At 44.4% G+C, this 72089-nt stretch overlaps 1 protein-coding gene across 1 annotated transcript; it reads right to left on the bottom strand.

Annotated features, from left to right (window-relative positions):
• Positions 1–18510: 18510 nt before the first annotated feature.
• On the bottom strand, positions 18511–66435 carry LOC144142962 (uncharacterized). The gene is made up of 12 exons (XM_077674790.1): positions 66423–66435; positions 65028–65294; positions 59667–59990; positions 55827–56105; positions 52994–53239; positions 48489–48599; positions 43275–43412; positions 40562–40864; positions 35201–35248; positions 32789–32935; positions 28347–28472; positions 18511–18794 (listed from the first exon to the last, which is right to left on the bottom strand). Exons 1-12 carry the CDS (start codon positions 66433–66435, stop codon positions 18772–18774), a joined length of 2025 nt encoding a protein of 674 aa, XP_077530916.1. The 3' UTR covers positions 18511–18771.
• Between the last annotated feature and the right edge of the window lie 5654 nt (positions 66436–72089).

Here is a 72089-nt window from a genome sequence, read left to right as displayed (position 1 = left end):
GCCGGTTCTTTTTTGGGGCGCGGTTCCTGAACACAAAAGTATTTTATGCTGAGGTACAGCAACACCTTACCGACGTCATAATCGTTACAGAAATGACATTGACAGAAAAAGTTCCACTGACGCCGCGGCCCTAGGTTTCCAGCCCACGATCAGTCTGGCTGCAACGGGAGCTGAGGGACGCTCTGTCAACCGGGCTATCACTTACACCTGTTTATCTCAACAAATGCGAACTATATCCCTCCATATCAGATTTTTTATTCAGATGGTGCTGTCATCCAAGACGTCAAGCGAAATAGTGCGTTGTGACGCTAATAAGCGCCGATAGTTGGCGCTACTGCTGTGAGTGTGATGGCCCTACGTAAAAAAAAACTTACATTAAGGCAGAAAGGCAACGACGCCGACTGGTGAATGTCGCGCTCATGGCTGCTTTGTTGCGACGACAGACACGCCAGCGGGGAGCGGAACGCGTTCACGCGTCCAAGCCGAGACCTCTGCCTGTCGCGCTCCTCAAGGTGAGCTCATCGCAACTCAACCGTTTTGTCATACATGCCACGCAGCACGACCGCAGTGCTCGCACCTTTGCCGAAGTGACCCGCCAGTAGTGGTTTGGTCTCCAAGCATACCCACAAGCCAGCTGGTAACCCGCAAATCATGATCTTTTCGCTGCAGCGGACCGTCACTTCACCAAACGATCCGCTGATAACGAGTTCGGTTTCGCTTGCTCGTTTAGCGAGTACCTGTTGTTTCAGTCAGATTGACGCAATGCTCCGGCGCGTGTAATCCAGCGTGGGCTATTTATGCGTCTAACAATGCCGTAACGATGAAAAAATTCCCCCTCATTTCCCCGAGGGGGAGAATGTGAAAGTGCGAATGCACGGTTGTCGGCCCGCTTGCGGCGCTTGCGCTCGGCCCCCGCAGCCCACCGCCTCGCCGCCTTCTCTTCCATCTCTTCCATCGGGTTTGTAGTATCACGTGTACACCACGCAGTTATCAAGCCGCTATAACGCCGCTGAGTTGCCAACGCACGCCGCTGACGACGTAGTTTGAATGCGTTAAAGATATAAGGGGCGTCACTAACACTGATATCAGCGTCGCGTCCGTGGCTTGGTCGGTAGAGCGTCGCGCTGCGGCCGCAAAGTCCTCGGATCGAAACCTGTCGCCGGATGCTGTTTCTTTTTTAAATATAAAGGAGCACTGCGGACGCCGCCGCCGCCGCCGCCGGCGGTGGATGGTTTGGGGTCGCTTATAAAGTGCATTCGCACTTAATATAAATAACGATGCGCAAGTTCACATCGATGCACCATAATCCTTCATCTGCTCCTGTGAAAGCGCATTTCACCTTCGTTTTGTATCGATTCCTATGGAAGAGGTGTAACCACATTTTTATTTATACATCGGCGAGGAGGAAGAAATTTTTTAGATTGCCAATATATAAACAACGGCTCAATGAAAACACTAAACACCACAACTCTTAACCTTTTAAAATATTTTCTTTTGTTTTTCAAGTAAATTTTTATCCCACACTGATATCGGGTATAGTTCTACCTATTCTAACCACGTGATATAAAAAGACGGTAAATATACCCTATGAATATTGCCTATCGCGTATAAAGAAGGAGACTACACTAAAGTTTCTGCTTATAAAGAAAAATACCCCTCAGTTTTCAGGATAATGAGCAATAAACCTTAGGTCGGAACACTTTCTTAACCGCTCATAGCTCACAAAAAGACCAGTTTTGTTTCATAAGGACAGTTAAAACAGCCTCTAACAGTTAGATATTTTCCATAAACAGAAAATGGGGTGCTGCGATGCCCAAAAGCGGTGCAGGCGCACGGAGTATTCTCTGTCGACTACTATTATTGAACAGAAAATCAAATCTGATTTTGCATTTTAAAACTAAACACTTCGTTTAATATCTGATGCGCTAATTATCCCTGAAAATTATGTTGTTGCAGATGCCAAACTCTAACATGCTTGCTTTATAGTGCTGTGAAAGAAGTAGTGTAGGCAAATATTTCTTCTGTAGTGTATACCAGGAAATACCTCATACGTTTTAGGCTTGAGGGGCATTAGGCAAAAGTCTCAGAATACTAGTATTCTTCCGAGCATGTATCCCGCAGCTACAGGTGTCTGATGCGTGAGAAGTTTCATACCGCGAGAAGTTTCATGGTGTTCGTAAAGCAAAAGTGGAGGAGAGCGGGCAGCGGTGAAACGCGTTGGCGACAGATCAAAGCCATTCAGAAATAAATGTGACTTTATCAAACAATATTCTGGCAGCTGAGAGCGTGCTAGTGGGTGTGTACGATAGCAAAAGAAAGCCCTTTCGACCGTTGTCCCTCAGTGGAAATGGCTTCACTGCACAATTGGCCATCCAAATTCGCTTGGGGGAATGCGTCACTTTTTTACAGAATACTCTTATGGTTCATTGCATGTACTATACTTGAAATGATAAATTTTTAATTTCTAGAATGATTAAGGGTACGGCCTAAACACTATTCTTGGTTCAAATGCGTAGCTTTGTGGTTTGTTATAAGTTTTTCAAGAGTCTTTTGATACACGTAAAAAGGCGAGGAAATGTTTTGCCGAGTTGGTCTCCCCCCCTTTTTTATTTAGAGTTAGAAGGTTGTTTAAAAACTTCGGGGTACGGAAAGAGTTTTCCAACGAAATGAATAAAATCAGAAGAACCTTGGCACATTCTTTCTTCCTTTCAGCGTATTGTGGACTGTTTTTACTGCATTACTGTATTGCAGTAATCAGGAACCGAAAAAGACATATAATATATTACATTAGAGGACTTCTTCGAATTGCATCAAGTTGGAAGACATTAGGCGTGCACCTATGAGTAGCTATGTGAGTGCCGAATAGACATCAGCCAATCAAATTTTTTGAAGGTTTTTTCAAAGGTCTAAATCAAAGTAAAACCTTCGTGTAGTTAAAATACGACCTTCATAACTAAATTTCGCTAGGTAACTGAAAAAATATTTTCGTATCTCAGGAAAAACTGAGCGTGGGCATGGTAGAATTGAAAGCCATTTCACGAATAGGATTTGTAACAAGAGAAAGCAAATCGAGTTTGCTCAGGGGTATGAATTTAGAAGAACAGTTAGAGGTTCACGATGTTTCGACTGTTCTACTGCAGGTATTTCATTCGCAAATATGTTCTCCCGTCACACGGGAATAATGAAACTAATAAAACTCCTACTGTGTAAACTGTCATTATCACACTTATTTGTGAAAGAAGATAAATTCACAAACTTCGCGTAAACCGTACTTCACACGAATAGAGTAATTTTTGGTACAACATTTTTTTTCAAAGACGACTAGCAAACACAGTACTAATCTGCGCACAATTCGTTGATTGAGAAATTGAGCCATGTCTTTTTTTCACGCGGTGTTAACCTGAAATAAATGAGAAGAATGCAATGCCAATCGGATGTGCATTTATCAAAGCTACTTTCGCAAGATGACAGCGGATTATTTGTCAGATATTTTTACTACCCCGGCATTTTTATGACCTGACTAAGTAACATATGAACATCTCGATGCAAAGAGCATAACAGATTACAAAGGGTTTGCTTTAACTATCATAATCCTCAAACCCAGCTTAAGATTAAGGCAATAAATATGGCCTTAGTCCAGCTAGATTTTTGTTTATGGCAACTAATCCCCCGATAGCGACATGTTGTTTTGTGCAGTAGATACATTTGATGGTGTAAACTATTCTGGTTATTTCCTGAGAGCCCATGGTGCCAACGCGGAACTCTCAGAACAAAATAACGAAAACTATTTTTTTTCTGTTTTGGTTCATACTTGCGTCATCCTATTTTCCTGAAAATGCAATAGCTATACACATCTTTTCGATGGCTAATTGAAAGCGCTGGTTGACTTCAGCAGTTTTGGATCCACGCAGCAAATTTTAAATTAAATGTTTCAATTGCTTGTTAAACTCGAAGTACACCTTTAAAATTTTGAAACACTCTTCCTCAACTAGACACATGCTCAACATCAGCCTAAAGAACGCCAGGTACTTGCCATTTACAAGGCATACAAAAGCTGCCAGGGTGAGGAGAATATCCAGATGTTCCTTCATTGCCTTGTCCTTCTTCCTTTCCCAAACCAAAGCGCCGTCTCACTCGCTCCTTGGCAGCCCTGCAAAGCGGATTTGCACAATGCACATCCAAACGGCCATGCCTGCACAGGCACTACCGGCAGATGCTAAGTCGACAAGGCCTCGAAACGCAGTCATTGACAATACTACGTCAAACTGACTATTGTATTGTCATCAATGAATAAAATGAGTAACAGCTGGGTCAGTATATTGAAAATTGGTTTTTTATCCTTCTCAAAACTAGCGTTCAGGTAAATTTACCATTTTGCCGTACGTTCCCTTCTATAGCCGTTCCTACATATAGCTGATAGGTTATTTCGTTACAGGTAATTAATGTTTGGCGCAAATTTTCAGTATCGCACGCAGGCGCTTTCTTGCATGGGTGCCAAACATGAGATGCATGAGCCTCTACCGGTGTTCCGAATGGTCTTTTCTTGCGACCCTGTTTTCTTTGTATTTTAAAACAACATTATAACTATTCTAAGCTACAAGGCTTCTCAGTTATGCTGGCAATTGTGTCATCTATTCCGGTATTGCAAGCTCCAATGACCCATGCGGACTTTAAAACCGTCTGCACTCTATTAAGCCATAGTGTGGAAATGAAAAATTATGTTGAATACTGCGCAGTATTGCATGTGTGCCCAGTCGTACTCCTTTTGTATCAAACAAATTTCCTCGATAATGTGATCCTTCAGACGGGCAAATATTTTTCAAAAAACTTCGGCATTTACTTTTCGTCCAACCTCACCAAGAAAATGCCCTTCAGAATTATTCTGCTCCTATTTCCCGCACGTTTAACTCTCTTCGACACAATTTAAGGGCCGAAAACTAAAGTAAAAAATATTCTTTGTTTCACCTGCCTATGATCCATCTTGCAATACCCCTGCGTCACTTGGTACGCGTCACTTGCTTATTTGTGCGAACTTTTAAATCGTCTACAAAACCCCCCGCCCGCCTTATATAGGGTGAGTACAATTTACTCTCCAGTATTAGCCCGGTCCATTTCCACTAACGTGAAACCTGGGGAGGGCAAAGCATGCAGTGTGTAATTGTATTAAAAAATTGTAAGTGTTTTCACGAGACATCGGATAGGCGTGTCCCGTCGACACCTTTAATTTTGACGAATATTTTATACAACGTGGCGCTCGCCGATTGGGCGCCGGAGAAGCGCCTGCGGGAGCAGCGACCCCGCGCTTGCTGATGCGGTGTCGCACTCTCTTGCGTTGAACCGGATTTAAGCAATTAATTTGGCAGACATTCTGGTCGTAATTTGTCTTAGTGTAACACGCCGCAGCATGCTAAGAATTATGGTTTAAAGAAGAAAACGTGGAGTTTGAAACCAATATCGAGAGGGAATTAAACAAAATTTTGTTATAATGCAAATAGCTCCTGATTATTCCTGTATTTTAGATTAGTTCAAATCATGTTAGTTTATTTCGAACCGGCTTTATTAATGATACTTATTTTTCACCATCGTTTCACAACTTATTTACCGTGACGACTCAAACGATGCATAAGACACCGACAGATCGAACACTTAAGGTGTTTGGCCTTAAAAACAGCTAAACTGATAACCCCCAAGGGAACATAGGCAGCACGTCAAACGTAATTTGCTGTAAATTGCATTGTTTAAAACAGGCAATATTCCTCAAACGTTTTTTATTTCCAAAATGCTTTTTCTCAAGATGATGAGACCATAACCTAAAATTCGCGAAGTTGCATGCCTAACCAAGGACTCTTTTTACAGGATTCATTTTTTTCACTTCATTAGTATTTGGAATTACGCGCCAGGTGTAGTAGTTGACTGCGCCTCTGATGAAATTTTAGTTATTTTCTGTAAGACGTTTAATAATTTTGAGTGATGTGCGACGGTAGCAGTGAGGCGCTCTGAGCTTCAGAAAACGTCTGAATAACCTGTGGCTATCTTGCCATCTTGTCGCTGAAGAAAACTGCAAATATATATCAACGAAGAAACATCATGAATTTCGAAGCAGCGCTTAGGCCACAGAATTATTATGCTTTTGCATTAGAATGTTTAAAAGCACCGTTCCTTAGAAGTCTCCGAGCCTAAGCACAATCCAGAAAACAAGTAGCTTAATGTGGGTAGCATAGGCTGGTCACCGCATCCTTCAAGGCCATTCCATGAATGTATTTTGGGATAGCAAGTAGATTACACTGTTTCCAAGGCCCACCACACGCAAAAGAATGGAAATAAAAGTATTTCAAGAACACCCTCGGCAGTTAAATTACATCAGCGATTTGTTAACAAACCTGTCCTAGTCTTCAAAAACGTTTGAAACTGACGACTGACATGAGAAAGGTTTTGAAACACAATGGCGTCTCCAAGAATACGTCAATGTCCAGTACATACAGCGATGCACGTGATGCTTTATTCTAGTCCTGCTTTTGCTCATATCCATTTAGTGTGCACAGGTCATTTTTAGTGCTATATACCACCATCCTAAATGAATAAGTCTATACAACTGAAAATAAAAATGGCATGTCATTTGTTATTTGTCTAAGTTCAAGCGCTCCTGTACCTAATTCAAGCTTAGTGCGGGTTTGTTAAGAAATCAAAAATGGGAATAAATATGGTACCATCTGCGTGCATTGCTTTCCGTTCTGGCTCTCGCTTCTTAGCTTTGATCACATTAGTACCTTACACTGCGACTATTTTACCATTGCTGAGGGAAGCAGACGTAGGAGTAAAGCTAGGCGATGACACGTTTCCCGAACAATTGAAACTATGACGTAGAAGACAAAACAATTTGCAAAAGGTGATTCCTTGGTAATCATGATATTAGTGTTCCTCGACGATAATGCTTTCGCCTTTTGGAAACGCTGATCACCATACTACTGGTGTACAAAATAGGTTATAATTGTTAAAGGGAAGGTGAAGCGGTTTTAGAATTAAAAGAAAAGTTGACTAGCAGCAAGTACACATTGAATAGTTCATGTGTACGAAATATTTTCGCAATACATGCAATAGAAGCGGCGCAATGAGCAAACAAAAGTGGCCCGATGCCCCGCCCCCATCTCGCCGCACGATGCCGGAAGACCGAAGAGCGCGGGCGAAAACCGGTTGAAAAACGTCATACCTGGACTTCGGCCGGATCGGCCGCCTCGGCCATGCTCTTTTCGCCGTGTTTCCTTGTGAATGATACTTGTTGTTGTGGCTTTTCGCCGTGTTTCCTTGTGAATGATACTTGTTGTTGTGGTTGATAGCACTCATTTGTACAATTTTCGTGTTCAAAAAGTGTACACGAACGCCAAACGAGGCATACGTTATCATGCCGTATTTCTAATCAGAATAATGCCACGCCGGGATGCTTGATAACATACAGAAGCGACAACCGAGGTGGCTGTGCTTGATGACCGAGAATATACTACACTTCGGTAAATACTTTGTAAACCGCTCCAACGCGGTTTTTTTTTTTTATGCGACGGACGGGAATGTTCACATTAGATTCTAGATTTAGGAAGGATGGGGAATACTGCTGTACTTTGGCCGGGGATGTTTCGTTCCATTCCAGAAACCAAGTCACATTTGTTCAGGAAATGCTTGTTTCGTTAAGCGCGTCGGCTTTCTGTCCCTATGGGCTGAGGACAGTGTTCAAAAAAACAATTTTTTGGCGAAACTAAAACAAGAGGCCAATCCTGATAGAAGTTCTCTCCCGGCTAAGAGGTAAACAGTATTCCTACAAAGTAAAAGAACCAAGACAACCAGATTACTTATTTTGCAAGTATACATGTCACGATAAGGTGATGTTTGTCTGGAATTTTAAAAAAAACACCACTCCGAACCACCACCGTGCCATAATTTGTGTTGACTGCGGTGGCCTAATTTTTTGCCTAAGATTCCGTGTGGCTGCATATTATAACCTGGCAAGCACTTGTTGTCACTGAACCTCAAGTGTGCTCCAGTGATAGTCGGTGATATATATAATGATGATACTAAAAAAATTAGGAGCGAGGAGTAAATATACGGCCTCTGTCCGACTAGCGCGGTGAATGCTTTAATCTAGAAATGCTGAAACAGGCCAACGATTCATTATCACAAACGTTTGGTGATTGTTACCTAAAGTAACGTAACTACAATGTAACTGCCTTGTTCGACTGGTCTGGTAATTATAACGAGGTGGCCGTAATATTGTAGCAGAATGCGCAACGCACAAGCGAAAATCAAGCCCTACTACAGCCAATAATGCTGAGCAGGCACTAGCATGCTGCAGTGTTTTCAGAATAAATGCATATGAAGCAGTAGAACGCCACTCATCGAAGTGCAGCTAGCAATCGCGGAGGCGCAGTAGCGCCGCTGCCGAAATGGCGTGCGCGTGTGGGTCTGCGTACGAGGATGAGTATTGATTGATTGTAGGGTTTAACGCGCCGACGCAACGCAGGCGATGAGGCGCACCGTAGTGGAGGGCTCCGGATTAATTTTGACCTCCTGGGGATCTTTAACGTGCGCCGAAATCTCGTACACACGGGCGTTTTTGCTTTTCGCCTCCATCAGAAAAGCGGCCGCCGCGGCCGGGAATCGAACCCTCGACCTCGTGCTCAGCAGCGCAACGCCTTAGCCACTCAGCCACCGCGGCGGGTTACGGAGATGGGTAACGGGGCTGGGGTGGGCGACAACGAACAAAGGAAATGCGGAAGCAGAGTCTGCTTGCTGGTTTATGCGTGTACCGGCAAGATGTGTCTCGCATATACGTTTACAGCGCATGAACACTATTTTTCGCGCAGTGCACGTACGTGCTTTTCGCTGGTAGATTGTTTATAAATTCCCATTATTCTTCAGCATAAATGGTTTTGTGTATAATAAGAAACAGTTAAGGCAGTACCTAATATTAACATAAGGTATAAGATCCCCCTATGCTGGTTGCCTAATTCAAAATATTTTGATGGAACTCACTAGTCGACGTCACAGTCACTGCTTTGGGGTTCTGTCGTGTAAAGCAAATTTAAGCTCCAAGATAATTGAACCAACAGCACGGGAAATTATAAAACAAACTTCCAGTCATGAGCGAAAATTAAACTGCAAGCTAAATTGCCGCAAAGGCAACCGTGCTGTCGTTCGCAATGCTTCCGATAACCCGCGCGGCCGAAGGGTGTCCTCGTTTGACGTCATGACGGGCGCAACCAATCAGGGGCGTCAAAAGACGAAAAGCGCGCGTCTTTCAAACGGGGCCGCGCTTTTTGCAAGATAAATGCCACTTGGACTCATGTACGATAAATTTCAATGTGATATTAGGAATCAGTGCGCAAAAAACCATATAACTGTTAATCTAACTCAAATTTTTTGGAAAGCGCTTCAGCTTCTCTTTAATTGCGTTAAGCTCATGGACCATCACAGAAAACGAAGAGTCAGCCTCCGAAATCACGGGTGCTAAGGAAAATCACTGCGCTTTACATTTTTCTGCGAGAAAATCTTTTGACGGCACGGATTGCCGCAATATAAACTTAAATAGCCCGGTTAAAATAAAAAATGAATTTCCGCTATTTTGGCGATGGAATTGCTCGCTAACCCGTTACCGGAGCAGTAATCATACCCAGAGTGCCAAGGCTCAATTTGCAGAAGCTGTAGGTGTAGGTGGCGCTTAATATTCAAGCACCGGAGGCATTTTGTTCAAGTGAGATGACGTAGTTTCCCTGCTCAATGCGGGCTCCTTAAACCATAACGTAGGTAGTTTGGCTCCTCATCGCTTTCTACACAAAAACGGCAATTGTCAACAACGAGGACATGTAGGCAGATCTTCTGTGACCTAAGAATATTCTATTAAATGCAGTTTTTTGTTTTGTAGGTAGGTAGGACAAGTGTTTATATGCAGAGGAATTTCACTGGTACCTACTAAAAAAACTCACGAGCTGGAAGAATGCTGTTGTTTCTAATGAAATGTCATTTGTGTGGTGTTACGCTGTGCAAGGAAAGAATCAACAAAGAATCTGACACTGGATGTGCATAAAAAGTACGATAATTTGAGTAAGATATAATTACCGCAAAAAACTAGGTCACAAAACTTCGTCAATGGTCACTGAACTAACGGCCCTCCGTGCTGCATTGCAGACATTTTAGCTGCTACAGTTCAGGCATGGGCAATCTTCACGGACTCTCGAGCAGCACTTCAGCACCTCATGGTTCTGCCACAAAAGCAGCTTGCCCCTGAAATTATTCTCCTACACACGCGGGCAATAAACAACCACCACGTAGTTATTGTGCAGTGGCTTCTACCTCACTGTGGTGTGGCTGGCAACGACAAAGCCGACAAACTGCAGCATCTGCGCATTTCAGCCCAATTATTTCTCCAGTGCCTTTCACAAGGCGATACGGAGTGACTTTGGTGTCATCGGTTGCAAAGAGCTCTCAGCGATTGCTGTGGACCGACCCAAGTAAGACCTACGTTCCGCTGCACGCAATAGACCCAGATCGCCTATTTCGTATGCCAAGCGGTCTGCGCAAGTGAGATGAAGCTGTCCTGCATCGCATCCTACTCAATGTGGCTTCCACTAGCATTTCCTTTTTAAACTTCGCCAGGCTTCCTCACCTTTGCGCCCCACCTGTACAGTTTGTGAAGACCTGAGACGCGTTCACTGCGTGTGTCCTCGCTACGAACTTGAGAGTACCACGCTTATGCTTTCTCTGGGACTGCCCGCGTCCGCCAAGATTTCTTCGAGGCACCTGCTTGGGCCCTGGCTTACAAAAGCCATAGCAAGTCGCGCAACAAAAGCGCTTTTAACGTTCCACTGGACCACTGGACTTGTGACTGAGCTATGAACTCTCAGACAAATGACTATATCGCCTGATTGTGTGTGTGCTTTTCGTGTGCGTCTGTGTGTTTGAGTATTCATGTGTAAGTGAGAGTTTTCATATATTTTCCTCCCACCTTCACTACCATTTGGTGTAGTCGGGCGTCCAGCCTGGCTGACCTTACTTACCCATAAAGATGTTTATATATTTATATATATATATCTCTCTCAGAGTGTCGACATTATAGCACTAAGAGTAATATCGGTTTCATTGGTTGCTCCGCTTTTCAGCGAAGAAATAAATGAAAATTGCATTGCTGGAAATGTTAGGCATTGGGATAGTTTGAATGTAGTATCTTACTTGAACAATTAAGGACGAGTAATAACCATAACCCAGTTTCTGGGGACCACACGATGTTGAACTAATTTACGTGGGGAGTAATCAGGTGCACACACATGGTTGATAAAATTGTTGACTACAAGCAGCGCGTTTGTGTTTCCCGACCCGACAATGAACAGTGCACAATATATACACAATTGGAAAGGTGTAATGCATATTCCTTCCCCAACAGACACAGAGCAGCGTTTCCAGGTATTTATGGTTGGGAGCACTTCTTATAGCGTTTCCCTGTTTGCACGCTTCTTAATACACCTGTCACAGCTTTGTAAGCTCCTACCACTGCTTCGGAAAAAAATTACTCTTACTTTTTATGCGTGCAAGTGGTCCGTGAAATGTATGCCCTTTTAGCTAGCCCTTTGCCTTACGCGCCGGGAAAATATTTTACAGCCAGCCTGCTGTTCATTAAAAAAATGTACCTCGACCACCTTAAGCCCTATTATCGCCGTTTATTAAAACAAAAAAATCTGCTTATCACCATCCAGCCTCCTCTTGGGCAATAAATTCACATTCCCTTCTTGCCTACAATGCTCGATAGCACAATTTACCATTTATATGCGGCACTTTTGCGTGTCAGGCTGTCCATTCGTGGATGTTGAATTCCTTGAGTGCTGAAAAAGGGTGCACAGTAGACTCCCAATAAACGGAACTTCAAGGAATTAAAAACATTAGTTCCGTTTAACAGGAGTTCCGTTTAGTGAGATAGATGTGTGAAAGTGCAAATTTATGTGCGTACACACTTTTAATACCATTTCATGGAACTGTAACCACTAGAAAGTGACTGTAGCTTTATAGTTTTCAGAAAGCAAGAAAACTACAAGACGTTTAGGCACAGCAGTGACAAAGTTGATTTGGAAACAATGAGTCGCTCAGCACTACAAAATGCATAAAATAGTTTTGTTTGAGTCCCTGAAACTGCATCTTCACGGAGGCTAGAGACCTCAACTACGCTGTTGCTTACGAGCCAGCGGATTTACAAGACAAAACGCGGTAATGAAGCGTGAATAGCACCACGATGGCACGAACAAGGCGCAGGAGCTAAGCCCTGTGAGCTCGTGGTCTTCAATCGAGACCCAACGAGTGGAACAAGAACTGCGATGTTGCATCCATTGCGCTCCACTAATGAGATGAGGCTTACGAGGTCAACGAGGCTAAAAAAAACATGGTGGAAGAAAAAAGAAACCAAAACGAAACATCCGGAACAGCAAAAAGCAGATTCTCATGCCAATGGGTTTCACAAGCTTCATTTCTTGTTCCATTTACACGGTGACGCGAAAATGTTAGTCCGATTAGCAACGGGTTTTTACGTTATCTGAATAAATAAAAAAACAACCGACTTACAGGATACTGTTCCGTTTAAGCGGGAATTCCGTTTAAGTAATTTCCGTTTACCGAGATTCTACTCTAATGTATTTGAAAATCCAGGTCACGTGGTGAAGGACCCGAATGAGTGCACGTTTGCAGTTTTCTGATACTAGCTTCTGACAAATCACCCAAGAATATTACACGTCTGTCGCACTTCAAAAACGGTTGCACTGGTTGAAAAAAAAAACATTTTGATCATTTTCCTTATTAGGAGCATAAACACAAATAATACGCTAATGGCATTCAATGTACAAACAATCAACAACAACAAACCGTCGCACCTCCCTTGTTACAACCACCTCTACCGCAATACCTCGACTGTTTCTGACAAAAATTACGCAACCAACGGACATACCGATAGCATGGAACACACACAAACGTAGTATCGTGTTGTAAATGGCTGGACCATCCGATCTGTATGCTCTTGGTTCTCGACTTCGGTCTCCTGAACGGCCACCACATCTAAACCTTCGTTGAGAATGTGGCAGAGACCATGACGAACGAGGAAGACTCCGAACTCGTCATGGACGAAGCGGAGGCGGATGCTGCTGTGGGAGGTGGATGGTAAACGTCGTCCACCGAACCACCTGTAACACAGATGGACCCCGCAACGATGGAACCGGCTCTGCAAGGCACTCCTGGTGCTTAGGGCATCACCGAAGAGCAAATCAATGAAGGCAACCCAATGGACGAGTCGGGGCTGCTGAAAATTAACCCGCGCGGTGAGAGAGGCAACGGCGAAGAAGACAAGTTGGAAGCAGTGGTTAAAAGATCGCTCAAGGAAGAGAGCAGCAGCGGTGAGAAGCCTTCGGCTACCACGTCTGCGGAACCGTCAAGGAAACGTTCGGGCGACGGTCTTCCTTCAAGCCGAAACCCAACGTGACAAAAGACCGTACGTCGGCGGCAACGCCCCCACATTAGCGGGCAACGGCAGCGAGTGTTGTGTGTTGAGGCGCTGGACCACGTGAACCTGAAACACCTTCGACGTGGAAAGGTGAGCCCCGAACACGAAGTGCAACAAGTTGGTAAGGTCAAGCATGACTGCAAATATTAGTCCGGTCATTACGCTAAGTGTTTAGGGGGGAAATGTGTCTAGTACCGGTACACATAATTTGTTGATAAAGTGTTTTGTACGCCCCTAACCTATTGTCAATGGTCGATAAAAGTCATGCATTGTGTGTGGGCACGCTAAATGTTCGCGGGTTGTTGGCCAGGCGCAGGCAGAGCCATGGCGCCGGCTATGGTTACTGCGAGCTCGGCTACTGTAACCCAAGTATCAGCCGCGTGCCTCGTGCCTTGTGGCTCGCGGGCTGCGGAAAGATCTGCAGTCACGTGGTGCACTGCTCCTGTTGTGCGAGGTCCCTCGGCAGCCGCGGTTGGTCTGCTGTAAGTTTATTCGTCCTCCTCCGACGTCACAATTGTTTGAATTGAAACATTGATTTAAATATAAAATTACTGTATATCATTTAAATGGTTAGCTAGGTGCTCAAAGGTGGCTACTGTACGTACGTCTTGATGAATTTTATGTGTTTGTCACTATAAGAATTCGTGCCTTGCTGGCTTGCCCGGCAGTGCACAAAATGACACCCGAAAGGGCAAGGAACGAAAAGATATTTAATCCATCTCACTCGAGCAGCGGCAAGTCCAGTCCGTCTCCGTGGTAGCGCCGAACAGCCCTGCTTTCCCCGCGCTGCACACATTTATATCCCACGCAAGGGGGGACAGGAGTCGCTGATAGCGACCGCCATCGTCCCCGACTGCGCGCTTTCCGTCAACGCGAGTGCGCATTCTGTTTGTGCGCCCACACGCTTGAATCCGTTACTAAACTTTTCTTGCTTGAAGAAAATGCTAATCTCTTCTTGGCCTGACCTGCATGCCGATACGGCACTTTAAATTTGTGATAAACTGAACCAATAAAAATACCAACCTCCAAGTTAAACAGTTAAAACTGTTAAATAGTAACACACATCAAGGCGATGATTTAATTTCCCGAGACCATAGAAATTATGTATATTTTATCACTGGGCAGAGAGTGTAGTGTGTAGGCTTTCCGAAATACGTCGTTCTGAACGGGCCGTCCTCATCATCTTCTTTGTCGTCATGAGGGCCTCAATGACGCAGATACCCCCTGGCACCAAAATATCTTGATTCGTTACTGAACGTTTGCTCTAAATTCAACCTAAGCCAACTTGTAAAGGACCTACGGGCATTACCCAATCGTCTTCCAGCACCCTTTGTCTTTACTGAGCACTATTTCAGGATCTGTGTTATCTCTAACGCATTTGCCTGTTTTGAGCGACCACTTGGTTTCCCATTTCACTATACCGCCAGCCTCTCCGTGCCCCTTCAAACTGTTTAAACAAATTAGAGACTACACTAAAGCTGATTTCCAAGCCATAGATATGCTTTTGTAGATTATTTTCTTCCTGAAATTTGGTAGCGTCCGCTAAATGTTCATTGTTATTTATTTTAAAACGAGGTTCAATGGCTGACTGATATGAGCATACCGCTCAGACGAATGCCCTGTCCTAACCTACAACCGTGGTACAACGTTGCATTAAACGACTTCTTATGCAAAAAAAAAGCGTCTTTTTCGATGCTCTGGGCTATAAAGTTCTGCTTACAGATGGTCGGCTTATGCGCGCGCTGCATCGGAATAAACAAATTGATTTCGCGAGCGAAAACCGCGTTTTATCACCAAATGCTCCCATCCCTCTTATCGACTGATCCCCACAAGATCTGGAACGCCGGTAATATGAGTCCAAGCAGGGATAATTAAAAACGCCGGACCCGACACTCGTCCCACTTGTGCAGTGCTGTGTGTTGCTCGAAGATACATTTTCTTCATCTTTTACTCAAGCAACCCCAACTTTTATTCCGGCTTAAAAAAGCTTAAACCTTGAGCCAATGGAAACAATTTTTATTAATGGTGCTGGAATTTATTTTTGAGCCCTTTCAAGTTGGGCCCTCTCTGGCTAGCCGTCACAAGTTGGCTAGCTTGTGCCCCTAGATCCTAAAAGAATCAAACAAGGCCACAGCATGCCTAAAGAAGCATGCTACACAGTTTGTGCAATGCGGGACTGGGGTTGTATACTCTATACCGCTCACATGCAGGGGCATATATGTGTGCCAGACTGGCCGCTCTTTAAATGACTGTTTGAGGGAACAGAAGCTAGAAATAAAAAAAACAAAATAGGTAATCATCTTCCACACCATTGTATTGCCTTTGAAGACAAGCCATGTCAGCCGCTGTTGAAAGACACGAATGTGCTGAGCAGAAGCCGCCAACGAGTTGGCCGTAAGTTGACTGAAGCTCTTTTTACCCGTAAAAATAATAGAAATTGTGCAGACAAAACTTCTGTTACCTTGTACGGAAGTCAGTTTGAATTTTGAATACGATAGTGCATTTATAAGAAACAAAGGGGGGGGGAACTGGCTGCTTTGTGCGCACGTGCAATCGATGGTATATATTCATGTTCACTTTTTAAATAAAGCTAGTTGTCAGTCTGCGCCCGTCCTGTCCCTTTTTTATTGTCTTGTCCTTACGCGCAGTTTTTCCACCTTTAAAAATACAAAAAGTAATAATGCAAAAACTTCATAAACAACAACAAATTGTTGTGCTCAAGTGTTTGCGTTCACGCAGTGAATAGGCCACGCGAATGGCCCACTGTCGTTCTTTTTCGTCCAAATGCAGAACGGATTTCTACGCTACATGTGTTAGCTAAGTGCGGATAACGCGGTTATAACAAAAAACGGTACTTCTCTGAAAGTTACATTTTTAAAATCTCGTAGAACAACTTAATTGTTTTAAAAGACCAGCCAATGTACACAGATACGCATCTTTTAAAATATTTGAGATACTAAATTTTAATACCCTTATCGTACGTACGTAACCAGACACCTTCTCAGCATCGAGGGACGTGTTGCGGATACTTTTGTGTACGCGGAGAGCCTCAGTCGAAGACCATGCCCTGGTGTTTTAGGAGGATTCACATTTAAGCCAAAGTCAACTACGTCTAAAACACAAATTGTAGGCCGGCCAGTTGGTACACAACTGAGTTACAAACAGCGCAGGAACAGCCCGATAGGAGGATCACACAAAAACGGTGCTGTTTGTGTGATCCTCCTATAGTTCTGTTTCTGCGCTGTTTGTAACTCAAATACCTCTTACTTTATGCAGAGTTTAGAATTTTAAATCAGACACCCTACACCCATAGATGAAGCACTTTAACACTGATTAAACAGGTAAATTTGCCTGAAAAGTGGTTCATTGACGTTGTAACACAACCTAGTCATTGTGTCTGTATAAGGCCTTGCGCCTTATACACCAAAGTACCACTTCTGCAACTTGATGAGCGATGGCACAAAACAATGAGGACGAGAAGTCATTGGCCATCAACTTGAAAACGCCGTAATACAAGCCTCGACTTATGCGGAACCCTAAACATCTGCAATCGAATAACAGCCGTAGAGGGGAAGCCAATGTATTCGGACGCAATAGACACAGGGGTATGCTGTTTTTTATAGGGGCATTTATGTCTTAGTTGCAAATAGCTACAATACTACGCACAAATAGTACGCACACGAGACGGTCATCTTGTAACATCAAGTGGAACGTGTACAGTTAGTGCCACCAATATTGGTATCACGTACCCTGAAACACATACGAGCAGGCACTGTTCATTGTTCTGGTAAAATGCTCCTGTTACACAGTTCTAGCATGTACTTAGTTACCGGTGGTGAAACATACTTTTTACGGGTCAGGCCTACGGGTTTCTCGAGCCTTCACCCCATCGCATTAAAATTGGTCAATGAAAACGCACTGCACGAAGAAACAATGAAAAACAAGTGCCCCTCCCTATTTAGGCTTATAGACCACTATGTACATTCAAGAGGGGCGCGGACTTCATAACAGGGAATAAGTAAAGCTTGCTTCCCATCGCTGCTGCTCCACTGCAGGTGCTTCATATGAACACTAAGTAGTTTTGGCATGAAAATGTGCGGATTAATCTTAACCCTTAGATAATCCTTGGCAGCTACCATAAAATCTGTGTTCCGCTTTGCTGCAGTTTTTTACTTACGAGTGACACCGGGCCCACCTCGTTATGCATGGGCAATATGGGGTACCTAATAAATACCCTTGCTATATTGAACACCCTTAGGAAAACTTCAAAAGGCCCACAGCAATTGGCTTCTAAAGAAAACGAATGTACAGGGGTGTGCGCAACGCTGCGCTCCTGGAAAGCATGCTCACTCTCTGTGACGTTTCCAGCTTGTCACAAATTTATTAACAATGAGTCTGGTGATGCGTTCTTCAAACAAACGCATAAACCGCGTCCTCTGATCATTGTTTTGATTCGAATTTGAAGGCCGAGATGAAGAAGCAGTTTTGAAATTTGCTTGGTTGAATACCTTTTGTTGTCCCAAAATGTAGCACACATACCATTTGTGAAGCACCCAATAATAGTTGAGGATGGAGCACAACTGACGTTGACAGTGACCTTACTAGGCGAATTTAAACAAGTGTGAAGGTACACAATATGAATTGAATTGTGGGCTGACAGACAAAGTGAAAAACATAGCGAACACAATTCCGTTCGCAATGCTGCTCGGACGTCCGGTTTCTTAGCATCTTTGGCATCTGTTATTTGTGGCTTCGTTTTCGGAGCGGATGTTCACGCCGGGAAACGTTCTCTAGTGCAGAAACGGCGTTTTCCTCACCTTGTGGAAATAACTTGAGGTCAAGACGATAACATACAGCCAAATAACAGAGACAGTATAGTACAGCAAGATAAACACTGCATGCGCTGCTTGTTGGGAACTTGCTATGCGTTAACAAGCAGCTTTACAACATACCTTACCAGGCACGACAAATTTGTTTTGTTGAGCCCTGGATTTATTAAACGGCAAAAAAGTTGGTGCTATGACTATCAGTACTAGTGCCGGAGTACTACTAGAAATACTTTATTTTAAACTAAGAACTAAATAAAATCGCAGAGCCAATATAAGTTACGTGTAGGAAGCGGGTTTCACTTTCTAGTTGGAATGAGGCTCAACGATTTAGAAAGGCGGAGAATGCATGGCGGAAGTTGCATTGGAGAGCCCAATGAACCTGTTGTGGTATGCGCTTTCATTACTGGTACGCTGTCCTCAGTCTCAGTATAGGCGCTCGAAGTTCCCTGCGTTGAAAAAAAAGGAAAAAAAACATGAATAGGAATTACGTAATTGCAGATTTGTGCACAACATTACAAAAGTTAGTACTTAAATATGCGCACAGGCATTTACCCCATGTTTGCGAGTGGGCAATGAAAGTGGTAAACACCTTCAGTAATTATTTTTAGGTATCAAAATATTGAAGCAAATCACAAAGCGAATTGCAACATATGTTTTGGTTTTGGTATAAAAACGTTTGTTTATGGTTTTATCACAGTAAATGTACAAGGTAGCACTCAACATCTTTGAGTTACGTCGTCGGTCCAAAATATTGTTCGCAGAACACCCACATAGTCTGTTTTATTTGCCCCGCTTTTTTAACAGTATCTATGAGTTCAAATAGAGCCAGTTGGGCCATTCAATGTATTTTTTATGAGCATACTATAAAACACTACCCATATAGCTTCATTATTACTTAGCAAGGAATAAATGACAAAGCCATCTGCTTCTTAATAACGGTGGGGATATGAAATGAGATAGCTTATGGAATATAACGCACCCCTGATTCGTAGAGCGCACTGGACCCTTCGTAATTTCACACCATCGTGCGACAGGCCTTATTTAGAGACAGAGATAGAATATTCTGGAACCTTCACTGCTATGAACAGGGCTATGGGCTAACAAGGAATGTTATGTAAATTACAGATTTCGAGAAAAACTCATCATGTTCCGTAAATGAGGGAAAGACGTCAAACGAATACTTCGGAAACGATACTCATAGATAAAAATAAAAAATAAAAAGCAAAGTGGCAGAGAACCGATAAAAGCTTCGATTTAAGCTCAGGTATTGAAATATGAGCTGGAGCGTATGCATACACCTTACGTTCACTTTTTAGGGTTTGCCTGTTTATAAACCCAGCGACTTGTTTTATTTCACGGTATCTTTGCGGTCTTAAAGATGATGTTCTTCTTCGTGTAGTTAAACGAGGGAATTTCGGCCTCTCTGTATATCTCTCGGTTCATCAATAAAGCCGCCCGGCCACAATTAAAAAATCCTTGAACGAGATGTTGTAAGGTCAATCATCTCATCTCTAAAGTACTAAACATGGTGGCAATGTTCATACTTGTCAACTTTGCGAAGCGAAAAACAGCATGTGGCATATTTTAAGGAATTAAGACATCAATACGTAAGAGACATATGCCTTGTGACATGTATTAGAAATGTATTGGCACATGCATTAGTAGCATGTGTTAAAAATACATGACTGATTGATTTTGCAAAAGAAAATAACAAATACCCATGGAAAAACCTTGCTTGAATTCTCTGTCGTAGGAATCAGTAAACACGAAAGTGAAATTTGGCGCAAAATATGAAGCTTAGCACAATTTGTGGGTCGGGTCAGCGCGTGTCTTTTGGGTGTGCTTGGCGAGCGACGTCCTTGGCGATCGACGGTGTCATTTCCGTGGCGGATATGACGTCTGCGAAATCTTGGAGTACACCAGCAGAAATCACTGTCGCGTAAAATATAAAATCCGAAAACCAACAACCCTAGTATAACGTACTCTTTAGTACTAAAGGTTGCTTGCTCGCTAGAAGGCCTTGCTCGCGAGAAGGCGGCTTGCTCCCTCATAGTGGCGTCACTCCGGTGACGGATATGGCGTCGTTGAAATCTTTGTGTATCCGGGAATAAAACACTTTGCGTTAAAAATTATTTGGCCTCAAATTACCACAAGCGCTGACGGCTCCCCCTTGTCGCAGTGTCTTAGTAAAAATGGCTGAACTATATTGCGCAAGCAGTGAAACCCGGCAAAATATATATGGTTTGAGCAAACCTCTAAGAGTTTTACCCTGGGGGGAGCGAAAGTGCAGGAAGAGGGCGTCCGAGGTGGACGCGAAAGGGAAGAGAGGCATTTACGTCGCACGAGGGGGGGAGGGCCACCGTTTTTCGACGACAACTGTAGGGAAGTAATAGGTACACGTGGTCATCTTTTTCTGGGAATACACATAGAGCTAGGTGAATTCTCGCATTTTTTTCGAGCGGATGTCTATTGCAATCTCAGCCTATTGCTAAGAGAACATGGCATAAGATTGTAGCCATGGAATTGTAGTATTTCCAACAATCTAGAACCGAAACGAAGGAGTAGGAACACGCAAGTAAAGGAGCGAGATAATAAACAGCCGTACTTTTTGATGTCAATAAAGCCACATTAGGCCATCATTAAGCATAAATTAAGGCTACATTCAGCGATATTTATTTTTACACATTCGGTTTTAAAAACTTAATTCTTTCCATCAAGCGTAAGGAGCGTGAAATTAGCCAGTTGTCTTTTTTTGCCCACAAAGGAGAGGCGCATTTTACGAAAAGGGTATACTGCCGTGAGCACCACTATTACATGTCTACATCCTCTTCCAACGTTTCTTCATGTTGAGAGTGCCATAATCAGAATTTGTTCAGCTGCTTGAGGTAGCCTCAGGGCTGTCGATACCGGTAAAATGTCGCCCGGAGATTAATCACCTAAACTTTGAGATCACCCGGTAATTTAAACTATAAAGGAGAAAACGACATGTTTTGACTTTTGAGGCAGTAGGCTCACTGGCGCACTCACTGGCGGTGCTACGCCCGGTTCTGCTCCATGGCAGCGCCCACAGTACTGATACACGTTCAGCATTACGTAATCCCCAAAGTGCCCAATCGGACATTAATGCGTTTGCAGTAATAACTCGTCAAATATTTGTTGATGTCCCCGCACTTTTTGTGACAAAGCTGAAAGCTCATCAGCGCAGGTTAGTAGGTAGGTGGAGATCACCAACTCAGGCGATCAAATTACTTAAAGTTCTTCAGCATTGTATATGGAGATAACAGTGAGAACGCGTGTCTTTTACCTCGGTCCATCGGCCAGCCTTCGGTCGATTTCGACGACCTTGACATACGATTCCATGTATCTACATTTCGCACAATCACTGTCCATGCTGCTGCTGGATGGCCTGAACCGGGTGTGAGAACCGACCGACAAACTAGGTGAGATTTCTGAGACACGCTGAGCTAAACTGCCACGCCAAGTGGCAGTTTAGCTGTCATCGAATTTGTCACTGAATTTTGTTTTTTTGTTGTGCATGCGCTTATTTCAAACCATTCAAACCATTTCAAAACAGGAACTTGGTGTGCGATGGATATTAAATGTAGTGTGAGCACTTTTTCGGGCGCTAGCCGGTCAGGCCTGTTGGGGACTCCAGCCGGGTGCTCGCGTTCGCCGACGTAGGCAGGTAACGCTTTAGCATTATTAATTCCTGGGTTCTTGCTTTGTGCTTTGTGTCGTGATTTAAACGTTACCAAAAGTAAGAGAAAAGGAGAAAAATGCTACATTTAATATCAACGGGAAAGAATTCCTTTTATAGGTTAGCGAGTTTGCGCCACGTTTAGTGACACCAGAAGGCCGCCACAGCAGCTTTAAAAACCGCAAAATTTAAGTTACATTTGATCAGGAACCAGATAATATTGGCTGATGCAGCCGGGAGGTAGTACACAAATAATTTTTCAGTGCAGTCTGTTATGCATGGCGCATAAAAAAGGACGCAGAAACACTTGGCGTGCGCTGTTCCTTTACATGCCTTAGAAGAAAAAAATTAAAGCCGTTTCTCTCAGCGTGAAAGAGAAGGTGATTCACCATAATGGGCTGTAGCGCCGTTATCCGCTCACTGGTACCACCGAAAGCAATTTAAATTTCCCTCCTCCGTAGTGTTCGCGCGCGCCCTGACTGAAACAGCGCCAGCGGGTGTTCGGTTGTTTTTGTGCTTGCTTTTCCCCCCGCACGGGCCAGCGTTGCACTACCACTTTTTTTCGCTTACTATCGCAAAAACCAACCCAAAGACCAATCCGAACTAAATGAACGCGGGAGATGCTGGTTAAGTACATATATTTTGCGTGAAATGTACCTGCAGTTTTTTTTTTTTTTGGCCAAACAACAGACAGATACATGACAAGCGGCAGCCTTTCACGAGTTTCGAAAGGTTATGACCATTTAAAGCGCTTGGTTTTCGAAGCCTTGGCGGGACGCCGTACGACGAAACGCCGGGCTCTACTTGGGTCCGTTATCTCGCGCCACTGCCTGATTGCGGCAGTCGTTTTACAATGACCGGTACACCGAACTACGACGACAATGCAAGCCACTAAAGCGACTAAAGTGCTGTGCATTTAAAAAGACCGCATATCTGCTCACCTCGGTGGAAACGTCATCCAAAGACCCTATTAGTCTGCCTCCCGCGCCCTATGAAGTTTTTCTTTTTTGTTTTTCCGGCACTCCTCCTACGCTCTTTCCTCCGGTGTTGCTTCTCCTCCTACGATAAACACTATAGATGTTTGCTCAAGTCAATTCGATTTTCTTCGTTGCACCCCTCACGCGCCGTACACTGGGGCCTTTCGTAACTGTTGGACTTCCTTAAGTACCGCCACGAGGTAGAAGCTCGGGCATGAGCGGATTTTGTATTTTGGAGGGCGAACATTGTTTAGAGCGGGTATATTTTGAATTTTCGACCGCAAAAATTGAGCCGCCTGGTAATTTTATAAAGGAGCACTGTAATTGCAACTTATACAGTGGTTTGCCTCAAATGTGTCTAATGCTTTCTTGTTGGCAGAACACTGTTAGAGAGTAGTAAGTGTGATCCCGATTTATTGGTTTGGAGATGTTTTAGAACGCAGCTCTTATGCGGCCGCTCTTGTTGTTTCGCGACGTCCCTCAGTGAAACAGAGAGAACGAGGAGGACACTGGGGAAAGAGCGAGGAGGAAAACGGAGCACCGCGGGTGGCGCGCGATAGGGGCTCCGCAGCGTGGACGTGCTACTAGACGGCGCTTGAGTAGCACGAACCGTCGTGTGTTCGCTGATAAAGCGATCACAAGGGATGCGGCGAGAAGTTCCACTCTTTCAATTCAAGGGAACGACTCGATGTATTAGAGGAGTTCTGTCAACGGTGATGCTGTGGACTGCGCCTACTCCGTGCTTGCGGTGGTTGGCCGATTACCGTGAATTCATGCCCCACTCCCTTTTGTGGCGCCTGATGTGAAATGTTCCGGATGAGACAGATGTCACACCACCCACGCCACTAATAGCGTAGTCTTCCTAACATTAACCGTCTGCCTACCTTTACAAAAGAGTATAGAATCGGACAGTTTTTTCTGAACAATGAGCGACAGAATTTGTGGAGCTGCACTGGAATTTCACATTAGGGAGTATCGAAGTCTTATTGCCGATATAAACTTCTCGCTCCACAATTTTATTACTTTTTGTCCGGGTGGCACATTCGAGGTACAGACGGGCAGACCAAAATTTTCACTTTTAAACAGTCCAAGAATGAGCGCCGTCTTTAAAAACTGGCCCCCGCCTAATTACAATTGGCTGCGACCTGTTCGTAATGCCAGCATAAAAAAACACATCAAAAGAGAATGTACATCACGAATATCACTTTGCAGCATTGGTCGGCCTTCAGCTTCTGCGGATGAAGTGTCGCAGCAGCACTGATACTTATTCCACAACAAGCAGCTGCGCCGATTCTGGTGTCCAACTTTGAGGTTGTAGTCAATTCCTTCGGAGCCATCATTGACTAAACTAGCCGCGACCATGGCTGGCTTAATAGATTGTGGCCGCAACCAACATCTTCGCGCTCACATCTCAAAAGGATATGGTTCGGGATGCTCTGAATTTTTTTATTTCCCACAAAGAAGTCCTCAATGTCCGTCCAAAAAGCAAGGAGAGCTAAGACAAGAGTAAACGCAGTTCCACCATGTGGGAAATTTTCTGAAGCAGTGCAGCAGGGGTTGTCTCAACAAAGATTCCATTTATCTTTGGGTGTTTGCATGTGAGCAATGTAAAGTCGTCTTAGCGGCTAATTCCCCTAACTTTTTTCCCAGGTAGTTTCGGTTAAACAAGAGTTACAGCCACTCTCTGCAAACGCACTCCCTCCGTAAGTGGTCGTGCGTTGGCAGCAGACAGTGGGCCTCCACGATTTTCTTCTTGTGGTTCCACGTGGCCTGCCCGACGGCTCCCTGAGGCAAGAGTCGGTCATTCATATTTCTAGGGTGCCTCCATACATTACTTCCAGTGGAGCCAAAGAGTGTTCGATTTTCTCAGGTCCAGCAAATTCTGGCTCCCCTCTGGCTTCTATAATCGCCATGCCGTTTGTGGGGTAGCGACGAGCTGGCTCCACTTCGCGAGCTAGTAGACGACGCAGCTAGCAGCTGTGAAAAAGACATTGCCTCAAGTCCTGCTGCGAGTTTCAACATACCTTTGCGGATTTGTTTGGTTCTGTTGGGTTTTCAGGCTTAAGCACGAGACACATGCAGAATTGGTGCATGCGATTCGCAAGCGACTGATTGTTACGACGGTCGCCACGATTTGTGGTACACGTGAATTAGACACATGTCCGATGCGGGCGTGTACGATGCGTCGTCGGCGCCGCTCCACGCACTGTTTTTGCTCCATCGTTGCCTCCCTATTTAGGCGCACTCGGACCAATTTAGACATGCGTAAGAAAAATTCGAACAGGAAAAGAAAACATTAATCAAGTTGAAGTGAAAATGAATAGTGCTATTACGTTATACATAGCATTTTATATGCTCACTACAGCAGTGTGGGAACATTTAGCACCAATTATTCCACTCTTCCATTCTGTAGGCATCGCTGGCAACATGTGTCTAACAGACGGAGAGCTCACGGGTCGTCGGCGGCAGTGGCGGAGAGCTGCTCCCCATGAAATACTTGGAATTGCCACTGGCGTCCCCTCGGAGCTTTCAAAGAAACTTTCTCAGCGATGACACTATCGTGCTCTCATTGGCTGCTGCACCACGACGCTCGCTACGATGGCACGACTGCACCTGGCTTGCCAGTCGCCCGCCCGAACCTCCTTCGACCAGCGAACGACACCAATACCGGTCCTAACGATCAGCCGTAATGATCAGTCTCATGCGAATCGCGTGCACCAGTCGTCCATGTGTCTCACGCTTTAAAGATGGTCCAATTTGGGCCCAACTCAACTTTTTAGGCACGACGTTTCGTCTGATTAAAATGTTTCTCTTAGCTCAGGAACATGTTCTTCTGCAATAACATAGGCTGCCAGTAGGTCAAGGCATTGAAATAATGTTTTCGTTTGGGCGCCCACAAGTGGTGCCGGCTGCTCTTCAAAAAATGGCCCCGGAAGGCATCAGAATAATTTTACCTTTGGTATCAGACGTACATACTCTGTTCAATTAACGCGTCCCACGCGTCTTTTTGAAATGACGCGTGGGACAATCTGGGAAAACATGCGAGAAAGCGGAAAGTGCATGTTCCAGCAAAACACAAAAACAAGTAACGCCATCTTCTCAAAGACCGTGACAATTTCGCGAACCGATGGCAAAGGGCACAGAAATGAGTGTGTGTCACTGCGTAATCTTCGCTTTCATCTTCAAAAAGCGCCCCACCCGGATAGAGCACGTCGGCCAAATCAGCGTTAGCGCGTCTTAGCTCGTCCGACATTTATAAACTGACACCGAAGCGGACGACGGAAAATAATGTTGCTGCCTTCACTGCCCATTTCTGCTGGGCCTCTCTGCTGCGCAATGTTTCCTTTCCGCTGTACACAGAGGCGCCTGACCTGCGTAGTTATCCCGCAACTTCCTTCCCATGAGCCAGCATCGGGCAGCCCGCTGACTTCCACAACCCCGTAAGTCGAAGAAACTTAGAAATATTGTAACGTTTACAACTTCGCGGTGAACAAACTAATTATAACAAGTAAGTTAAACTCGCCGTAGTGAAGAAGTCTTTTTGGCGGTTAATTGCACTATAAATAATTTTCGGATACTTTGGATGAAACAAGAGTTAGAACCGTTGTCTGTAATCAGGTTCCCTACGTATATGGCCATGCTTCCCAACGCAACAGGCTGTGTGAAAAAAAGTCCCCCGCATTTCCCCGAGGGGGAGAATGTGAAAGTGCGAATGCACGGTTGTCGGCCCTCTTGCGGCGCTTGCGCTCGGCACCCGCAGCCCACCGCCTCGCCGCCTTCTCTTCCATCTCTTCCATCGGGTTTGTAGTATGACGTGTACACCACACAGTTATCAAGCCGCTATAACGCCGCCGAGTCGCCAACGCAACGCCGCTGACGACGTAGTTTGAATGCGTTAAAGATATAAGGAGCGTTCCTAACTCTGAAAAGTGGCTTAGTCGGTAGAGCGCCGCGCTGCGGCCGCAACGTCCTCGGATCGAAACCGGGCGCCGGATGCTATTATTTTTTTATGTAGTGTAGTGGCCTGGCTGGCGCGCCGAGAGAGGGTGTTGCGAGCTGGAGAGTAGGCGAGGGGAGAGAGGAGGCGCTACGCGAGCGCCCTCACGCGTCGGAAATCCGGCGCCGTTGCTAGGCACGCTAGCTAGCTCCGTTGCTAGGCTGCGGGCGGACGGACGGCGGCGGACGAAGCAGGCTCGACTAAGAAGTGCATTCGCACTTAAAAGCCAGCTTCTAAGACCACGCTTATACCAGTCTTTGTGACGACAGCTTCGCGTCTTGGCACAAACGAGTTGCTGGGAAGACATTTTTAGGGGAATATAACCTGTGTTATATCGAAATATCAGCAGTGTAACATACAAAAGCGGCGCGTAGAGACGAGAAAAAGGAAAGAACAGTTAGGACTAGCGTTGGACATGCGTGTAGTCTGCTTTGCATGGTCTCTACCCCAATAATTTACTTGTTTTACCACTTCAGCAACCAATGCGCGCACATTTCTGCATTGACAAAATGTGATGCCCGGTGACCTCATGTTTATTTTTTATGAATTTCCTGGACAGGGAACCGGGTTTTCGCGCGATGGAGAAATCTGGTCGAGAGAAAGGGCAGCGGCAACATACAAGCAAAAACTGTCTTTAAGGCCAGCGCTAGAAACGTTCCGCTGCGCAATGTGTGGCCTGTAATAAAACCAATAGTATTCGCCTTCTACTGAGAATAGCACGCCCGCGACGATTGAAAAGCGCAGTATCATGATGAAGCTCTTTCAGTCAGCTTGCAGTGGAACATATAACGTATCGTATGTCGTATGACGTTTTCTCTTAATTATTGGTGTTTAATATTATAGTGCCATATAAAGAGCGCGCACTTTCACAAAAATAATTCTGCATGATTCGGACTGCCTCATTTGAGCACCTAACATCTGTTGTCAAAAAACTGTTAATATTTCTTGACAAATGTTTGCCAAAAAAATCTAACTTTATACAGAGCAGACGAACCTATATTTGCATGAAACTTCTTATTACCGCTTCAGTAATTTGCGTTGATTACTAATTGACCTCACTGCAATGGTGCTGCGGCCTGCACTCAGCTAACGTTCTTGCCCATAAATTTCTTCAAAATATCCCTCCGCACATTTGAAGGATTATTATAGATTCAAAATATTCAACATTCTTGCGATGAGATGTGTGTCTGATTGCTCTCTCGACTGGCCCACGGTATAAATATTTTCTTGGAATCCTAGGCTGATGTGCCCCAAAAAGTGGCTCCAGACAAAAAACCTGATTTTATAAATTCAAGAAAAGTTCTTTAACTATGACAATACTACGCACTTGGTATATTGTCCAAAATTTCTGCTGGAACTCTGGACTCTGAAATAGATCTCCGCTCCCGGCGACAAAAGGCTAAACATAGCTTGTTTTTTTTGCAACGGCGTCGACAGCTTCGGCTATGTCCTCCTGCAAGCAGAAAAGCCAGTTTGTAAGAATGGTATCTGGAGCACAGCAAGAAGTGGTTTTATGTTTTCTAAAACAAAATAGCAGGAAACTCCCCGTCATATTTACTACAACTTGGTTTACGCATTGCAAAAAAGTGTTACGTGTGTTGTGAAAGTACTTCTTCATCAAACATTATTTTGCTCCTGAATCTGAAGGAGCATGCTTATAAACTGCATGTGGTCGGGGACAACGCCGCAGTTTTGATACAATGAAATGTTCTCTTTGATATTGTTGTTGGTATCACCGATTTATTTCCAAATATTATGTGTCGACAATGGAATAGTATCATATGATAGAAAATACCTCAAGTTTATTATAGAGCGCCGCAAAAGATGTTTACCACAGAACCGTAGAATGGTGCATTTCCAGTTTTCATGGTTATTTTTGTTGGCCCCAAGGTACACCGGCGATATTTTCTTGGCTTTGCGGAAAAAAGCCAGCAATGCTAAACCGAAACAAGTTAGGGTGTTTTAAACAATTTCTCACTTCTTTTTTACTCCATCCCTGCTGTGGCCTCAGTATATGGATTTTAGTGTTTCTCAAGCAGCCTAGAGTGGCTTTTTTCCCAACAAATCCACCATAAAATTATGTATATTTTATCGAAAATAAAATAATGCAATTCATTTCAATTATGTGGGAACCCCGAATAAAAAGGGCGGAAAGAAGTCGTCATCAAGCTTACAGAGCCTACGTGGGCGTGTTTGTAGGTGCGAAGCAACACCCGCTACTCGTAATGATAATATGCGATACAGGGTGAAACGGGGTCGGCTCGCCCATTGGAGTAAATATAGAACAGGACGCAGATGTGCTAAATAGAGTAGCGGGAAGCGATCGATGCTGAGCAGCAAGTATGGAGGATGGTGAGGGGGGTGAAAACGTTTTATGAAGCTGGAACGAATTTACTTGAGCCGTTCCTCTCTTGCGGGGGACGTCCTCAGTCCAGGAGGCCCTGGGCAAGTGCTGCCAGTTGCGCCCAGGATATCAGCGCTTGCTGGTCACGCAAGTCGCCGCTAACCAGCTGGCCCTCCCACAACTCAGGGGTTGGGTTGGGAATGCGGAGTAGAGTTAGGTTTAGGTGGCACTCTTTTGCCATGTGGCATAGGGGGCATGGGGATGGGCAGTTTTTGCATTTCGGAGAGTACTGTGCAGGATAAATAGCATGAAGCCGTGTGACATGGGGGAAAGGTGTTGGTTTGCAGCAGCCGTAAGATGCACTCGTCGGTCTTGGGAAGGTTCGGATGGGATGGAGAGAAGTGCTGGCTTGGTCGGCGTAAATGGGCTAGAATGTCAGCATAGCGGAGGTGTATGGGCGTAGAAGCACTTGGGTCGTTGGCTTCCGAGGGTACCCGTGGTATGAGGGCACGGGCAGAAGCGTGGGCCGCTTCACTCCGATGTAGAGCCGTGGTACCCGGTGTTTAAACGATGCGGATAAAGGGAATTGGCGTTGATCGCTGGGCAAGAATGCGGAGGGCAATGGCCGAGATTCGTCTAGCTTGGTTGTGGCGGCATGCGGTCCGCGAGTCTGTTACGATTGTCACGTATTCTATATCGGTGTGGGCGGCCGAGGGGATTGCAATTTCTTCTGCTGTTGTTATGGTGTTGATAGGTGGGTAGCTAAGCTGACAAGACGTCCCATGGAGTCGACGACGCCCGACGTGTGGACTGAGTGAGAGGAGTATGGAGAGGCATCCACGTATCGAGTGTCGTCCCGAGATGCGTGCTTGACGTTGAGGTGAGTAGCTCGCGCCTTCCGGCGGCCATGGTTATATGTTGGGTGAATATGGCGAGATATAGGGGAGACAGGGATGTGACGGCGAATAGCTGGTTCAATGCGTTGAAGGGTGTGTTTTGTTGTGGGGAGCAGATTGCCGAGAAGGCTTAATATTGAGCAACCGGTGTTTGTCAGGAGGAGGCTTTCTTTTTCGCTGGTGAGGTGCGCCTCGATGAGCTCCTCAAGTGTGTTGTGAACCCCGAGTTGTTGGAAACGGATTGTTGAAGTGGTGATAGGTAGCCCAATTGCCATTTTGTAACTTGATAGTATAAGGGCGTTTAGCTTATTTCTTTCCGCAGGTTTCAGTGTGAATTACGGCATGCCGCATGTTATGCAATTTATTAGGAGAGCTTGTGCAACACGTACAGTGTCGCGTTCCTCAAGACTTTGACGGTGGTGCGTGATTCGTAAAATGAGGACAACTAGTGGTATGGTGGTGGTTCGCAGTTGAATGAGACTTGTGTGGCCAGCCCCGTCTTGTTGAATATGAAGCCCCAGTACCCGAAGAACAGTCACCTTGGGATCGGGTTTATACTGTATGGTAACTGAGTGCTCAGGAGGTGGAGACGGTTGTCTGCCACGACAGCGGGCGCGGAGAACGAGTAGACACAATTTTTCTGGGGCGCAAGCCCGCAGGTTGTCAAATAGGTGAGAGTGGGATCGATACCTTGTTGAAGTGAGTCCACATGGTGAGGTAGTCGGCGTAGAGTGCGTAGTAAATACTGTATGGTGACTGAGTGCTCAGGAGGTGGAGACGGTTGTCTGCCACGACAGCGGGCGCGGAGAACGAGTAGACACAATTTTTCTGGGGCGCAAGTCCGCAGGTTGTCAAATAGGTGAGAGGGGGATCGATACCTTGTTGAAGTGAGTCCACGTGGTGAGGTAGTCGGCGTAGAGTGCGTAGTAAATACTGTATGGTGACTGAGTGCTCAGGAGGTGGAGACGGTTGTCTGCCATGACAGCGAGCGCGGAGAACGAGTAGACACAATTTTTCTGGGGCGCAAGTCCGCAGGTTGTCAAATAGGTGAGAGTGGGATCGATACCTTGTTGAAGTGAGTCCACATGGTGAAGTACTCGGCGTAGAGTGCGTAGTAAATGTGAGAAAGAGAAGAAAGAGCTGGTGGTAACCTGGGAAGTGCGGCGTTGAAGCTGTGGTTCCATTAAAGGAAAGTATTTAAGACTAGCTGGGTAGAAAGTTTGGCCACACTACTAGATTCCCTGTGACATAACCCCAGTAACTGCAATATTGATTGAGTAGTACCACCGATCTACGGGGACACACGTCGAGGGGTCTTCCGCATAGGTAGCATGTTGCAAGACAGAGGGGTCGAGGACCACTTTTGAAAGCAAATCCCGATCCTGGTTAAGCATTCGAGTGGAAAGGAGCGTGTCGTGAAGTGTACCTGCGGCAAGAACATACCCCGGCTAAAAATGCATAACACGGAGCCACGCCTAACACCTGTGGCACACCGAGCCCCGCATACTACATCCCATTCATTTTCGTAGCAAAGGTTCGTCGATAGACAAAAAATCTTGATATGAGCAAAGTGGTGGGCGGGAGCTTGAACCATACAACCACCGTGCTACTTGCTCGTGGTGGCACCCATTTACTGCGCACGTTCCAAATTTGAGGCTTAAGATCCGGCTCTGGGGTGTGGCACTCCTGCAGCCATTTTACTTTGGATGATCTAAATGGCCCATTAAGGAAATAACTGGCACAGATGTCATCGGATGCGGTAAATTACTCCTAAATCCAAGTAACTGCAAAGAATGACATAACATGTCTGTCGCAATATTCAAGCATGGTATAAGCACCAACCTGCTAGGCAACGCCTGGGGAAGCGCAGAGCGACCTGAAGAGTGAAACGTTTGGCAGTAACTACGCTTGGTATGCCGATGAAACGACATGTCATCGCAAACACCCTACGCTGGCCCCACCCAGTGTCTCAATGGTAACAATCCAGCTATAGATTTTTCCCTTGCAGCATCATTCTCAGCAATATTAGTGAAATATCCTATTCAACAGCCAACATACCCTCACACTATTCCTGGCCAATATATGAACGGTACAATTCATTTGCAAAACTTTAAGATGATTAGCCATTAAAACAGACGACAACGTTATTTACAGCACGGAAAGTAGAAGGATTATTCAGCGGTGTTCAATAACACAATGTAGATTTGTTCCTCTCAACTTACGCCACTCACAAGTGCGTTTAGGTGTCCCAAGTCTTTTGCGTTTCAGTATTCCCGATGCCCCCAGAGGTCTGCTTTTATAATGATACTTGGGCCCCAGTCATGCCGGACAGTGGTGAGGCTCGATGGCTGCATTCCACCTCGCCCGCACATGGACAAAGACAGGTTACCTTTGGCAAACACTGCCTTCTTACTTTAAAGCGACCAATACAGCAATATCCGCCTACACTGTGATCGCGAACCGTCCCTAAAAATTGCTTCCACAAATCAATTGGTAACATTGCTACACAGAAGCACTAGAGTAACTTACGCTTCCCTGGTTTGCTTTGTCTTGCGTTCTTTGGCTTGCTTTGTCCTCCTTGCCCCTGGACAGCGGCTGCAATGCCAGCAGTAATAGCGCCAAGTGCAGCTGCTCCAGCCAAACCTCCAAGCACTGCTGCTGCAGTCTTTGGGGCTCCTGTATGGTGGAGCAAGTTCAAGAAATAAACAAGTCAGCAAAATTCCACAGATTCTTGCCTAGGGCAGAATTTAATCAAATAATGTCCAAGCTTGACAACCAACCAGCGATGATTTTAGGAACTTATAGCGGGTTATGGGCGTCGTGCTGTACACATACGTTTCCCTTTATACTTACTATTTAATAATGTACGGTGGTGCAATAATATTAAATATCAATTAACTTTCTCTCCTCACTAGTATCTTGTGTCAGCATTGCTAACTGTAACCCTCATTATTTTGGGCGTTATTACGTAAGTATTTCAAAATGTTCGCTAAATTTTGGAACTGCATCGTTTTACAGATTTGTTAAATGAACAGGTCATGCATCCACGCTGCTACGCCGAAACACAAGTTCGATAGGCCAAATAAAATTTCCGCAATGTTTAAAGTTTCAATATACGATATAAACTATTTAATTCTATATATAGGAAACAATAACGGCATACCATTATTTGTGCGATGCCAGAATGGTAGGGTAAGACCATAAGATGGGGAAGTAGGAATACCTTGATGTCCTCAGACAAAACACCTGCTGTGATAGTACTTAGCAGGCAGCCACAGCGTCCTGTATCTCGCTTATTGTGGCTACGACATCGGCTAAATAACACCATGTGTCATACAAGAATACAGTACAATAACATATTCATGGGGCAATAAACCTATGCACCGTTTTATTGTTTTTGGGCGGGCGTGTATACAGCCCACAATAGCTGTATCATAAAAACAAAACCGTCACACAAACACTAGCATGACTGGTTTATCTGTGTACTCCCGCCGATTAGGCGAACGCTATTTCTTCTTTATGCCATTCTGTAGCCAAAATGCTAAATTGGTTAAGAAGTGCGGTATGTAAGAAAAGCGGTAAATTTACGTATTCTAATTTTTTCGCCTATTTTACCAGCAATTTGGTTGAATCTCAAGGGTTTGCTGTAGCAGAGTTTATGTTAACCTTTTAATAACGCCGTCCTAAAGGAGGAATAAGGAGTGTAGTTACAATTCATGGTTTTTTTAAAGCGCGAGCAGGAACACAGCAAAGCTAAAGTAATTTTTTTCACTCTGCACTCTACGTCACAACGTTGTGAAATAATTCTGAAATGGTTGGTACCAGTGTTTTTTTTTAACTAAGGGAGTGAGCCTAGAAGAACGAGTAGCCTATTACCTGCTATAAGCGTTCCCAAAAAAATACAGAACCTCGCGTTGCCAAATAATAATTCGCCATGCTCATCGATTTCGAACTTTTCCGAAAACTGTGCAGCGCTTCCCTTTTAGAACTTCCGTTTTCTGTGGCACTCATATATTTGCATTGCGTAATTTTACTATTTGCGGTATTTAGGCTGTGCATATGAACTTCTGTAATTATAGAAATATTAAATGAAAACATTGATGTAACTCGGAGGTTAAAATTACACATTCTAAAGAAAGTTACTCCACTGGTAAGCGCAATTCATAGTTTGGTAATGGAAAATAGGCAAACATGAAGAATACCTGAAAAAAGCCATCATACGAACACTGCCGCCATTTAGGTGTTACTCTTGGCTCGCTTTCCTAAATACTGCGTCTACATGAAAAAGTGTTTTTAGGAGGCTATAATCCATTAAAAACCAACGCCATCGGTCGTTTCTGCAAAACACGCTCGGCATGGAGTGAAACTTCGACGTGTCCAGACGTAAAGTAAACCCTTCCGTCCGGCCGCACACCTTTACTAATCGTCTACAACCGCTTCTTTTTCTGCGGTGCCGGGGTCAAGCATGCCACGGAGATTCATAAATTAAGGAATAAGCGTAAAGCACATCCAAATTTGTCACAAAATCACTCCAATAGGGAGAAAAGCACCACTTGACGTGCACACATCATATGCGAACCCATAAATACCTATGCACGGACAGACCTGCTAGCAGTTTTGCAGCCTAGAATCCGAGAAAATTCCTTAACTTGCCGCCTCACTACTACAGTCATACACAGAATAGCTGGCAGAGCGTATACCTAACAGCGATACCATGACCATATTGATTACGTCATTGAAACACTGTAAGACCTATAAGAGTATAGACACTGTAAGAGTATAGACACTGTAAGACCTATAAGAGTATAAGAGTACTCTATAAGAGTATTCTTGGCTAGATATTTTGTATGGCCGTTCGTAAGCACCCGAATTACCCAAACAGGCTTGCGTACGCTGCTTAGATACCAAAAGAAAATCATGCGGGGAATGATTTGCCCTTACCTGGTTTCCCCCTGCCACGACTTAATCCAGACGATCCACGCCCTGACGCTAAAACAAATAAAGCATCAGGTCAGACTTTGCCATTAGTAGTTTATATAACTGGTTTGCAAGAGGATTTGGTGGAGTTTGGTATAGGTCTTTCGTTTTAACCCATCCGTTCAACATAGAGCTAAGGCCTTTGGAAGCGCTGACTGAGCCATATCCACCAAACAATGTACGATTTAGAGTGGAAGCACCTTAGGAGCTAGTGCTGTCGGCGTCTTCTATCGTCTCATGTACTCATACTCATGGTACGAAAACACCGCGACACTCGTTTTCCAACGCCTGGCGCTAGAACGCTGCATCTCTACGGTCAAAAACGCGGGCTGAAAGAACACACCAGGGGCGGTATTCTCGTAACTGTCCCTTTTGAAAACGTCCCTTTTGCGTCCCTTTCATCGTGACGTACTTCCGGTTAAGCAGTGGGCCTTTGATTCAAATACCGTAACTATTCTTGCAAACGCATTTTAAAGAACTAAAACCGTATCAGAGTATATTTTATGTGTTTATTGTTCCGCGAGCGAATCAACAATAAGTCGACGAAAAATCGTCTGCTCCAAATCGTCTGCTCCGAGTAGCCACGGCTCATAGCTCCGCCGTGCTTGCATGGCGTCACATCCGGGTGTACGCTTGTAGCCAATCAGGGCTCGCTCAAAAGGGACAGTTTTGAAAGGGACACAAAAGGGACAAAACACGGGAATACCGCCCCAGGACACTGTATTCCAGCCTCTCGCGCTAGAACGCATGCTGCGGCGTGTGATACGAAGACAATTTACGTCTAGTCTGTATGTCATTTAATAGCTAAAATTCGGTTCAACTCATGACAGGGCGCCACCGCATCAGCAATCGCGCGATTGCTCCTCCCACCTTGTCTTCTGCGGCGCCCAATCAGCGTGCGCCATGTGGCAAGAGGGAGACCTACAATCTTTGAATACACTTATACGCTGCATGCTTCCCTTCTCCTCAGGTTTCAAATTGGTGAAAATGACCTCAGATCTTTTAAAGCAACGCTTGCTACTTCTACAAGGCAACGATTCTTTCGTGGCGTGCGGGGCATGACACAGCCATGGCGCGGGGATAGGGCGCAATTACCGATTGTTCCCCCTCCTCATCCCAGTGGGTGCATCGGCGGGACCCTTCGTCGGCTTTGTCGTCGACTTTAGCGACGGTGTTGGGCCTGTGTTGGCACAGTTTCCTGCCAATTGCGCGCTTACTTTTAAGCCTTCATTAACGTTTTCGACAGCACCTCCTGCGTAACCCGGACCCGACAGAATTAAGTGGTCGTACGGTTAAGATACGTTAGGGATTGGTCTTCAGGGCGGTAAACGAAAATGTAGAGACCACTTACAGACATCTGGTCGCTCGAGAAATGCCACCTATTGAGAACTGCTTGTCATGAATGGGACCGCGTTATCCAAATTGCTGAATATAAATTCCGTAGTGTTTTAACAGGTATTATAAGAGAGGAATGGAGCAATTGGTTCTGATAAATGCCTAATATAAACGTCATGTCAGCTTTCTCGCGATTCTGAAACTTACGAAACTATTTAGCTTAAGCCTGTATAAATGGAAATCCCTAAGCTCACATGCCGGATTGTTTCAGTGTCTGCGCTGGTGTCGCCCGGTGGTGTAGCCCCGATCTTGCACATCAGGATGGCTAGGTTCCGCTGTCTCACCCTTCCAAGCACCCTTATCTCCGTTTTCTTCCTGCTGACGCGCGGCTGGGCTACAGCGGTGGTGTCCGCCGCTCAAGCCCGGGTGTGACCGATGCTGCTGCGTTCGCGACGGCGCCCCCGCGAATCCCAGGTAACAGCTGGCAGAATCTCTGGCTGCACTCTTTCTAGAGCCATGTGTGTGACTTGAAGTGATGTCGCATGTGGAATTATTGTGGGGGTCGTTCACAGCTTTGCTTTGCAACCAACTTCACACCTTGGATTGGAGCCAAATATTTTTCGGAAAGGACAGATTAAAATTCGCGTGCCCAACCTTTATGCATGTATTGATACTACCTGCGTTAGTAGTGGCTCGAAGCCAGCTATTTAAAAGTAGCAATCATATTACCTAATGAAGCTAGGTATCAAAAGAATTACAAGTAACAAATATGGGGAATATTTCAGAAAAAAACTCAATACAACAAGTTTGCAGTCTATGCAACTTTTTTTTACACAATGTGGCCAGACTCCGTAACATTTGCGGTGCTCAACGAGCATTTTCACTCGCCTTCTGCACAAGAGCTGCACAAGAGATTCTGAAAGTTAAAGAAATTGAAGTATTACGAAAGAATGCATAAAAAGAAAGGAAACGCCTTTGCTGGTGATCCGTCGATTTCACTTCGGGAAAAAGAAACGGTGCACCTGTCATAAACACTTGATGCGCTATCGGAACGTGATTGTGATGAGGTGTCGCTGGAGAGGCCAATCCACCGATGTCCACGGGTGTAGCCGACAAAAAAGACGCAAGGTACGACGAAGATGAAGAAGGCGAAGCTGTTCGTTCTCGGTGGCAGGAAGACGGCCACCCTCGCGGTGTAGGCACGAGGACCGTCGCCGGCTCTCCCGTCTGAGCCACTGCCTGGGCTGCCGACGATGATCGTGGTTCCGGTGGCGTCGAGCGCGGGCAGCGAGGCCTCGATGCAACCCAGGCCTCAGCTCCTCACGCCCGCCGCTAGCGATCGGCCACCGTTCCTTGCCAGCGAGGCACCGGTTCGATGCCGGCAGCAACCTGCTCTGTCGTGTCGTCCGACCGTACTCATCGTCCACTACCGAGAAGTAGCCCTCCGATTTATCACTGCACGACGGTCTCGCCTATACGAATGTCGCAAGTGTATGAATAGTTCTTTTTAACTGTGTCCGCTCTCGTTCGCCCCCTAGTGTGTTTCCGCGTCTACTCCGTGCGTGCTCTTGTGTCCATTCCGCTGTGTACATATCTTAGGTTAATATATTTGTGTGTGTGCGTTTGGAGTACGTAGTCCAGGCTCGTGACTTTCTACGCGGTCCAGCCCAACATTCATTACAGTGATATATAACGTTTTGTAATGGGCTACCCTTTTCAGTGGGATATCATTTTTCGTTCGCTTTTTTCGTTCTTCTATATTGTCCTATATATCTTCCTGCAGTAATAAAGCACTGAGTTGTTTTTCAGCGCCGGTGCTTTATGGTTCCTTATTTCGTGCAGTCTTTTTGGTTGTTTTGATTTGCAGTGCAATGTACCAACTGGCCCTTTAGAACACCTTTATAGTTCAGTGGTTTGCAACTGGTTTGGATCAGTGTCCAAACATGTGCGAGGAATTGAGATGGGTTGTATTTTACTCGAACTGAGGCTGCCAATGTCTGTGCCGGCAAAGTTACCATATCTGCTAGAGCCACATTGTTTCCTCCAAGGTCATCTACATCGCTATTATTGTAGCCACAAGAACGTCCTTTTTTGTGGCCTACGGGAAAGCCCTTTCCCGACCCCGAGCTCGCACTTCACAGGACACTCGTTAGGGAATTTTGAGGCACCAAGGGCAAAGACCACCAATGCCTTTATTCAGGACCAGTTCTCCTCCTCCAGCGAATGAACCTCTGCTGAGTCACCCAGCTACTCCTGAAATTTCCTCTTGCCCTCCACACACTCCACCAATGTCAAGTCCACTGGTACAGCAAGTGGACACGAGAAAATGTTTGACAATGCGAGATTAAAGCAGCTTGTGTGAGGTAACTTATCGAACAATCTAAGGAGAATGGAATAACAATGTTTGTACCCATTCCTTTCAGTAAACCAGAAAAAGCATGGTAATAAAAATAGGTCTGCACGCTACATTGGGCAGGTTTGGTCCACCAAAGGCAACGTTTTAAAAATATTGTTCACATAAAACAGCACACGGATCGTACACTCCAAAGTACTTCATGGGTCCAAACATAGCTTGCGTCCTCGCAAACTACTTGCGCTTCTGGCCGTGGTCTGCGGCTGCTTTCAATCGCATGAGTATTGTTGCAGAAGGCTTGGAATTGAAACGTCCGATATACTCGTAACTTCATTAGTTATCCTAAATAGAGCATATTCATGCACGTTCTCGCCGAAGACAGCCACAGCAATAGAAACATGCGATAGCGTGGTAGAAGAAATCCTACCTTTCAGTCCTCCAAAAATGCCATTTGGTCTTGACAGTTGAATTTTATGGAGGCGTGAGAGGGCATGAGGGTACAAAGGCGGGGGCAAAAGAAGGACGCGAGAACAGTATGGTGTTACCTATCAAGTGGCTCCAGAAGGCAGAAGATATCGAAAGGCCCAAGGAGCGTGGCGGCGTTGTGCTTTGGAAGTATTTGCTAACGTGCGCTCGGTTTAAACGTTTTTTTCTGGGGGATGAGTCGTAGTTTCCAGTAGTTTTTTCCCAAGAACCTGGGCCCCCCCCCCCCCCCCCCAAGTGCCTTTTACACCGGCCAGTCGTTATTATACCAGAATGTTTGTTTCTGTTTTCACTATTCAAAACGGTTGTCTAACAATACTTACACAAAATATTTTTGCCTGCAAACTTACACAATCCAGCTCCTTGCGAACCTTATACCAAAGGTAAGGCCCTTTAATTTTTCACCATGTAATTATAGGATTTAAAAATATACAGGGTGGGGACATGAGAAGCAGTGAATTGTTCCGTTCCGTCCGCCTGTCAAGGCCTCATGTACGATTGTTTCATCTTTCACCGTGGCCACGCCTCCTGCCCAAGTCGCAGTAATAAATGCGCCAGACCAAACAATAAATCAGCTCGAAAGGTAGAAGTGGACATGAGAGCTACGTGTAATTTAGGCCAATTTTTCGGGTGAATAAGGTTTTCGTCAAAAAGTCGCCGGGCACATGCCGCCAGGGAGGTGGACTGGACGAACCGCAATGCGTGATGCCAATGCCACTATTTGCTAAATACTATGGGACGCACTCAAGGGAGTTGAAGTTCCGCCAGACTTTCCGGATTTTCATTTCTTTGTTTCTTGTCATTGTTCAGTTATATTTTAAAACTAACAAGATGGGCAAAAAGAAAGTACATATTTTCATATTTCAGGCAGACGCAACGTGTTGTTGACATTAAAAAGGCACTTTGTTTGAACACTGTAGCAATGTGTCACACATTAGCCGAGCAGGCGATCTCGCGGCAAGTCTGCGCGGTAGCTAGCGTCTTTTTGTATCCAAAATACATGACTGAAATGTAACTGAAGGAAAGGTGGCTACAATCCCGCATAAATTAAGCCTTGCAAATTTTGTTTTGCCGCATACGACTTCAGCATCCCGTAGCTTTTCTATGTAAGGTCATTCCTATCTATTAGCCGAAATCAGAAATAATGTACTTACCTGAACCCGACCAGCCAGAACTGGAGCTGCCAGGTACCGGTGTACTTTGTCGATGACCAGCTATACCACCACGTGATGACTCCCCGAGGCTTCCTCCACCCAAGCCTTCGGGAAATTCTTGTCCAGGACCTGAACTTCCCCTTGAAATGCCGTTTCGGGGTAAGCCGCGTCCAGGCAGTGCAGCAACGTTTCCACTTTCGCCGAATCCACCACTCAGTCCTCCAGAAAATTGAGATCTTCCGCGTCCCCCAGCTCTGCCCGGACGTTCACCAGCTCCTCTACCAGCTTCACCGATGGACGAGCCTTATTAAAAAGCCAAAGCGTGGAAATTGTTTTGCAATTCCAGAATGGGGACTCCTTTACATAAACTGTGGGACGTCAATTGTTATTAGTTTTTTGGAGGAACGAAAACAATGCTTACCAAGGTTCTGTTAAGAGCACAAGGACACGCATTGTATTGAGAACGCACTTCCGTAAACGTTAACAAGATGTTTCGATAAACACGTGAAATACCGAAACAGAAAAGACAAAAATGTGTGTTATATTAGATTTTAGCAGGTAAACCAGTGCTTGAGGTCTAATAAAATACCTTCGATTTCAGTACCCGTACATGGCTCTTTATCAGCAAAAGGTTTTCTTAAAACTCCTCCTTAAAATGTAGGCAAAATTCCACCATTTGTCGCTTAAGCGGATGAGATCCTAACTTCTGGTGCTTCCGAAAGAAAGCGACGCTATTCGCAACATGTGGAAGATTCGTAGAGAGGAGTTCTAACTACGTAAAAATGGTAGGTCAGGTTATTCCTCCTTGTGCGCAAACACCAGGTGCATGGCCGGCCTTGAGTGTTCAAACCCGTCGCAGCCCCCAAGAGGATCGGGAGCTAATACGACGGCGTTGGCTAATAACATGAGGGCACAGTATCTTGGAACTGTTATAGTAAATGGCTGCCCCGCACCAGAGGACACAAGGCACACCACTAACATGAAACGTTAGGGCGACACGCTGTCCAATCGGCTGCTCAATATGTGGCCCTGTTGTAATGGGTTGGGTAGAGACGTGTTATAGCTTGAAATATGCCCCAAAAGAACATGAAGCTTTGGGAAGCGCTAGTTATGCAACTCACTTGCGTTAGAACTCTAGTAATCACTGACATTTTTGTTAATCCGTTTGTTTTCTCGAACGCGACAATCACAGCCTACTCGAAAAAAAAAAACCTGGCGCGAACCAGGAAATTGGGAAAGTTTGTATGAGTACATGTAACTTCAAATGGCGCTAAACCGACGAAACACACATATGGAGAAGGCAGCGGCTGTCCTGTGGCGTCTTCATATTAGGGATTCGTCGGTTCTGCGCCATTTGAAGCAAGGTGAATTTGTGTTTTCGCAAAGCGATTTGCTACGTTCAGGGGCCGATCCTATTTCACCTTTCATCTAGATTTATTGCTGGCATGATGATCAGTGCTTTCTTTATATGGCTACGTTCAGTCAAGCTTTTTGATCATGCGCAGCCGAATTTTGACGAAACATCATTCGCCCTTTTGCAAGAGTAGTTGCTTCGGACCAAAGCGTCGACGCAAAACTGAATTGTTCGTTTTTATGTAGACAGATAACAATTTCACGACGCGAATACTAGAACTCCGGAACACTGTAGAGAATGATAGTTAAATATTTTATAAAGCCGAAAACCTATTCCTGTATATCTTTCTTTGGTATTTTTCCGAATCCGTGTTGGTACACCAATAATGATTTACTGTATTATAAAGCTACACGGACCAAACCAGAGTGCAAATTGAAGGAATGCTAATGAGTTACCAAAGAAGCCGTTATTTATTATTGCACTGAAGTTCTAAAAATTCGAAAAGCCACTCAGCTGTGCCTCTAATAAAATCACTGAGGACTATTTTATGAGAACTGTATAAAACAATTGCGGCCCAGCTATATCAGCGCGAATGCGACTGCTTTCCACTGCGTTGCACCGCTCCCTCCGGATGTACCTGTCGGTACTGTCTACGCAAGACCGCAAACGAACCCTTCGGCACTAAGCGAATCATGCGTTATTTGTAGTGCACAAATGATACTGCCAGCAATGGCCTTGCAACCACAGAAATAGCACGTGTTGTCACAAAACCTGCGGGGAATATTTTCCATATTAAAATAACACACCGCATGAAGAAACGCTTCGGTAAGTGGCTAAATGCCTAAAAGTTAATTATCCCTGTTGCACAACCATTTTATCCGATATGTACGTTAGTACAGGCATTGCTCTGTATTGATGTTTCTCGTGTCCAGGTTCAAGCGCAATTGCTTGGTTCCATTTTTATGACCTCGCGAGCACACTCTTTGTAAATGAGCATAGTTAACTCTAACGCCCTGAAAAAGAGTGTGGCCGCCAGGCAGCATGCAAGTCTGCCCAGTTGAGGCATATTCACCAAATATTTATACTGCCTCTAGCGCTCCAAAATACTGGGTATTTTACCTCCGCATTGAAAAGAGTTTCCGCAAAATTAAGGCATAAATCCGTCTTTCATTTTCGATGCGGCTGCCCATATCTTTTTACTTATTCAAACAGACCACTTTACAATTACAGTTCAAACGGGCAGGCCCTATTCCCCGTCAATTTTACCCTTCATACTAATGTTCGCACCGACCTTGCTACTGCATTGCTCTTCTAGGTGAAGGGATCACAAGCTGCTGCTTCTGACAAATATTACTTTACCTGAAAAGGGACTCTCGAACATGGAGTCAGCAGAACCGAAAGTACGGCCTCCAGGACTGCCGCCAGAAATGCGGGAACTTCCTACTGCACTTTCCTGCCCGAGGCCAGCCGGGAAGATTTGTCCCAAGCCTGAGGTCCCTGTTGAAAATAATCGTGTTGGAATTCCATCTGCAGGACCTAAATTGGAGACACCGCTTGCCCTACAACCTCTACCAAAGCCCAGTTCTTCATAACGTACACCTTCGCGAGGACCCAAGCTCAACCAGCACTCTCGGCAGTGCTTCTACCGTCGCCACCACTACAGAACCTTGATTCAAGAGCAAGTGAGACATCGAATTTGTTTAACGAAGGTAGCGTAAGTGGGTTTTATGCCAGAATAATTTTGTATTTACAACTGATACTCATGCAATATTGGTTTGTGTGTATGCATAACATATGCTCCGTGTGTAGCTGGGTGATAATAATATTTCTCCAACAAGATGCACTGTTTGATGGTGTCGCTGGCGTCGCGCAAAAGTTTCTGTTTAACCAATATCGTAACAATTGAGGGAACGCGGTCGATCAATAGGCATATTCGGGGGCTGTCGAAGTTCCGGTAGTCACCTGCCATTCTTGGTCGGCCATCTCACGCGAGCGGATCTCGTTGTCCAGAACGCTGTTTTTGGCTTTTTAAGTGCGAATGCACTTTATAAGCGACCCCAAACCATCCACCGCCGGCGGCGGCGGCGGCGGCGGCGGCGGCGTCGGCGTCCGCAGTGCTCCTCTATATTTAAAAAAAAGAAACAGCATCCGGCGCCAGGTTTCGATCCGAGGACTTTGCGGCCGCAGCGCGACGCTCTACCGACCAAGCCACGGACGCGACGCTGATATCAATGTTAGTGACGCGTCTTATATCTTTAACGCATTCAAACTACGTCGTCAGCGGCGTGCGTTGGCGACTCAGCGGCGTTATAGCGGCTTGATAACTGCGTGGTGTACACGTGATACTACAAACCCGATGGAAGAGATGGAAGAGAAGGCGGCGAGGCGGTGGGCTGCGGGGGCCGAGCGCAAGCTCCGCAAGCGGGCCGACAACCGTGCATTCGCACTTTCACATTCTCCCCCTCGGGGAAATGCGGGAGAATTTTTTTTACAAGAATCGTATGCTACATGGCGTTCGCTCTACAAAACTAGTCTACTGACCAGTAACGTACCCAGTCGGTAGAATTTGTTGATTGATTATAGGGCTTAGTGTACGAGATTTCGGCGCACGTTAAAGATCCCCAGGTGGTCAAAATTAATCCGGAGCCCTCCACTACGGCGCGCCTCATCGCCTGCGTTGCGTCGGCGCGTTAAACCCTACAATCAATCAATCGATTATAGGGCTTAAAAAGCCGACCCTACGCAGGCGATGAGACACGCCGCAGAGGAGGGCTCCATATTAATCTCGGACCCATGGGCGTTTTTGCTTTTTGCCTCCATCGGAAAGCGGCCGCCAAGCTGCCAATCGAACGCGTGATCTTGGGCTCAGCCGCAAAGCGCCTTAGCCACTGAGCGACCACGGCGAGTGGGTATAATTTCTCACAATGACACTACAATAGCGTATTTATTTGGAGTAAGAACTGACATTCACGCAACCTCGTCGTGTTTTTCGACTCGTCTCGAGTGATACAGTTGTGAGTAGGCTGCTGGTTCTTTGTTGCAAGCTCACATGCAACAACCCCTATTGGCGGTGAGATGTTTGAGTGGCGCCCCCTGGCTCTGACGTAAGCTTATGGACTCGCGCCGCTGTCGTCTGCTACACTTGCGCCGCTGTGGTCCGCTTGTGAGGAGCAGCAAAGCCTAAGCTAAAAATCGCCCGCTTTGATCTTTTAGGGCATCAAAAAGCGTATTTCCAGTAATTCGGTTATTTTTCTAGCTTCTGACACCTCTTAATAACGTCAAACTGTATACCGCACAAGTTTGCAACTCACGAGGAGAGAGAGACCAACTTTCTCCAGAGCATCGCTCAGATAATCGTGAGTAACTCGTCTGTAACTCGTCCTTTGTAGCTTATTTGCGAGGTTCAGGGCTCAGAGCTCTTCGATAAGTATGCAAAATGCGTAGGCTCCCCTAAAGTATTTTCGAGATGCTCTTATGAAGACTCAGGAGTGTAATGCTACGCACCAAGTAGCGCGTCCCTACACGCGCATCGCAAAGCAGGAAACAAAGCAGTTGTCTTCTATTTCTTTAGTTGTTGTTGACTTGTATCAGGTGAATGTTTTTTTCTATACCCAACGCATTATTTTTTCTGCACCGCCACAAACGTCTTATTAGGAGGCTTGGGGATGTTTGAGAGGCGCACATAGTTCGTGTGGATATTTTCTTCTGGCTGTAAGGCATACACTAACTTCTTCAGAAATTGGCTTTCGGTATGGCTGCGTACAAGAAGCTGCATATTCGCAATGCGTTTATTCACATGCAAATGCAATGCGAAGGTTTGTGCTACGCCACCGCGAAACGGCGCAGAAGACGTTGTCCAGAGTACTCGAAGGCGACTTTTCTGCCCTGAATTTCTATCGTAACTAACGAACTGAATCTCAACCCGACCAGTTATGAGATGATTACGGTGTTTAAGGCTTGTTATACTCGCTAAAGAACTCAAGAAATAGTGTACGTGCCGGTTTTCTGTATTATGAAAAATCCTAACTGAAAAATATCTCCAAGCAGCTATTTATTGTTTTCCAATACCTTCAGGCGTAAAGAAATGCTGGCCGACTCGGGATGATGTTCCACGAACTGAAGAAAATTACGCTTACTCTCTGCCCTCGACTGAGGAACCCGCGCACTAACCAGCTCGATTTTACTGCTCACGTTTTCTACTCCTTCCCCTCCTCTTCGTACTCTTGAGTGTCGTGTTAATATTGCGAAGGCATGGCTGTCGGAAATGTACCTTAATGTACCTGGAGGTTTGAAGAAACATATAGTTACTGTATTTTTACCGTACACGTTACCCGTTTTGCTCAATAAGCCTCCATACTGGTTAGAAGCTTGCACCAGCAAGCGCCTATACACACCGTAGGTTATTTGGAACTCAACCTACATTTTTTGCGCCCCATAGTGCATTTCGGCACACCTTCGTGCTATGACAACGTAACGTGATGTGATACAATACTTTCGAGCGTTGAGCAAGGTTGCAACAACTGTTTCACCTTACATACGATTACCAGGAATCGTAGTGCCTTCTGCCAAAGCCGAGAGCCCCGAAGGCCTGGAATTTGTTTTGGTCTTGCATTTTCGCTGTTGTCAGTTTTTAGACTCTGGTTCTTCCCTTTGTTAGAAAGATTTCTGAATACAGAAGCGGACGCCTAGCTCCGACTCTCCGCACAGGACCGGCTTCGCAGGAATGGGGCAAGGCCCGCAATGTTTCTTCCGAAGCGGTGTCGAAAACTATCTTGTAAATCACACCTTGAGCTAGTGCAGGCGATTTTAAGTCTTTTGTTATAACAAAAAGTTGCGCATGCGCAAAATCTGGGGCGGAAAAATATCCAAGTCAACTGAGCGCAAAAAAAACAGCAGGGAGAGCGAGCCTGAGGGAAGCAGACGACGAATTCGAGAATCCCTAAGCCGACGTCATGATGATGATGATGATGATGATTAGTGGCTTTCCCTTTGAATCGGGGTGTCGGTTGTCAGCAACCGACTTGCCTGTTTTATTACGTTTACTTGCCCTACTCCCAGCTAACCTATAGATTTGCTTCCTCCCTCCCATCTCTCCGTCTTTTCTGTTTTAAACTCATCGCGCCCACCCCCCTGTTTTCTCGCGCTTCGCAGCGCCGCCCGTGGTCGCGCTCACCGCCAATAGCGGCCTGCCGCAAGCCACGTCACTGATATAGGGGCTACACCACTACTCGCGCCACCCGCATCAGTGACGTGTTATTAGCTATCATTTCTTTATAACCTCTGTTATAACTCATAATTTTATTACCTACGCGATGCGTGCAATGAACGAAAACGCCAACGTGGAGACGGCACGTCACACATCGTAAGTCCCGCCGTAAGTACGGCAGCTTGTGCGGCTAGGGCCAGCTCAAAGCAACCACTCGATAGAGTTAACCCATACATAGATATCCCACACGCATGCATGAGCGAAACTTCCTCACTGTTTATCCAAAACGCACAATAACCCCATAATGTCAAACAACCAATCCGCGTAACCATCACGTTCAAGCACAGTGAAGAAAAGCTACGTAGACTCCCATCCAAACGCCTTTTTTTTGTGTCACGCTCACGGGCACGGCCATTGCAGGCTCTCGATGTTTTCTTTTAATGTAGTATGTTGTAATAGGGGCCCAGCTCCATTATGAACGCCCAATTGTGGTGTCAGAGTTTTTGAGAGTGGTCTTGTGAAAATCGTTTGCTCCGTGGATTCCCTTCGGCCTTGTCGTAGCCGCTCCGCCGACTACCGGCGGAGCACCGCACGCCTCTTCAGAAGATAGTGGGAGGACGAACTCGCTCGCGCCGCAGACAGCGATGAAAAAGGCCCCCATGTGTAAAAGGCTGACCAAGTAATAGAAAGCCGGTAAACTAAACTTTTCAGCGCAGGCTAGCTCGCAGAGTTCCCGCAATATGATGAAGAGTCTCATTTGCTGTAATATAGTTTTCCCGAAAGCGCCTAGTACTTTAGCGAAGTCTAGGCCCCAAGATTGTCTTGCAACTAAACACTACAACGAGCTCGGTATAACTGGGCGGCGTAACAGGGGAACCTGGTGGATACTTAACTTCTTTACGCATCGTGTTCATGCTCCAGTTTTCGTGTGCCTGATGCATGAAGCCCTGCCCAAAATTGAGGAGTACTGCAAGTTCAGTTTCGGTGTCATTTCATTCATATTTTTATGAGATGTTTGGTTAAGTGCGAAAAAACAAGAACAACCGCAATTCCCCAAATCCTCTTGCGTTTCTGTGCAGTAAAAAATTGTCTATAGTGGATTGCTCAATGATTATTTACTTTTTCATGAACAGGTCAGTTTACGCATAATCTGAAGAAGAGCATCCAGCGGCCATTCTTTCTATTATAGGGTCAGTTTTGTAGCTAAAACCTCTTTCTTTCCATTAGCTCCCTGCATAGTGGTTGCTAACACGCATAAGTTATACCCTGTGCGTCATTCTTCCGTACACAAGACTTCAGTGCTCTCTAGCTAACGCACAATGCTGTGTCACAAGTGCGTGCACACACACCATCTAATTTTATTTTACCTGAAATACGGCTTCCAAAGTCAGAGCCACCAAACCCAGAAGTACCCCTTCCGGGACCCCGACTTGGAACTTCTCTCGGAGACCCTTCGCTCAGGCCCGACGGAAACACTCCTGCATAAATCATGCACAAATCCGTCCTGGATCACAGAAAATGCATACATTTAGCAGGAGAAGGAAAGGCTACAGCCTAATGAGGCTATAGCCTCGTGCTTAAACGCAGCTGTATAGGACAGCTTTTATTTGTAAGTTGAAACTGGCCTGGGGCATGGCTAAAGTGGCTAAACTAAACTGCACCTTAAAAAACATAGTGCAATTTTGTAATCAACACGGCGAATGGTTGCCGGGAAACGACCGGACGTACGAAACCACCTTACACAAGTAAAACAAACAATTCGAGCTGATAACTTAACGGCTTACGCACCTGTGATTTCAAAAGTGTCCATTTGCTGCTATGCATTTGGCTCTGAGAAGTGGGGAAGAGCGCTCAGTTCTTCATGCCATCCTGAAGCGCGTGAGAGCGCATTATACCTGTACTTTTCGTTTCGAATATCATACTTACAATGGTTACTCTAAAAGTAATCCTTATAGCTTTCACACAAATACCTAACGGTTCATTTATGCGTCGAAGTCCTCGCACGAATGATATCCCCTAACGTTTTTGTAACAGCGGCCTATCCTAGTTGCGCATTCAACCACTCTCCGATGGTGACATGAGAGGCATTCATATTTACGCTTATCTCAATCACCAACGCTTGCACCTATTCTCAGTTGCTGTTCTACTTAGATACCGCCCGTTCGGAAGAGTAATGGGTGAGAAATAGGCCCCAAAAAAGGTATGTTTAGGCTAAGAACTGTTAGACATTAATGATTAGTTTCGAACGCGAGAAGGGTGCAAAACTGCCAACAAGAATGCTGGCATGCTCCTGAGAAAGTAGCGGAAACTTTGGAAGGCTTACTTGTGTTTTTCTTATATATTCCACAATATCCTTCAGGCAACACGCCTCAGAGAAGGTTCTTTATTGTTTTCAATTATTCTGATAGCTTGAGAGAGCTGATTGAAGCTTTCCTGATCAGGCATCATATCGGAAGAGTAAGCAGGCCCTCCAGGCGTATAGGACTTCGAGAAGCCACTCCTGAAGCATGAAAACCTTAGTACTGTAAATTAGGAAAATATTTTATTTCACGCAGACTAATACACTGTCACCAGCAAGAAAACAAAGATTTGCATGGCCGCCTTGGCCGCTGTTCGAGAATCCGCACAGCGACGGTATGCAGCTCGTCACACGTATGACACGTTACTTTCCATTCGAGTCAAAAATACAGCGTGGCGTGCGTGTGATGCGTAAAGCTCTGAGTGACGTTTACATTCACAACAAATTTGGCGACAGATATCGGGTTGTCTGCTTATCCTTCATGACACATTGCAGTCGGACGCCTATGAGCCATAATTTAAAAAAATCAATTTTTCTCAAACAAGGGTGTCGGCTTGACCGACTTTTATTTCTGACTGCGACTTCTCCTCATTGCAAGGTTGTGAGTTCTTCTTTAAAAGACCCCGAGTTTGGTTTTGCTTATGGAAGTTGCAAAGGAAGCTTCATATACCCCAAAAGGAGATTTACACGAGCACAATTTGAAGTAAGCCGGTTCATCGCACAACTCATGTATTATTTATGCTCAGGCAAATCAAGATGAGCGGCACACATGACATGATATACTAGTGATGTATTTATCACCACTGAGCGCTGATATTGAAACGTAACGAAAATAAACACGGGTGTCGCAATATTCGAGTCATCAAAAAACTAGTACTTGAGGCCCTATTATCGAGAGCCTATTAAGAATGCTCCTGAAAAATGTTATCAGCTATTCTTTGTTGATTTATTGCTTGATTGTAGGGTTTAACGCGCGGAAACAACGCTGGCGATGAGGCGCGCCGTAGTGGGGGGCCCCGGATTAATTTTGGCCACCTGGGGATCTTTAACGTGCGCCGACATCTCGCACACCCGTTCGTTTTTGCTTTTCGCCTTCATCAGAAAAGCGGCCTCCGCGGACGGGAATCAAACCCGCGTCCTTGTGCTCCGCAGCACAACGCCTTAGCCCCTGAGCCACCACGGCGGGTAATAACTAATTCTTACTCTACGCTAGCGTACAATGCCTCCTTACGCACTGAAAATTCCTCCCCAGTAGACATTGTACCAAACTTTCTGGGTTTACTATTGTGTTTAAAACCCGTCGTATGCACCAGAACCACAGTTTACTTCCCGATTTGGGTCATTGTTCATCATTGAAGAAGGTGGCCGCTGTTGTGGATGGTTGTAATGCAACCAAGACAAGTATTTTAGCATTCCTATGTTCATTTGGGCCCCAATTTACCGTCCACGAAATATGACCTCCACGCGCTGGAAACTGGAAAAAGACGGTCATCTATAGCATGCGATGAGAGAATACATAGTTGCAAAAAGCTATGATACCTCTTAACAACCAGATGAGCCCGGGTCCACGATTAAAAAATTTTAAGTGCAATGCACTTCTTAAGCGACCTGAACCTGCGTCCACCGGCGATGTCCGCGCACGTGGAGATGGGCGCGCGCAGCCTGGCCGCTGACATGGCACATACCCACATGGGGGATTGGCCAGGAATATCCTCGTCTTCCTTGGCAACGGGAGGAGATGGGCGCGCGCTGCCCGGCCGCTGACATGGCACATACCCACGTGGGGGATTGGCCAATAATCGGGCGTGAGAAGGGCTAATGCACCTGCTTAAAGGAGTACTGACACGAAATTTCAAAGCTGAGATCCGCTCTAGCAATCACGTACAACGACAACACAAATAGGTGTCTGTGAATAAATGCACCTTTCTTTCTTTGTAGTTGTGTGTATGTGTGTGATCTCTCTTTCGCGAACATTACCGAACCGCGCAAATTCAACTCGTGCATTCGCACTTTCACATTCTTCCCCTCGGGGAAATGCGGGGAATTTTTGACTAGGTATTTTGAGATTCGCAATTTGTTTTCGGTGCCACATTTGACCATGAAATCAGCGATTCCTGATGGCATGGTACTCTCATTGCCCGCTATAAAATTAAGAATAACTGCGGTTGCTTTAAGTTTATTTCTCTGCTGAATATTCTATTCATTCATCAAATGTGTCTTAAATTAGATTATCAACATCCAGAAGAAAAATCAAGCAGATTTTGCTTAATACTAGCCCCGGGCCGCTCGTTTTAAAAGAAATACCTTCATCTCCTCTCTTACATAATGCGTCAGCGAGAGTATCTGCGATAGTGAAAATTGTAGCGCAAACACGTATAAAATGCAAATAAAATAAACTTGTCTTTCTTAACACTTTTTAAGAAGGTCTCTTGTGGTAATTGGAACTGGACATAGAAATAAATTCGTTATTACGCGCATCACCCATACACTCAATTAAATACTACACCCTGCCGGTTACTGTTGAAAATGTTTCCTCAACATGCAATATATTTTGAATTATTTTAAGAATTACCCAGTCTTTGAAACAGAAACGTCTCTGTAGATCCATCGTAAAACAGCTGCCCTGCAAACCACGACCAAGCATTTTAATTCCCAATAAAGGGTGCACATTGTTGAGCAAATAAGAAAAACAAAAATGCCTCCCTCACTAAAATCATGCCCTCTGCGATATAAATTCCACATGATTTGTAATTGCATATCCTTGCTTGTAAACCACTTAAAGAAAGGAGAATTGCTGACAGTTTTTTTTGGTTGTTATACATGGGTTAACGAAACCGGAAAAAATAGTTGCACAGCCAGTATTAGCAACTCCAATTTTTGCACGTGCTTGTTCTTGCATCAAGAAATGCCTAAAAATCTCTTGTATTTATTTCGTAGCTGGGGATTAGCTTTTTGCCAGAGCGGCTCCTCTGCATCGGGCCGCAATTATCTCGGGCTCCTAGCGCTGTAATATAGTAATACAAATTGTTTTTGTACTATGACCTCACCCAACTACGGGCTGCAACCACCGTATAAGTTGGGCCCGACGCGTTCAGTGCCTAAGAGCTAAAGGAGAGACCCAGACTACGCAAAATGTATGCGCGTAATATCAAGCCTTCGAGCGTACCTGCAGCCCGTAGCCGTGCTATGCACCAAATGGGTAGTACATATCCGCACGGGTGTTTTTTTTTCTTCGTACTTCTGACAATTTTTTTTAGGTCTTTGTAGCTTTAAAAGCACAGATGTGTAGGTATTCTGACACACACTTGCTATAGAAAATATGCAAAATACGCTTACACCCCCCTCATGTCTCAGACTTGCTCAGACATGTTTCATACATGTCTCCGACATGCTGACGCTCCCTAAATATATCATCGTCGGATGGTCTATGTTTTTTTTCTCATCCGCATACAACCTGGTTACACTCTTCCTTTCTGCGCATATTGGTTTGGCACTACGTGCGTGCACACCACACAGACTATGCTTCAGTTGAAGCTGGCTTCCCAAAGTCAGTGCGGCCAGAGCCAGAAGTACCTCTTCCAGGTCCACTTAGAACGTCGTCGGATGTCGCTCCAGAGAATGCACCACTGAGGCCGTCCGGAAAGCTGTCTTCAACGCCTAAGGCACCGCTTGAAGGAACCCCCGGTGTGTAGCCGCGTCCAGCTCTTCTACTTGAGCCACCACTTCGGCTGGAGCCGCCATCAACGCCCCGCCCTCCAGAAAGTGGGATCCTTTTTGGCTTCCCAACTCCGCGAGCGCTTGCACCAGCTGCTCCTGCAACTTCACCGTTAAACACGCTTCATTTTACAAGTCGTATATCCAAGCTCTTCGGCACTGATAGCGTAAATTATGTCTTAGCGCTACCTTCTTTCATGGGAACAACAATATACGTTTCTTATTTTTTAATGTTGAAACATATACCGACATTTTTTGCACTTACTGTCAGCGGGAACAACACCTTTGATAACAAATCACCCCACGGTGATAGAACGACGCAGCAGACAATACACTGATGAGAAGCGCGTAGCAAAGAAAAAGCAAAAGAATACTTTTCCGTAGTTCAAAGAATAAGTGCCAAAACATCGTCGTCATTAGGAATTAGCATTTCTCGTTTAGGATGGCAGTTTTTGCTTCATACGGTTCGACATCGTCAAATGTCTCAACTATGCGCTGCTCGGGTTTAACTGCAAATAAACAAGTTCCATGTTTTCGTGAACGTGTATGCCTAGGGAAAAGCGTATTAGTCAGCCTATTGTGAATATTGACTAATATACGAATCAAAATAGTTGGAGCAGGAAATTTCCGCCGAGGTGCTACTGGCAATCCCTACAAATTCCGGAATATTTTTTTTACTTTAATTTTTGCAGCTCGAAATACAAAAAATAATATGAGGTAGAGCTACTGATACTTTGCATATGACACGATGTCTTCAAGGCGTGAATTGAAGCAATCATTTGGCTTACCAAATTCACAAACGATTGGCTCAGGTATTATCTCCGTGAGCATATAAATCGCAAAAAATATATTAGTGACGCGCGTGAATGCTTATATTTATTGTATTTGGAAGGTTTCTGATGCAGCACTTTTTTCATTTTGTAGCTTTAAAGGAACAATATACAGGAAACACATGTTCCGCCCTTTCGTAGGTTAGAGTCCCGAAAATAAAATGTACTACTCCTGGAAACACCAATTCTTAAAGGAGTACTGACACGAAATTTTTATGTTACGTTTTTTTCGCTGCTATGCGTGTCTACCAGCCCACTAATCATAGAATGACAGATTAGACGGTCGAGCGCAGCGTAAACATTCATTTACGGCGTCGTTTATTCGTGCCAGTTTCGGTTTCGACTGAAAAACGCCGAGCGGCCGCCATGACAGCATGTATAACATGACGTCACCATTCTTGCCGTATCGCTGCCTCTCTGGAAGCGCGCGCGAGCGAGCGCACGCGCGCGCACAGACCGGCCGAGGTTTTCGCCGTCCCCACAGGCCCGGGCAGCATGACGTCAGTCCCAAAACCATGACGTGTACACACGCCCGAGCAGCGCGCGCCAACCACAGCCAGCGCGTCGGCTTCGTCACGGGAGCCCCGACGTCGGCAGTTTGGGGCACGTAGCAGATGATGTCACGTCGGCCCGCTCTGGGCTTTCTCGTGCGGGCGAAGATTAAAATGGATTTTAAATATGTTTCCCTGAACGGTTGCTGTTGAAACTTGCTGGGAGATATCTCCTGATAAAAAGGAAGCGTTTTACATAGTTATCTCAGCTTTGAAATTTCGTGTCAGTACTCCTTTAACGATGCAAAAAATGATAATAGCGCAAAAACAAGAGTGTTCACTGGAACGTTTCCCTGGGATACTACCTGACACATCACAATTGTGAACGGTTTAATTGTGAATGGTTTAAATAGAAACTGTTTATTTGGTAGGGCTTGTCTGGGGCTATTTGAACCTTAGACTGGTCGTAAAGGATGCACTAAGAATGTTGCAGAGTACTTGAAGTAAGCACAAGGTTTCCACAGAGCAAGAATGTCCGCTGCTATAATGTATTGATAATGTTTTGCCGTTGATATTGGCAATGAGATTTCTTTCAGTTCGCCATATGGTCCCGCGTTTTCCATGTCATGGGTACACGGTCATTAAACTTAAGGGAGTGAAGACTACAGCTACAATGTTTTTTATGCGTTCTCTTATGCACGACAACCAGCGACAAACTTCACCTTTGAGAGTACCTGCACAATTGGTTTAACGAGCTGTTTTGCCTACAGAGCCCCTCTGACGATTTGCGCAAATACTTCTTACATCTTTCCCTTCATCGCAGAAAGTTCCCAGTAGCGAATCGCTTAAATTAAACTACAAGTTGGGTTTTCTTATTGCGTGTCACGTGCTCTGTCGTGCCTTGCAAACGAAAATAGAAATGGCAAAATAAAACGCAAGATTTAATTAGTCAGTTAAAAACAACAAGGGATGCTTGCAACCGCAGCGTGCACACAAGATGCTACGAATTCTCCACCACAACTTTTCTTACAATGGCTTTCTCAGAGTCCTTACCAACCTCCCTACAGAATAGTAGCTCTAAATTTTTTGTTGACATTTGCAACAAATTTGCGCCATCCGCAACTCACATCACGCATTTCTAATTTTTTGGCATTCTAACCAATGCCATTCCTGCTACAATGATTTTTCTATGCTAAGGCGCCCACAATTTTGTGGTGATCTGCTGCTCATTACACCAAGGTTTGCGCCACATGCGGCACCCAGTGTTTTCTCGAAACTTCATAAACGGCACCTAAATCCTCCCCTGCCAAAAATTACGGTAAAACTGGTTTAGTTTAAAGACCAATCGCCATGACAGGCATTTTTCTTTACCTGTATTCCTGTCGCTGGGAACCTGGCCGCTGCTGCCACGGGTTGCGCCAGCATTTGAATTCCGTCTTGAATTCGTGGACGTGGCGCCACCACCAGACTCTGATGCAACATTTGGTAGACCTACTCCACCAGTGGCATTGCCAGAAATTCCATCAGGGCCTTCAACCTTACCTTCACTGACGCTCCCACCTCTTTGGCCCCCGCCAGTGGTGGACCGAGAGACATTACCAGATTGCTTTTTCGGTGCTTCTTGAGGCTTTTGGGGCGCGGCTGTGGTGGCTAAAAATAAATGAAAACACACACGAAATATTTATTCCACAGAGAAGAAATTCGTGCTCATCAACATGTTATGTGCGAAGAACTACGACCACTCTAAAACTGAAAATATTTATTACTGATGCGAAAGTTTTGGGTGCCCGTAACTCCGAACGGGGAATTGCCATATGGGCACAGCTCTCTTTGTCCGTTTCGTAGTCTTTCCTTGCTACCATATTTCACCAGCCCACGTGCTCTCTTGTGTTTTATGGTATTTTTATGCCTAAACGCAAGACAGCTTGTGGCCTTTGAATCCACAAAAATAAATGCTCTCAAATTGATGACGCGACTGTAACAGACATTTATGTATTTGATTTATTCATTCGTATTCTAATTATGTTCATTACAGTTGGGAGAGAACCACCGAAACATATTACGACCGCTTCCAGGCCCTACTTTTTTAGCCTAGTTTTCTTACATATATTTTTTAGCGAGCGGTAACAAAAAATTTGTGGTTCCAAAAATAAAGATGTGGTACATATGAGCAGACACCCTAGCGAGAAGGTCTTCCTAGTATAATAATATTATGTTTGCGACTACCTACATTTTTCAGAAAATATTCCTTGGCGCGTAAAAACGCCTTTGAAGTTGTCTGCCGGCGGTCCTCAGCAAAAACTAACTTCCTGTGTCACAAGAACGTACTTCTCAAAAACAGGAAGACGTCGTAGTAAAAAGGAACATTTTGTGCAATAAATAATTTCAATTGGCTTTTTTTTTTCAAATGATAGCGCAGTGGTTTTTCACCTTTGTGGTCTATTTAGGCACACGAATACTGTAATCCTGTTAGATTTGACACTATTTTGCTACTCCCTAACATAAAATGTTGCTCTGCGTCCCGAACCATACTGTTATTGCACAAAAACTACAAATAGAGAAAAAGCTTGAAGTTCGCACAACAAAAAATGATGGAAGCTCTTCCATCTACCCAGAGAGATGATTGAAACGCGAAGCCTTCTCCAGCAGCAAACCGAGTTAAAAAAAGACTAGTTTCATGAGGAATTTGGTTCTTCACGGTAATGTTTGGGGTAAGATGATGATGATAGTTACCTAGAACTGCTCTGCACGTACCCAACCGAGGTATTGCCAGGGATAAAGTGTGCACTCTGCACCTGCTCCTGATGTGCCTATGTGGAAACCTATTGTATAAGTTGACTTTTGTGCAGTGCATTTTGGGCGTAACAATGTAGAATTTTGTACTTGGGACTTTGAAGAGATTAACCTTCGCCCAGAGAAACCTTCGTGTTTCAACCGTCTTGCACTTGATCCACGATCATCATCACAGTCATAAAAAGTTGGCTTTCCACACGAGTTGATATGATCATGGCAAAGAAAGCTTCGCGTTAAAATCCAAACCGTTTCTACCATGTCAGTATGGCGCAGTCGGATAGATGTCGGTTCCTGCGTCCCTCGCGCCATAACGCGAGGGACGCAGGATCAATTCCAATCACGACAAGCGTTTTTTTGTTTTTTTTTGACGCGCTTGTGTAAGGAGGCCCCCTGTATTGGGGTTTGTCCGTGCCGCAGGCGCCATCAGTGAGGGAAGAAGGCTTCGCTCTGAAATTCTATAACGCCACACCAGACCCAGCCGCCTCATACGATGTATTTCTATACCTGAGGTTAAAAATAGGTAAAATAATCTAGTTTGCGACATCTAGTACATTCCCTGAGAGGCACAGGCGAACTATACAAGGCGTCCCAGATATAATGCACCAAGATTTAAAAAAAGAGCAAAGGCGTTACTCGACGAAAACCTAGTGCATAATGATTACAGTACTATAGAGAAGCGAACAGTAAATTTTCCTTATGAGACTTCACTAATTAATTTTAATTAATTATATAACTCCAGAATTACTGTCGCAGTCGCAAACTTTAGGTATATATATATATATATATATATATATATATATATATATATATATATATATATATATATATATATATATATATATATATATATATATATATATATATATATATATACAGGGTGTCCCAGCTATCCTGCACCAAGATTTACAAAAACAGTAAAGGCATAACTCGAAAGAAACCAGGTGCATATTGCTTGCAGTACTGTGAAGAAGCGGACAGTATTTTTTCTTTAATGAGAGTTAATTAACTAATTGTAATTAATGACCTAACTCGAGAAATACTGTCCTAATCACTAAAGTGTCAATGAGGCACTTGTAGGTAACCACGAGGGGCATCTAACTGCGGTATTTTCAGCGACGAACTAATTGCGTACTCATTTATTCTGACTGATAAAGAAAACCCGCGAAATATAAAAAATACCACGTCACGGCGCTTCCGCGTGCATTGTAAAGCAGCGTCCCCAAATAAGCTGACTGAAAGCAACTGCTTCGCCTGTCAGCCGCCCAAGGAGACAGCGTATAACCTTGATAATGGCATGCATGGAATGAGCAACAGCAGCAAGATTCACGGGGCGCGTGTGCAAATAAGGCACAAACTCGGTCGCGATTCCTTTTCTTTCTTTCTTTTGTTTATTGCATTCTGGCTAACTCAGAGACAGTCTGTTTGAGGGCATTGCTCTACGATGCGCGCGGATGCGTTGTCACGTGGTATTTTTCACATTTCGTGGGTTTTCTTTATCAGTCAGAATAAATGTGCGTGCGCGCAATTAGTTCGTCGCTGAAAATACCGCTGTTAGATGCTCCTCCTGGGTACCTACAAGTGCTTCATTGACACTTTATTTATTATGACCATACTCCCCCAATTAGATAATTAATTACAATTAATTAGTTAAGTCTCATTAACAAAAAAATGCTGCCCGCTTCTCCATAGTACTGCAAGCATTATGCACTAGGTTTTCTTCGGGTAACGCCATTGCTATTTTTAAATGTTGCTGCAATATAGCTGGGACACCCCGTATACACAGCCTTAGCATTTCGTACCTCCTGCAGGAAACTTGAAGAACACAATTTTTCTTTTTTCCTGCGTGTTAATATGCGCACTCCATATTAGCCCGAGAGGCCTGTGCTCCATTTCTTTGTATTACATTGATCCACTAGGCCAACTTTTTAAAAGTACCTCGAACTTCAGTTTCCGTGTGGCGTTCACGCAGATTAGTGATTGATTTCCCACCTGATCACTGCACAAAGTTCGGAAAGATTTCTGTCCGTTGTATAGTTTTCATTTAGCTAACATTAGGGCCCGACATGCAGGTGCGTGCTTTTGTCAACCAAAGCAAGCGACAATTTATCGTAATCTCGTTTCTTCTGTCTTTACTTCTTTTAACAATCCTTAAAATAGCCCTGCACATTGGAATTGCGATCTAACACTTGGTTAGGTAGTTCAACCACATAGTTCAGCGTCTTCAACTAAGGAATACCGCAGCCTAAATAGCCCTTGCCCAGCCTTTTATGTAAAACACAAGTATACTAAAAAGTTATAATATTTTCATCAGTATATGCCCCGGCTCCTATTTATGGTACATTTGATAAATTGAACTATAGCAGGAGGTTACACATTGCTGAAGGCTTTCTGGAAGGACGTGGGACTCGTTTTTGTTACCTGGACCGGAGTTCTTCGCACCGTGGCGGCTACCGCTGCCACTCCCGTTGACGCTGATAGCAGGTGAACTGCTGTTACGGCGACCAGTACCACCATCTCGTAAATTCCGTCTGGAATCCTCTTTGTTGGCGCCTGTCCCAGACTCTGATTTTCCATTCGCTGAAACTTCTTTTCCGGGGGAATTACTAGAATCTCCACCAGAAACTTTATCTGTAACTGCTGTGGGGCTATGATATTTATGAGCGTCTCTACCAAGTTTTTTTGGAGCGACCTGTTCACTTGAGGTCTTCGGTGCTTGTGACTTTTGTTCTGTGGCAACATCACCTAATAGTGAAAACAAAAGACACAAATAGGTCAAGAAAATGATGAAGGAAAGGCTGCTTTTGCAAACGTAGTCCTACGTAGTAACTAGAAAACTGAGCAAATAACATTTTTAGCACATGAAGAAGCAGAACCTACCCTATCTTCGTTGTAACGTCCATATTCGACTCGCAGTTGGCATTTATGAGCTTGCAAAAGCGTCCAGACTTGTAAATCGCGATTGGCAGACTGCTACTGAGGCCAGAACCGGGCGCATGAATCGCGTGGATGCAGCATCTATGAAATTTATTTATTATAAATGCTACAGTTAAAATTCTGCATATACCCAAGAAATGTGTCAAAAAGCAGCAATATAGTTACTGCTGCAGATCTGTATCGCCGAGCGGAATCTGCTGAAACGTCCTGCTTTATTTGGGGAAAAGTTTCTCTCGCGGCGACACTTCGGTGTTCCTTCTTTTAAGCCCATCTACTCTTGCAGTGGAAATAGCTCCACTCATACTGAGTTTCTCGGTTAGTTAGCTGAAATTGTGAAATACAAATCTCCTTTCTAACGAATTAATACTCCTCCATAGCTCTTACGCAGCTAGTGGTAGTACTCGGCGCTGCCCGGCTAGGTTAAGGTTCCAACGGGTATAATTAATGCTGGATTATTTGTTCTTTGTCATAATTACTTCAGCGGGAAATTCAGCACTAAACTAATTAGAGCATAGTTCAGCGCGACGTTCTTGTGCTCGACCGACTGCATGGCTACCGGAAAAATTTGTCGTTTGAGGTACATGGATAACTTTCAGTTCATTTTATTAAGACAAAATGAGCTACTCCGGGTACGTTTAAACAAAACGCGCGCGCATTGCCTACAGATGGCACACGAGCTAAGCGAACACTTTAAAATTGAATTAAAAAGTCTTTTTTGTATTATTGTATTAGCCAGTTGTGCGGAGAAGGGAATTGTGCCAAAGGGGCAAGGAGTGGTGGTTTTATGGGGGGGAAAGGCGGTCCAACTCTGCCGCTTTTCTACCTTTGCAGGGTATCAAGCAGAAGCGGTATTTTGTCAGTAACAGAACCTTGGCGCCCGGTACAGTGGTTTGATGGCGGTGGCGGCGCTGTAATGACACACCCGAGGCAAAAAAAAACGGAGGGAGAAACCCGGCAAAACTGTGAGCGGAAGGCGGCACGCGCTGCTATGGAGTCATCCACCAGCGTGTCGCCACGGCTGACTGCCCGTTCCTCACACTTTCTCCAAGAGTAGAAGCCTCCGTTTGTGGCTCATCCAAACGACGGGACATTTCCGCGGGAGGTTCAAACACGATTTGAAACAACATGCTCGCCAGCGGCGGCGGCGCTCTGGGGGTTAACGGCAGAGTAGCGCGCGACGTCATGGGTTCGCTGATCACATTGTCACGTGTTCCAACGCGCTACTATGCGCCATGACCGAGAAAACTCCAGTTCGCAATGCGCATGAATTTCGCCAGGGAGTACAGTAATCGTCACCTGCTTCATTGACTCCTTTACTTCTCTATAAAATATTTAAAACTAAATCAGCTTAAACCTTGATTGCAAGGCCCTACCAAAATTTCAAACCTCCGCGTCTATCGCTCCCGGCTAGTATGGGTATCACATCTTAGCGATTTATACTTTGTGAGGGGTGTAAAGTGAGCAACCCCCTTTTCGTTTTGCAGGTTTTTAAAGAAAAATTTCATAATTGCTTCTTGGATAATGCTGGCGGTGGGTGGGTGAGTTTTTAAGCAAACACACACGGAATATTTAGGAGGCGAACATTTGTTAAGAAATCCCTTAAACACGTAATTTACGCCTAAGGTTGGTTAGGGCCTTCGTGTTTTGGGTAAGAGAAAACATTGTGCAAGAGCTTCTAAACATTCAAAATAGTTATTTTTAGAAACTAAAACCAGGACAACTGCTGAAATGGTCTTGGGATGAAAGTGGTAATTGTTCACAAGTAGAATTTAAGGGCTTTAAATGTTTTAGTGGTTTAATTTTCAAATTCATTCAGCCTGATTTAGATCATACAGAATACGGCAATGTTCACACAAAGTGTTAATTCCCTAGGCCCGGCCCTTTATCCGGAAGTTCATATCACCTGTATGTATATTCATTGCGTTATGGGTATAATTTCCAAAATCCCGCGCACCGTTTAGCCCCGTTTTGAGGCACAATCCTTCAATTCGTTTTTTATCTCATTTTGTATGCGGAACATTTTTTCGCAAAAACAAATCGGATAAATTCAAAGGCAGAATGGATAATGAGAACTTCCTAAAAAACCTACTTCCAAGTCAAGATTCCGCGCATAGAGGTACATTAGGCCGAAATAGCGGTAATGCTTGTAAAACTCTATCACTTAGAGCGCGGCACGTAGATCAAACAAGTAGATCAAACACGTAAGAATAGTGCTACTACAAAGTACAGCAACAAAAAATACTCAAAAACGAGACGATCTGAGAGCTAGAAATGCTACACGTGCGCGTGTTCGGTTCCCGCAACAATAAATGTTATTTCTGCACTGAAGAATATAGCATTTGGTTGAAATGAGATAAATAGTCAGTGCTTGTTATCACCGAGTGCAGTTTATTACACTCGCCTATTGCAACGGGAAAAAAAGAGTACATAAACGTGTCGTCACTACACGAATATGGTGCGGGTCATGTTTCTGATGTGCAGGGCGCGTCTGAAAAAGAGATATCGCTTTATGGGTATCAATGTTGTAACTCTTCTCAATTAAATGAGAGTTTTAAAAGTATTACCACTGTTTCGCCCTAATGTACCTCCATGCGTAGAACCTTTAATTAGATGTAGGGAAGTACGTGTTTTTAAGAAGTTTTCATTATCTGTTCTTCCTTTCAATATATCCAAATTGTCTTTGTGAAAAATTGTACAGTTTCATCATTACCGTCAAACCAGTTCGATAGCTCACACGCTAGCGAGATTATCAAGACTTTGTGAAAGAAGACTTTCTCCTTCGCCTTGCCAGCGGCGTAATTTATAAAAACTAGGACTCCGAAATTTTAATGAAAAGATTATTAGTTTTAGCTTGACATTGATGAATTAGTAAATGAGTGAGTGAGTGAGTGAACAGTAATGGACAGCGTTGGGTCCTCTTAATATCTATGGACTCATGATTTATTTGCCGTGACCCAACGGCGCGCACTGTTAATCGCGTACTCCTACCAGATATTCACGGTGCACTTGATAATAGGTTGTTTTGGTCTCTTACGGGACAGTTGGTTACTGACGATGCCACCACCCTTTCATGGCGAAACGTATTATCATTTTGATGCAACGCGGTTGCGTAAAGCCTGTGTTTTTTGAAACACAAGAATAATGTGTTCTGGCTCTTGGAACATTTGAGTGAGTGAGTGAGTGAGTGAGTGAGTGAGTGAGTGAGTGAGTGAGTGAGTGAGTGAGTGAGTGAGTGAGTGAGTGAGTGAGTGAGTGAGTGAGTGAGTGAGTGAGTGAGTGAGTGAGTGAGTGAGTGAGTGAGTGAGTGAGTGAGTGAGTGAGTGAGTTAATCAGCCAATCAGTGAGTCGGTCAGTCGAGCATACGCTTCAGAGATGTAGATTCGCCCGCCAACGCGCATGCTTACGTCTCGAGTCATCGAGATTGTTAAGAGTATCTCCGATGTTGTTCTTCCCTACTAACAATGAACTCTATGAAATAGGTAGTGTGTATTCCTCATCCTTTTATTTCCGAACAATGGGGTAGAAGCGTAATGGTAGAAGAAGGAACCACATGAAAGAGTTATTAATTTATAACACCTGCTTTTTGTTTCTATGTCCGTAACAAACATTTCGTAAAGTGGCCAAATAAAGAAGGGTACACCCCCAATAAAAACAAATATTGTACAGCTGCCACTAGGTAGTAAGTAATGAAGAATTTTTCGTACTCTATTATCATTACTCAAAACAAATTACAACAGTTTTAAAAGACCGTTTTTGTAAGCTTAAAAAGGCTTCCTGAGCTATTTCTCCGCCCGCTATACCTAAAACAAATTTCTAGTGACACAGGAAAATTCATATGATAGAAAAATCTCAATAGCAGCAAGATACGTTGTGATGTAAGGGAAACTTTTTCTATGTGAAGAATACTGCCGTACCATCCTCAACTTTACAGCATAGTGTTCGTGTGCCTAAGTGATATTTAATATTGGTGTAGGAAACCAGTAAATGAAGTTCGTTTGCGAAGCTTCCACAATCATGGAGATTAACAGCTGCGTGATAGCCTTAGGAATACTCGTGCTAGATGAGAATGATAAAGAGGGTGAGTGGGTGAACCTTGGACGATGGTTACTAGATTGCGGCGACATTGGCGCAACTGCTACAAAGCCATGTGTCTCTATCGGGTTAGCTAATGGCATCTACTGAATCGCCCGATCTGCTTAGCCCAAGCATATGCACTGTGCCACCATTCCACAACTTCGGTTCCAACAAGACGCGCACGCCATGTGCAATGCAGCAGTCAGAGAAGTGCGATCTCTCTCATTTTGTTTGGTTCTCCATTTGCCGTTCTTGCATTAAAACTACATGCCGTAATTATCATTTCCCTTTTGCGTTGGCATAAACTATTATAGCAGTGGCGACACTTGTCTGTCACAATTTATAGCTGCATCAGGGTCACCGCATGGTCATTTAGTTGGATGGCGCTACTAGCGAGCAGTACTCAGGATTCCTTTTTGTCGGCCCATTTGTCAACCTGCTGAAGTAATTAATGCTCTAAGTTATTATCTTATGCTTTGTCATAATTTACATTTTCCACCGCCAAAATAGCACTGTTCGGCTGGCGTGAACAAGTACGTGCGCAGAGCAATTCGAATAAGTAGTCTGCCATTACATCAAATTGGTAGTGGCTCCAACTAAAATACCTTTCCCAGAACCCAAACTACATCAGCCGTAAAGAATTGTCCTTTGACGAAGTTATCGTTGCTGCCTTCTGCTCATAATCACATTACACTGTATTAACCCAGCTACTAAAGGATATCCGTATTTATAAGCGCCTAATTGTTGAACACGTCATAAGTTTCTTTCTACCTGGACTGGCGTCGCCTCCAGTAGGCCGACTGCCGGAGCCTGCGGTGGTTATGCCACCGGCAGCACTGCTACTGCTACCACCAGCACCCTTGCTGGCCCGGCCGGCTCCTCCACGGTCACCTGGAAGACCTGATCGAGTGACCGCACCATTGCCAAGACCTTCTTTTGGGCTTCCACTTGCATTGGAGCTTGCGCCATTGCTTGTTTTAGGATCGTCTTCACTTGAATCTTCCGGTTCGGGCGCCTTTGGTTTGGTGACAGCAGCAGCTAATGAATAAAAAAGGAAAGAATTTACCCGTAAACGAGTAAGCCAAACGGGCTTATAAACACCCACTGTGACTTAGAACATCGAACATCTCAAGCATAAAATTTATTAAACGAGGACACAATGCTAGCCTAGTCATGGTATCATGAATATTGCAGGCGTATTTCTTGTTCGCAGGTTTGCTTGATTGGTTTATTTAGGTTATGAGACCCAGATCAGGCACAGTGGTAGACCGCTTTATTCTCAGACGGCAGTGTATTGGGAGCAATTACATGACATTATGCATGAATTATATCACCAACAGCCCTGCACTGGTCGACTGCGGGACGAAGGCCCCTCACAGTGACCTCTAACCACTCGTGTTCTGTGCTACTCGATTACATTCTGTTCCCCCAAATGTCCGTAATTCGTCCCTCCATCGAGTTATTCGCATTCCTTTCTCTAGTCTAATTTCTCGATATCCACTCTGTTACTACCCTTGTGTTGCACCAGTTATCATTTCTTCTAATTACACGGCCAGCCCTAGCCACTTTTTTTCGTCACTTGAACTATGATAACCTCTACTTTATTTTGCTTCCTCATCCACGAAGCTCGTTTTTTGTCCCCAAGTGTTACTCCTATCATTATTCGTTCCACAAACCACTCAGGTGAGCTACGTTTGTTTTCCGGGGGTTTAGTAAGGCGCCAAGTTTTTGCTCCACATGTCACCACCGGCGGGTTGCGTTGATTGTACATTCTTCTTTTGAGTGTAGAGGTATCTTACTTTTCATTATTTGGGTGCGTTTTCCGAAAGCACTCCACCCCACACCTACTGTTCGAAGAATTTCTCTCTTCTGATTAGGATCAGCTCTTTCAGCCTGTCCTAGATAGATATACTCTTTCACTTTTAGCGTTTCGCTACGTTTCGCTAAAAGGGTGCTTTATGCGTAATTATTCGTCCTCTCTTTATATTTATTCATATTTTTGTAGCCCTACGGCCTGGCATTCCTTTTAAATGTAGCTCTTCAAGCATTTTTGCAAGTGGTCGCAGACTCACTTAGCAAGAATATGTCGTTTGCAAACCTCAAGTGTATCAAGTATTCGCCGCTTATCTGTAATCGCATGTTTTCCCTATCAAGCTTCCTGAATACCTTTTCCAGGCATGCTGTTAATAGTTTCAGTGAGATGGCGTTTCTCTGTCATACGCCGTTTTGAATTAGGAAATTTATCGCTTGCTTGTGGAGGGTTATCCTGCCGCCGCATTCCTCATAAATGTCATCTATCAGTCTTATCTAGGTCTCCTTTATTCCCCTTTCCTCTTATTCTTCCAGCATTGCTACGGTGTGTACTAAATCAAAGCCTTTTCAGTAGTCTATAAGGGCCATTTAAAGATGTCAGTTTAGTCTCCGCATTCTCTATCACTTAATTAATGACATAAATATGACCCGTTGTAGACTATCATTCCTTAACTCAGTTTGTTGTCTAGGTTGTTGGGATCTAGGCTGTCATTTATGGAGTTAACTGTTACTTTTGTAGACAGCTTCAATACAACTGTGAGTAGGCTGGGGGGTCCGTAATTCTTAAGGACTTTGTTATCTCCCTCCCCGTGAGTGAGAATTATTTCGGCGCGTTTCCAGGCTGTGGGCACTTTGAGAGTCTATGCAGCAAAGGCCATGGCTCTATCCGCTTTTAGATTGTGTTTATAATTCCTGTGGAGAAATTATAAATACCTTCAAAAAGCAATGAACACAATAGAATTGCTGGAAGTGTTTATAATACTTGGTATATAATATAATATTATAATATTTTAATACTGGGATATAATATCTTACGAGAGATATAATCGTGCGAGGAATTCCTTAATACCTGTGCACCCCTTCTAAGCTCCTCGCTTCTGTACATGCTTGTGTTCTCGCTCTCGAAAATGGGATTACTAATGCTTCTTTAGTTTCACGGTTCTCTCAATAAAGTATGAAGGAAAAAGTTTTTTTTAAACGGCTATGGCCCATCGTTCGTATTTCGTATAAAACTGGGTTCGGTAGCAATATTTTCTTTTATTCTAGAACTGAATTTGGCCCATCGCATCCTGACGAGGTCGCAAATGCTTGTAAACCATTTACTTGTGCCCCCTTCTTGGATCCTTATAATTAGATATGAACGTTCCAACAAGCCGCTAAACTTCTATGGTATTTTGAAAATGCAGGAAGCTCGTACATTTTATCCAGGTGCTCACTTCAATTAAAAAAAAGTTTTGCAGACAATCGAACTTCATCAGGGCAGTTTTTAAGGTACAGTTGATGCCTAAATGCCGATAATCAGCCGATATAAACGCAAGCAGATACCCTGCACGCAAAAATGCAGTCATACTGAAAGGAGACAACACCCTCCCAGAACGCCATTAAGGAAAGTTGGATCATCAGTAAAAGCCAAAGTAGGTTGTTTTTAAATTATTTTATGAACGTTTCTCTGCTTGGAAACTTTCTCAGTACACTTCAGTCTCCTTCTTCGGTGCAGCCTTCTCCCATGGCGCTATGAAGCCATGAAAGGCGAGCTCAGTTTTCGTTATCATTATATTCACAACATTCTCAAATAATGTGATGTGACGCTAGCAGAGTGGCGCGCTTCTTTTCTCTTGATTTCTACAATCGGTGGTCTTTCCAACATTTAAATGTCCGCAAAAGAAGTCCAAGCGGCGAAATAAAACGCACAAGAAATGCTTTCCGCTCCAACTTAGCATTTGAGATTTTCTAAAGGGAGCCTTGAAAGCCTTGCTTAGTTTGTTCGACGAAACTAGCGACTAAGTAAATGGCTTACTAGGTTGAAGTCCCGTACCTGCTGCGGTGCCAGTTGCCTAAAAGTGGATTTATCTATCCATCGTATGCGCTCACCACAGGTTATTGTCTCCATAGGACATATATGGTTTCAGCTATTAAAACTGTCTGTTGACTTTCAGCTAAACTTTTTTGGTAAAGTACAATGTATGCGACAGCCCTAACTGTTTCAATAATCCTGCCATAGGAACGGTACAAACGCATCTCGTCTTGGCGTCGCAAGCCAAAAGCAGAGACCACTTTGACAGTTTTAACCCTATCAACCTTATGCTCAGAGGTGCAACCCTGCTAACAGCTTTTAGTTAACTCACGCATAAAAAATAGCAATTTTGTATTCCTACATCCTAGCTAGAACTAAACTTGGAGAGCACATAACTGCCGCAGAGAACCGTATGTGCACTGATCCGTAAAACATTACATGTACCTCAATTGATATCTGCTGGGAGTAAGTGATAGCAGGAAAATCAGATGATGAGTTGCAAGAATATAAATATGCGATGTGTTAGTTTCAGGCAAAATCTTAGTTTGGCTTTTGTGAAGTGGCGGCAGCCATATTCTCATATTGTAAAAGCAGGAATGTTCAAAATAATGAAATATGTAATGTGTGATTTACTCACATGCTGAAATTTACATGCACATTTCTTTGTTCATGTGGGTATGATTCACCCGCCTAGAGAATGGTTCACTTCATTATTTAGGTGGGCATGACCGTTGGCACAAGGGTGCTTAGTTTTGCCTCGCTGAATCATTTTGTGGATGCAACGAAAAAAAAAACGATTGTTTTGAAGAGATTTTTCTCTCCAAACCTATCATTTCAAATGATACAGGCTGCTTTCAAATGTTGCTTAACTGAGAAAAACTTTTTCACACCGAATAAATAGCATGGGAAGCATATTTTTTCGTCTGGTCAGGCGTACCATCTGGCGGTGGCAGTGTGTAGGCCCAATGGCACGTTATCAAGTGATATTTCTACATTTAGGTGGTGCTTAAATATCCAAAGTATAACCTGGCTGAATTCAAAACATTTGCTTCATAAAATTTTACCAGGCTCCGGAGAATGTAGCATTAAATGACACAAAAATGCTGAGTGTGTGGATTGCAGCACCTTGCGCATTGCTCGCGGCTGAATACATGCGAAAATAAAGCCAAAACGGGTATAACTAATACAAAAGACAAGCTGAAACGTACGTTTTTTTTCTAGAAATAAAATAAAAAAGAGGGCATAATGTACAGATTTGATGGGTGCACCTTTTTCTCTCAAGAAAGCGAGCGTCATCTGTGTTTTTTGTGTAATCTTTCAAGTTACAAAACATGCTTAGTATACACTGAGTTTTATTTTGGATACCATGTTCTTTTTTGTAATCTTTGGGAGATGCGAATACCAGGATTTTTATTTGGGTTTGTGCAAACACCCTAGCTTCTGTCTTTTACCGGCAGAATGCGTGGGACAAAGGACCGAGTCAGCTGCAACTTGGCCCCTTGCTTCTCGTTTATTTACTTTTTCTGTATAGATGCCTCTACGCCACATAATATTAAAATGTGTAATGAAAAAATAAACGTCAACATTACGTATGTTGATGTTCCATGATTTATGTCTGCTTCACTGCGGTTAAATCATTCGCAATTACGCGTGTTTACTCAACGAAAGGCGATTTCGAACTGATAATCTTCTAGTGTCGCAACTTCTTTTCTACTCATCTTTCGAGAACAGAGAAATGCGGAAAAAGTCAAAATTATCCGCTACACTCTACGCAGATTTTTATGGTAAGCAATATTTTCTTCACCAAAGTTTCCACCAAGTCCTAAATTCTTCTTAGAGTGGCTTCCAGACTATGAGAAGGAAGCCCAAAATTTATACACAGGACCTGTATGGGCAATGTTCTGACGAGAAATCCTTGCATCAACAAGAAATCGAGTACACAAACTTGACGGGAAAGCCAGTTTTCTGAGGGATGGTCTCTAGTGTCCAACATTATATCCGTTTCTTAAAAAAATGACGCTGAAATTAGCCGCTAAAATCACTTCATCATGAGGCTGAGTTTTATTTAATCATTATAAGTAATTATTAATGAGTACTTTTATTTAAATTTCCTAAATAGATTGACTGAGGTTGTTAACGCTACAGAATGCCCGTCTTTTACTTACTATATGGCCAACTACGGAGAGAGTCTTCATAATCATCACCAGCCTATCTACGCCCACTGCAGGGCAAAGGCCTCTCCCATTTAATCTCCAATTACCCCGGTCCTGTGCTAACTGCGCCAATTTATCCCCGCAAACTTCTTGATCTCATCTGTGCATCTCACTTTCTTACGCCCCCTGAAACGCTTGCCTTCTCTTGGGATCCACTCTGTTACCTTTGATGACCAACAGTTATCTTGCCTTCACATTAGATGCCCTGCCCACGTCCATTTGTTCTTCCTAATTTCTACTAAGATGTCCTTAACACGCGTTTGTTCCCTGACCCACTCCGCTCTCTTCTTGTCCCTTAATGTTACACTTATTATCTTCACCTGCATTGCCCGCTGAGTGATTCGCGATTTAAGTTGAACCCTCTTTGTGAGCCTCCAAGTTTCTGCCCCGTAGGTGAGTACCGGTAAGATGCAGCTGTCATACATTTTCTTCTTCAGGGACAATGGTAGGCTGCCATTCATTATCTGAGAGTGTGGCTACAGAAAACGGCTGTAACTTTTGTTTTCAACAAAACTCCCGAAACAAATTATATAACAATTAGCTGTTAACACAACATTACATTTGGATCAGTTTCCTTTCGTGTCACACTAATGTAGTTTATTGTGAAGTAAAAATTATGAAAACCTTCTCTGCTGTCAAACACGGCTTCGACGGGAGTTAAACACACAAGCACGTGTTTGTACAATGAAAAAATAGACCTTTCAAGTTTCATTCATTTGTTTAACTAAATAGTCCGCTGAATAGCAAACGATAAACTTTGTTCTGTTTCGTCCATTCCTCGGAAGGCGCCCACATCAACGAAGCCTCTAACAATTCAGGAGAACTTGGTGCTGGGCATGTTGGTTTTTGGTCTAAGAGCATACTGAGTAGCGCCGAGAAGCACACACAACAAAGAGGACATGGGAAAGGCGCTGCAGTTCCTGAGTGGTTAATTTAGAGTCTAACAATGACGCGCATTTCACAACGCATTGTCTTTCCTGCATGAAGTGTGCAGGAAAGTGTGCAGGATTTTCTTAGACCAAAACCCTGGGAAAAAGAAGAAATCAGAAGGCCCTTGACCTGCTGCAGGCACATCGTATAAGATTGAAGAGGACAGAGTGAATATGGATACTTCAGTTATACTGTTCAACGCTGAGATGTGGTTTTAGATAAATTATTTTGATAATAATTCATGGAGCGTCCATTGGGCATGTGTGGATGCAGTTATAGATGTACGATGCTATCTTCGGTAATAAACAGATGGAAGTGTAGTGCGTGTGCCGTGTCGTCTTTCATTTGTGTATTTCTTTGCGCTACTCAGTATGTTCTTAGCTCAAACACTTCATCTGTTCATCCACTTTTAAAGACAGGGATGGCACTGTAAATTTTTTTACGCGGTTCTCCCGTCTAATACATTGAGATAATTCAATGGTAAAGGAAGGGTTTACAGAAAAAAAAACCAGTTAGGCTTCATGGCAGCAGTTTTTGCTGAATAGGTTGCTTGAAACTACAGATAATACGAACAAAAATATTGTATTCATACTAAAGTTTTGACTGCCAAAATGACAGCGACAGCTTGGAGAGGGTATTTTGAACTTTTTACCGTCCCAGGTAATTTTGTCATCAGGAATGAGTATAGAAGCACAATATGCTTCCTCTGCATCAGAGCTCAATCGTCAATAGGCAAATTTTTATTGGGTCGTTGTAGTTATTGTTTATAAGGTTGCTAATTATCGTCATTTCAGAAATTCACGTGATGTCGATTTGGGAACATCCAAACACAACAAAGAAAGATAGCAAATTAAAGTGCTTTTT

Source organism: Haemaphysalis longicornis, unplaced genomic scaffold (genome assembly GCF_048455015.1).
Source record: "Haemaphysalis longicornis isolate Haplotype H1 unplaced genomic scaffold, Haemaphysalis longicornis Haplotype H1 scaffold_6, whole genome shotgun sequence".
In the NCBI taxonomy this organism is placed as follows: Eukaryota; Metazoa; Arthropoda; class Arachnida; order Ixodida; family Ixodidae; genus Haemaphysalis; species Haemaphysalis longicornis.
This window is presented reverse-complemented; position numbering and strand designations above follow the sequence as displayed.

Excerpts from the sequence above, each read along its gene's own strand:
- LOC144142962 (XM_077674790.1), bottom strand. Across the intron at positions 43,413-48,488 it reads CTTTGGAAGCCGTATTTCAG|GGACCTCAGGCTTGGGACAA; the intron begins GTAAAATAAAAT and ends TATTTTCAACAG. Across the intron at positions 28,473-32,788 it reads ACAAAGCAAACCAGGGAAGC|GAGGACATAGCCGAAGCTGT; the intron begins GTAAGTTACTCT and ends TTCTGCTTGCAG.